General features: G+C 38.0%; 2 protein-coding genes and 2 pseudogenes across 2 annotated transcripts; 1 reads left to right on the top strand and 3 right to left on the bottom strand.

Moving 5' to 3' along the window:
* Window positions 1-18873: 18873 nt before the first annotated feature.
* On the bottom strand, window positions 18874-21475 carry LOC107802186 (actin-7-like; annotated as a pseudogene).
* A 10882-nt stretch (window positions 21476-32357) lies between these two features.
* LOC107802188 (actin-related protein 6) lies at window positions 32358-34552 on the bottom strand. Its single transcript, XM_016625642.2, has 2 exons — window positions 34398-34552; window positions 32358-34184 (listed from the first exon to the last, which is right to left on the bottom strand). The coding sequence occupies exon 2, from the start codon at window positions 33956-33958 to the stop codon at window positions 32660-32662; it is 1299 nt and encodes a 432-aa protein (XP_016481128.1). The 5' UTR covers window positions 33959-34184; window positions 34398-34552; the 3' UTR covers window positions 32358-32659.
* A 2306-nt stretch (window positions 34553-36858) lies between these two features.
* On the top strand, window positions 36859-38513 carry LOC142167140 (uncharacterized). The gene is made up of 2 exons (XM_075227298.1): window positions 36859-36916; window positions 38134-38513. The coding sequence occupies exons 1-2, from the start codon at window positions 36859-36861 to the stop codon at window positions 38511-38513; spliced, it is 438 nt and encodes a 145-aa protein (XP_075083399.1).
* A 12164-nt stretch (window positions 38514-50677) lies between these two features.
* Window positions 50678-52333, bottom strand: LOC107802189 (actin-104-like; annotated as a pseudogene).
* Between the last annotated feature and the right edge of the window lie 19756 nt (window positions 52334-72089).

Raw genomic sequence — 72089 nt, 5'->3', positions numbered from 1 at the left:
TGCTACTTTTGTTAATTCATTAATGCTATTAAGATTTTGTAATATTTTATTAAATACTGTTTCGAATTAAAGAATAGGAAAGGAAGAGTGCTAAACTACTATACTCATATGGTTGAGATAGAAATAAGGGCTTATGTAAATATCAATTTACTATTTAAATATTTGTTCTTGATTTGATATAAGTGAAGACCTTATCCCCTAAACTCTGAAAAGCTAGTTTGGGTATTATGTATATTTATGTGGGGAGTTGGGGACAAGCATATACCGGATGCAAATATAGTTTTGAAATTTGTTGATATTTTAGACTGTGTTCCACAACATATGATTTGGAAAATTCCCAGGGAAATCCGCAATTGCTGTGAACTAGGTAACATGCTTACTGTACCATAGCTCGCAAACTACACAGGAGATGTAAACTGCACTAGGCAAACTCGGTGCGACGAGCTCTGACTGAGGAGGTCACTTTTGAGAGGAATCGATCTCAGGTCTCCCATGTGCGAAATCACTTACCCAACCAATGTATTGATTGTTTTCAACATTTACGAACGAGGATTTATATCGAATGAGGCTTTCTATGTTGTGTGTAGGGGTGTACATGGACCGGGTTGGTACGATTTTTATAAAACCAAACCAAACCAAACCAACTATTTTGGTTTGGATTGGTTCGGTTTTGTCGGTTTATTGGGGTTCTTTTGTTGCATGAATATTAATATTTCAATCTTACTTTATTAAAGTGATAGATAAAATTTTGATAAGTGAATATATATTTAGTAAAAATTGAAAAAACTGATAAACATATGATCTATTAAAATATTCTTATGGGAGAATTTATTTAGTGACACATGATAGTTATTTTTATAGTCGTCTAACAATAATCTTTTGTTGACGTACGCTTTCAAGGTTAACCGAATTTAATAATTAAACATAAAAATCAATATGACACCTAAATTATCATATGTTCAATTTAATTTTAAAATTATCAAAAATTATTTCAAATTCGAATAAGATATAACAATCTAACAGATCTTGACATATGAATATGAAAAAATAAAGAGATTGACGCACTTCATCAACACTTGATAAGAAAGTGATGATACAACCTATTTTAAAGTAAATAAAAATGGATGCAATTCATAGTTCTATTAAATATTATATCCCATAAGAGGATCAGAAATATTTTTAGACATTTTCTAAAGAAAATTCTATATAACTCTTAAAGTATATATATAAATTATATATTTATATGTCAGTTTAGTTCGGATTTTTTTACTCAATTCCAAACCAAATCAAACCTAACCCAATCAGATTTTTAATCGGTTTGATTTGCCTTTTCAGTTTAATGCGATTTTTCGGTTCGGTTTGAACACCTGTAGTTGTCATGACCCGAAATTTCCACTGTCGGGACCGTGATGGCGCCTAACATTTTACTTGTTAGGCAAGCCAACGTTAGAGAATTATTAAGCCATTTCTTATACATTTCAGTAAATAACAGCAAATAAGCTATAACGAGTTTGAAATGAGTGCGAAAATATATAATAGTCTCAATATATATATATATATACTACTACCCGGATCTGGAGTCACAATTCACGAACTTCTAAAAATTTTCTACAAGTAAATGTCTGAAAGAAATACAATTATTTTCGAAAGGAAAGAAACAGTAAAAATGCAATGGCTGGAAGGGGACTCCAGGATCTGCGGACGCCGGCAGATATACCTTGGGTCTCCTGTCAGATGAATCCGAGCAATTCTATAGTACGTCGCTGGGACCAACTCCGAAATCTGCACAAGAAGTGCAGAGTATAGTATGAGTACAACCGACCCCATGTACTTTGTAAGTGCCGAGCCTAACCTCGACGAAGTAGTGACGAGGCTAAGGCGGGTCACTCATACTACAACCTGTATGCAGTATATATAATAAAAGCAGAATAGAAGAAAGCAGTATATTGCAAGAAATACAACAACTCCCCGAGATATATCAACAGTGTTCAGAAATTACCGATCCTTTAAGTGCAAAAGAGAATACCGTAAGGCTAACACAACTCATGGAAACATAAACACATAGGTTGTTGCGGCACACAATCGGATCCCACCATATCACAATAACACAATCATAATTCACCCTTATTCCACCAAACAATCTACCCTTATTACACCTGTTGCGGCGTGTAACCCGTTCCCACCGTACAGTATAAATTCACCCTTATCCCACCTCAATATACCACCCTTATTCCTCCTGTTGCGGCGTGCAACCCGATCCCACCATATCAATACTAATTACTCAGTATGTACAGAAACTTCACAATCTAAATCACAGAAATCCTTCACAATACTTAAAATCCAAACCGAAACAATTAGGAAACTAGTACACCATGAAAATTCACATATGTAATACAACACAGCGAGACCAATTCAGAATCTACAAGGTACCGGTAAACCAGCTTAAGCAAATAACAAGAGATAATGAAACTATTGAAGAACTAATATCATTAACCAGAGAAAACAATGCCTAACACGTAGCAATCGGGTATGGGAACACAAGTAGAGTATGTAACAATTAAGACAAGGAAAGAGACAATATGAGAAAAAAATAGGAGAAACAGGAAAAACAGATAAATTGGCGGCGCATAAGTACTCGTCACCTCACATATACGCCGCTCACATGAATTTCACATAGCAAATAGTCCGAGGATTCCTAACTCCCTCAAGTCAAGGTTAGACACAACACTTACCTCGCTCCAAAGGCCACTCAATGCTCAATTACCATTTTTCCTCTAGAACCCACCTCCAAACCACTCGTATCTATCTACAAATGACTCAATAATATCAAATATTACAAAAGAAATCAATTACAATGCATAAATTTAGATTCCCCAAACTTTCCCCCAAAAAGTCAAAAATCGACCCCGGACCCGCTTGGTCAAAACCCGAGGTTCAGACCAAAATTCATTCACCCATTCACCCCCGAGTCCGATTATATAATTTATTTCGAAATCCGACCTCAATTCAAGGTCTAAATTTCAATTATAATTCTACCCAAACCCCCAATTTCCACCATAAAAACCTAGATTTTAGGTTGAAAACTCATGAAATGTAATGAGTAATTGAAAAAATGAAGGTTAGAATCACTTACCAACCAATTGGGAAGAAAATCTTATGGAAGAATCGCCTCTAGGTCTGTTTTGAAATTTTTGAAAGAATGGCAAGAATCTCGTAATTGGGACTGTTTTATCACAGGGCGTCATGGTTCATTGCGATCGTGTGAACACTGATGCGTTCGCGAAGAGCAGAGACCTAGTGGATTACGCGATAGCGGGAGACACCACGCATTCGCAAAGGTATAGCCCACCTCACCTTCGCGTTCGCGAGACAGGGCTCGCATTCGCATAGAGTCACCTTAAGCCCCCTGCCCAGCCTAGCTAAAGCTACGCATTCGCGTATGATGGGTTGCGTTCGCATAGTGCAACCCCCCCCCCCCCAATGCTCCGCATTCGCGACAATGGTCTCGCGTTCATGTAGTGAAAAATCCTCCCCCAAGCCAGATCCCCTTCGCGATCGCGAAGCACAACGCACCAGAACACCAGATGCAGCAAAACACTAGATTTTTCTATGTCAAATTCACCCCGTAGCCTATCCGAAACTCACCCGAGCCCTCGAAGCTCCAAACCAAACATGCACACAAGTCCTAAAACATCATACGAACTCGCTCGCGTGATCAAAATATCAAAATAATGCCTAGAACTACGAATCGGACACCAAATCAAAGAAAATTTTCAAGAAGACTTTAAAACTTCTATTTTCACAACCGAATATCCGAATCACGTCAATTCAACTCTATTTCTCACCAAATTCGACAAACAAGTCATAAATATTATAGTGGACCTGTACCGGGCTCCGAAACCAAAATACGGACCCGGTATCAATAAATCAAAACATCAGTCGATTCTTAAATATCATAAATCTTTCAAACTTTCAATTTTTAACAAAAATCAATAACTCGGGCTAGGGACCTCTGAATTCGATTCCGGACATACGCCCAGGTCCTAAATTACGATACGGACCCACCGAGACCGTCAAAATATGGATCCGGGTCCATTTGCTCAAAACATTGACCAAAGTCAACTTAAATAAATTTCTAAGGCAAAAATTCTTATTTTTATAAGTTTTTAACATATAAGTCTTTCGGAAGAACACCCGGACTGAGCACGCAAATCGAAAAAGGATATAATGAGGTTTTTGAGACCTCGAAACATAGAATTAGGTTCTAAAATAAAAGATGACCTATTGGGTCATCACATTCTCCACCTCTAAAATAATTGTTCGTCCTCGAAAGGACATAGAAAAGTACCTGAACTGGTGAAAAGATGTGGATATCTACTCCTCATATCTGACTCGGACTCCCAAGTAGCTGCCTCAACGGCTGACCTCTCCACTGCACTCGAACTGAAGGATAACTCTTAAACCTCAGCTGTCGAACCTGTCGGGCTAAAATAGCCACCGACTCTTCCTTGTAAGTCAAAGCCTTGTCCAACTGGATAGAGCTGAAATCTAACACGTGGGATGGATCACCGTGATACTTTCGGAGCATGGACACATGGAACACCGGATGAACTGCGGATAACCCCGGTGGCAACGCAAGCCTGTAAGACACCACTCCCACTCTCTCGAGAATCTTAAAAGGTCTGATATACCTAAGGCTCAGCTTTTCCTTCTTCCTGAACCTCATGACATTCTTCATGGGTCATACCCGGAGCAACACTCTCTCTCCGACCATGAATGCAGCATCACGAACTTTACGGTCGACATAACTCTTCTGCCTGGACTGAGCTGTGCAAAGTCGATCCTGAATAATCTTGACCTTATCCAAGGCATCCTGTACTAGATCTATACCCAACAACCAAGCCTCCCCCGGCTCGAACCACCCAACTGGCGGCCAGCACCGCCTACGGTATAATGCCTCATAGGGAGCCATCTGAATGATCGACCGGTAGTTATTGTTGTAGGCGAACTCTGCAAGGGGCAAGAACTAATCCCATGATCCTCCGAAGTCTATAACACATGCACGGAGCATATCCTCCAAGATCTGAATAGTGTGCTCGGACTGTCTGTCCGTCTGAGGATGAAATGTTATGCTTAACCCAACCCGTGTGCCCAACTCACATTGTACTGCCCTCCAAAAGTGCGAGGTGAACTGTGTACCTCGATCAGAAATGATAGACACGGGCACTCCGTGAAGACGGACGATCTTGCGGATGTAAATCTCTGCCAACCGCTCCGAATGAATAGGTAACTGCCACAGGAATGAAATACGCTAACTTAGTCAGCCTATCCACAATGACCCAAATGACATCGAACTTCATCTGAGTCTTTGGGAATCCAACAACGAAGTCCATAGTGATACGCTCCTACTTCCACTTAGGAATCTCTATCTGCTGAAGCAAATCACCGGTTCTCTTATGCTCATACTTCAATTACTGATAATTCAGGCACCGAGCTACATAAGAAACTATATCCTTCTTCATCCTCCTCCACCAGTAATGTTGCCACAAGTCCTGATACATCTTGGGGCGCCCGGGTGAATAGAATATCGAGAACTATGGGCCTCCTCAAGAATCAACTCACGAAGTCCATCCATATTAGGCACACAAATACGACCCTGCATCCTCAAGACTCCGTCATCTCCAGAAGTAACCTGTTTGGCACCATCGTGCCGCACTGTGTCCCTAAGGACCAATAAATGAGGGTCGTCATACTGTCGATCTCCGATACGCTCACACAAGTAAGACTGAGCGACTGTACAAGCTAGAATACGGCTGGGATCTGAAATATCCAACCTCACAAACTAGTTGGCCAAAGTCTAAACATCTGATGCCAGCGGCCTCTCACCGACTGGAATAAATGCAAGGCTACCCATATTCGTTGCCTTTCTACTCAATGCGTCGGCCACCACATTGGCCTTCCCGGGATGATAGAAGATAGTGATATCATAGTCTTTCAATAGCTCCAATAACCTCTTCTGCCTCAAATTAAGATCCTTTTGCTTGAACAAATACTGAAGGCTCCGATGATCCGTGAAGACCTCACATGACACGCCGTAAAGATAGTGCCTTCAAATCTTCAGCGCATGAACAATGGCTTCCAACAATAAGTCATGGACAGGGTAATTCTTCTCATAAACCTTCAACTGTCGCGATGCATACGCAATCACCCTTCCCTCCTGCATCAATACCGCACCGAGCCCAACACGGGGCATATCATAATATACCGTATAAGATCCTGAACCTGTGGGCAACACCAACACTAGCGTTGTAGTCAAAGTAATCTTGAGCTTCTGAAAGCTCGCCTCACACTCGTATGACCATCTGAACGGGGCACCCTTCTGGGTCAACCTGGTCAGCGGGGCAGCTATAGATGAAAACCCCTCCATAAATCGATGGTAATAGCCCGCCAACCCAAGAAACTCCTGATCTCCATAGCTAAAGTGGGTCTAGGCCAATTCTGAACTGCCTCAATCTTCTTAGGATCTACCTAAATGCCCTCTACTAATACAACGTGCCCCAAGAAAGTGACTGAATCTAACCAAAACTCGCACTTTGAAAATTTAGCATACAACTGGCTGGCTCTCAGAGTCTGAAGTACAATCCTGAGATGCTGCTCATGCTCCTCTCGACTGCGGGAGTAGATCAAGATATCATCAATAAACATGATCACAAAGGAGTCCAAATAAGTCTTGAACACTCGATTCATCAAATCCATGAATGATGCTGGGGTATTTGTCAACCCAAAGGACATCACCAGAAACTCATAATGCCCGTACCGAGTCCGAAAAGCTGTCTTAGGGACATTGGATGCCCTAATCCTCAACTGATGGTAGCTAGATCTCAAATCAATCTTAGAAAACACCTTGGCACCCTCAAGATGATCAAATAAATCATCAATCCTCGGCAATGGATACTTGTTCTTGATGTTGACTTTGTTCAACTACCGATAATCTATACACATCCTCATCGATCCATCTTTTTTCTTCACAAACAACACAAGTGCACCCCAGGGAGAGATACTATGTCTAATGAAGCCCTTATCAAGCAAATCTTGCAACTGTTCCTTCAGTTCTTTCAACTATGGCGGGACCATACGGTATGGCGGAATGGAAATGAGTTGGGTGCCCGGAGCCAAGTCAATATAGAAATCAATATCCCTGTTGGGTGGCATCCACGGCAGGTCTGCAGGAAAAACCTCTGGAAACTCACAAACAACTGGCACTGAATCCATGGAAGGAACCTCTGCACTGGAATCGCGGATATAAGCCAAAATACGCTAGGCACCCCTTCTCGACCATACGTCGAGACTTCATATAAGAGATAACCCTGCTAGTAGAATGGCCAGGAGTCCCACTTCACTCTAATTGAGGCAACCCCGGCAAGGCTAAGGTCACCGTTTTGGCATGACAATCCAATATAGCATGATAAGGTGACAGCCAATCCATACCCAAAATGACATCAAAATCGACCATATCGAGAAGTAGAAGATCTACACGAGTCTCAAGACCCCCAATGGTGACCACACACTAACGATAAACACTATCTACAATAATAGCATCCCCCACAAGTGTGGACACATACACAGGAGCACTCAAAGAATCATGAGGCACAACTAAATATGAAGCAAAATAGGATGACACATAGGAGTAAGTAGATCCCGGATCAAATAGAACTGAAGCATCTCTACTGCAAACTGAAATAGTACCTGTAATAACAGCATCGGATGACTCAGCCTCAGGCCTGGCTGGAAAAGCATAACATCGGGGCTGGGCCCCACCACTCTGAACCACGTCCATGGGACGGCCTCTAGCTGGTTGGCCTCCACCTCTAACGGCCTGACCTCCACCTCTAACAGTTTGGCCTCTACCTCTGGCTACTTGAACCCTGCCTCTGGCTGCCTGAGCAGGAGGTGCAGTAACTGGTGCCGGAACTATGGCACGAGAACCCTGATGTTGTGGCGGGATGCCTAATAATCTCGGACAGGTCCTCCTGATATGCCCATAAACACCACACTCAAAACATCTATCCTGGTACTGTAACTGTGGAAATTGAGACTAACCCGAATGGGCCGGATAACCACGGTAATAACTCTGAATAGGAGGTGCAATGATAGGAGCTGGTGGTGCACTGTAGGCTGGCTGGCCAGAATAAGGCACATAAGGACCACGACTCCCTGAAGCACTGAATGAAATGACCTGGGAGGATGGACTCTACCAAAAGTATCTCTGCCTCCAGATGAGGCACCGCTGAAGTGAACTGGAAAGAGCTTGGTAAACCTATCCAATATCCATAACGCCTCAGAAGACATAGCTGACCCATCACCGGTATGTGCCGCAACAACCATCTAAACTACTCTGACTGGATGAGCGGCTGGAGTCTGATACTAGGGAGCCATCTGCTCCGGAGTGTCCTCCAGCCTGAGAGATGGCTGGTGCCATGGGAAATGCTCCAGTCTGGGCCACACTCTCCATAAGGCCCACCAAACGGACCAAAGCATCCTGAAGCACTGGGGTGGCAATGAACCCCTCCGAAACCTGAGCTGGTCCGGCATGAATAGTCTAGGCTGGAACCTCCTCATCAAACTCTACCTGAGGCTCCGCTGCTGGGGCTGCTGCTCGGGCTCTTGGCTGAGCCCTGCCTCAGCCTCAGCCTCTGGCACGGCCTCGACCTCGACCTCTACCCCTCATAGGAGCTGCTACTGGAGGCTCTGGCTGCTGCTCAACTGTAGAAGTGGTACGTGTTCTCGCCATCTGTGAGAAAATAAGAGTAGAAGAGTTCAATCAGTATGGAGGAAACAAAATTGCACGACAGAGAAGAATAGAATTGAAATTTGTTCCTAAACTTCATAGCCTCTGGGAGATAAGTACAGACGTCTCTGTGCCGATCCCCCAGACTCTACTAAGCTCGCTCGTGAATTGTGAGACTTAGGTAATCTAGTGCTCTAATACCAACTTATCACGATTCGGAATTCCCACAGTCGGGACCGTGATGGCGCCTAACATTTCACTTGCTAGGCAAGCCAACGTTAGAGAATCAGTAAGCCACTTCTTATATATTTCAGTAAATAACAGCAAATAAGCTATAATGAGTTTAAAATGAGTGCGAAAATATATAATTCTCAATATATATATATATATATATATATATATATATATATATATATATATATATACTATTACCCGGATCTTCAGTACAACCGACCCTATGTACTGGTAAGTGTCGAGTCTAACCTCGACGAAATAGTGACGAGCCTAAGGCGGGTCACTCACACTACAACCTATACACAGTATATATAATAAAAGCATAATAGGAAATGCAGAATAGAAGAAAGCAGTAAATTGTAAGAAATACAACAACTCCCGGAGATATATCAACAGTATTCAGAAATTACCTATCCTTAAGTGCAAAAGAGAATACCGTAAGGCTAACACAACTCAAGGAAACATAAACACATAGATTGTTGCGGCGCGCAACCCGATCCCACCATATCACAATAACACAATCATAGTTCACCCTTATTCCACCAAAAAATCCACCCTTATTACACCTGTTGCGGCATGCAACCCGTTCCCACCGTACAGTATAAATTCACCCTTATTCCTCCTGTTGCGGCGTGCAATCCGATTCTACCATATCAATATTAATTACTCAGTATGTACAAAAATTTCACAATTTAAATCACAGAAATCCTTCACAATACTTAAACTCCAAACCGAAACAATTAGGAAACTTGCACACCATGAAAATTCACATAAGTAATACTACACAGCGAGACCAATTCAGAATCTACAACAGAAAGGTACCGGTAAACCAGCTTAAGCAAATAACAGGAGATAATAAAATTATGGAAGAACTAATATCATTAACCGGAGAAAACAATGTCTAACACGTAGCAATCAGGCATGGGAACACAAGTAGAGTATGTAACAATTAAGATAGGGAAGGAGACAATATGAGAAAAAAATGGGAGAAATAGGGAAAACAGATAAATTGGCGGTGCATAAGTACTCGTCACCTCACATATACACCGCTCACATGAATTTCACATAGCAAATAGTCTGAGGGTTCCTAATTCCCTCAAGTCAAGGTTAAACACAACACTTACCTCGCTCCAAAGGCCACTCAATGTTCAATTACCGATTTTCCTCTAGTATCCACCTCCAAACCACTCGTATCTATCTACAAACGAATCAATAATATCAAATATTGCTAAACAAATCAATTACAATGTATAAATTTAGATCCCCCAAACTTTCTCCCAAAAAGTTAAAAATCGACCACGGGCTCGCTTGGTCAAAATCTGAGGTTCAGACCAAAATTCATTCACCCATTCACCCCCCGAGTCCGATTATATAATTTATTTCGAAATCCGACCTCAATTCGAGGTCTAAATTCCAATTATGCAAAAATCCCTAATTCTACCCAATCCCCCAATTTCCACCATGAAAAACCTAGATTTTAGGTTGAAAACTCATGAAATGTAATGGGTAATTGAAATAAAGTAGGTTAGAATCACTTACCAATGAATTGGGAAGAAATTCTTATGGAAGAATCGCCTCTAGGTCTTTTAGTTTTGAAATTTTTGAAAGAATGGTGAGAATCCCATAATTGGGATTGTTTTATCACTGGGCGTCAGTGTTCATCGCGTTCGCGTGAACACTGACTCATTCGCGAAGAGCAGAGACCTAGTGGCTTACGCGATTGCGGGAGACACCACGCGTTCGCGAAGGTATAGCCCGCCTCACCTTCGCGAACGTGAGATAGGGCTCGCGTTCTCATAGAGTCACCTTAAGCCCCTTGCCCAGCCTAGCTAAAGCTACGCGTTCGCGAATGACGAGTCACGTTCACGTAGAGGAAACCCCCCAATACTCAGCGTTCGCAACCATGGTCTCACATTCGCGTGGTGAAAAATCCTCCCCCAACCCATATCCCCTTCGCGATCGCGAAGCACAACGCACCAGAACACCAGCTGCAGCAAAACACCAGATTTTTCTATGTCCAATTCACCCCGTAGCCTATCCGAAACTCACTCGAGCCCTCAGGGCTCCAAACCAAATATGCACACAAGTCCTAAAACATCATACGAACTTGATCGCGCGATCAAAATACCAAAATAATGCCTAGAGCTACGAATCGGACACCAAATCAAAGGAAATTTTCAAGAAGACTTTAAAACTTCTATTTTCACAACCGAACGTCCGCATCACGTCAATTCAACTTCGTTTCTCACCAAATTCTACAGACAAGTAATAAATATTATAGTGAACATGTACCGGTATCCGAAACTAAAATACGGACCCGGTATCAATAAATCCAAACATCAGTCGATTCTTAAATATCATAAATGTTTCAAACTTTCAATTTTCAAAAAAAATCAATAACTCGGGCTAGGGACCTCCGAATTCGATTCTGGGCATACGCCCAGGTCCCAAATTATGATACGGATCCACCGGGACCGTCAAAATACGGATCTGGGTTCGTTTGCTTAAAACATTGACCGAAGTCAACTTAAATGAATTTCTAAGGCAAAAATTCTTATCTTTATCAGTTTTTAACATATAAGCCTTCCGGAAGAACACCCGGACTGTGCAGGAAAATCGAGGAAGGCTAAAATGAGGTTTCTGATACCTCGAAATACAGAATTAGGTTCTAAAATATAAGATGACTTATTGGGCCATCACAGTAGTTGTGTGTGTATAAAACTGGTTGATAGTTATTTTGTTTCTAAAGAAAAGAGAATAAATAGGTTTATAAGAAATATGGCATTTATATAGGTGTCCAGCCCAATCAAACTGCAAAGTCTGTCATCTTTGTAGTTCCAAGTTGCTGGATAATTTATTGTCAAAGTTCATTTCAGCTCCCATTTACATGTATCTAAAGTATTTTGGTGTTTTCCAATTTTATACCTTTGCTTACAAATGAATTTTATCTGCTGATTTTCTAGGTCATTTCACTATTTAATCTCAATCATAAATTTAGAAAATATCACTATTCCACGCAATGATTGTTTTGCTTTTATTCTACTCTTTTTAATTCCATTAAAGGAGGGTAGGATATTAGTTTTCATATTTGTTTCTCTTTGTATTCTCATTGGATATTAATTTTCATATTGTTTCTCTTTGTATTCTCATGAGGGATATCAACCCTTTTTCGTGAGGGATTTCTATAAGTATTTGCACAAGTTTACTTATGTGCGTCCTTTCGTGTACGTCTTCGGGTGCATCTTCCCCCGAAGGCATTTTGATTCCGGGCATAAATTCTCCTGAAACCAACCCTTTAACGTGAGGATTTTTATAAGAGAGGACCCTCTTATGTTTACGGTTCTCTTGAATAGGGCGTCTCTTGTTCATTACGGCACTAGCATTTGAAGTACTTGTTTAACTTTCAAATGACAAAGTTAATAAAAACAAAAGGATTTCATTTCACTTTATTCCTTCTATTTTCAAAAAGTACATAAGCATATGCTATGCTGAAAAGAAATTGCCATTAGTTGTGACTAATTTGTACAACGTGTTTCTACGGGACTGTCCGCTCTAATTTTTTGTTCCCGATTGACGTGGCGGTCATTATATCTTCATATCCCCCCCCCCCAGTATTCGAATACGAAGAATACAAATTAGAATATTGTACGTCTTGTATCTTCGAAGATTCCACCAATGAACTGCTAGATAATCCTTAACTTGGTAACATACTTTACTTCCCCTCAGGAATTCATATTATCGAGCGAAGGACTATCTAACAACCCTCTAGTGGTTTGCGCTCGTGAACGGTCGGGTAACCTTCGCTCAATACCAAACCTAAGTTCCCGGTGGGAATTTGCTATAGAGCAAAAGATTATATAACCGTCGCCGAGTGGATCTTTGCTTGTGTGCCTTGCTATTAAAGGTCTTATTGTTGGTGTCTTCGTAGTATGTTTTCTGTTGCTACCTCGTTAAAAACCTTGCCAGAAAAAAACCCAAGTGGGACAAAACAGAACGAAGGGAAAAAGAGTACAGCACATACTTTCCGCTCGGATAATGTTCATCAGCAATAAAATCTTTTGAGGTGCGCCACGTTCTAGTTGTTGGGCAACTTTTCTCCATTTTGGTTCTTCAATTCATAAGAACCTTTTCCGGTGATAGCTGAAACCCGATAGGGGCCTTCCCACGTTGGGCCTAACTTCCCTATGTTGAGCTCCCGTGTATTTTGAGTTACTTTTCTTAGGACCAAGTCCGACTTTGAAATAACGGAGGTTGGCTCTTCGATTATAATACCGCTTTATTCTCTACTTTTGGGCTGCCATTCTTATATGCACCAAGTCCATGCGCTCATCGAGTAGCACCAATTTGTCTAACATTGCTTCGTTGTTTGATTCTTCATCTGCTTGGAAATATCTCAAGGTGGGTTCCCCTACTTCTACCGGGATTAAAGCTTTTACACCGTACACAAGGGAAAAGGGAGTTTCTCTTATGCTCGATTGGGTCGTTCTTCGGTATGCCCATAGAACTACGGGTAATTCCTTGGGCCAATTACCTTTTGTTACTTCCAACCTTTTCTTCAAGTTTTGAATAATCACTTTGTTTGTTGAATCCGCTTTCCCATTCGCGCTCGGATGATAGGGTGAATATGTAATCCTCTTTATTTTTAAATCTTCGAGGAACTTTGTAATTTTTGCACCGATAAATTGTGTCCCATTATCGCATACTATCTCCTTTGGTATTCCGAACCTGCAAATTATATTTTCCCACAAGAAATCCACCACTTCGCGTTCGCTGATCATTTGATAAAGATCCGCTTCCACCTACTTAGAAAAATAGTCAGTCAAAATTAAAAGAAATCTTACCTTTTAGGGAGCAGGCAGTAGTGGTTCAACGATGTCCATCCCCCATTTCATGAACATCCACGGGGACAGAACCGAATATAAGGGTTCTGTCGGTTGATGCACCAGTGGTGCATAGCATTGGCACTTATCACATTTTCATACGAAGTCTTTGGTATCTTGTTCCATGCGGAGCCAATAATATCCTGCCATCACCAGCTTCAACACTAAGGAATCTGCGTGCTAATGGTTGTCGCATATCCCTTCGTGAACCTCTCTCATGACATAGTTAGCTTCTGATGCCCCTAAGCATCGGGCCAGCGGGCCTTGAGAAGATTTTCTATATAATTGGCATCTCTTGAAGCTATATCGTGTTGCTCTGGCTCGCAGTGCACGGGATGCTTTGGGGTCTTCGGCTAGCTTTCCGTGCTCGAGATAATTAATAATTTCATTTCTCCAGTCCCAGACCAAATTAGTCGCATTTATCTCATAGTAACCATCTGTATCCAGGACTGAGTTCATCAATTGTACTGCCGTCACAGATTTCGATCCCTTTATTCCCGTCGATGATCCAAGGTTAGCCAATGGGTCTTCTTCTGCGTTATCTTCCCTTGGGATATGAGTAATCGACCACTCCCGAAATTGCCCCAAAATTGTACCTTTACCACGTATTGTTGCATGTGCTCCTCTTTAGTTTCGAAGATTCCTTAGACCTGATTTACCACCAGCTGTGAGTCGCACTTGATTTCGATGACCTCGGAGTCAAGTCCCTAGGCAAATTAGAGCCCTACAATCAAAACTTCATACTCTGCTTCATTGTTAGTTAAAGGGACCGTTCTAATAGCTTGACTTAGGGTTTCCCCTCAAGGCGTGATTAAGACTATACCAAGCCCGGACCCCTTTTATGTTGGAAGCTTCTATCCGTAAATAAGTTCCAAACCCCTGATGTTGATTCCGATACCATTACTGCCTCTTTGGTTGCCAGAGGCAGTAATCCTGGACTGAAATCGGCCACGAAGTCAGCCAATACTTGCGACTTAAATGCAGTCCTTGGTTTATACTCTATGTCAAACTCACTCATTTCGACGGCCCATTTGGCCAATCTACCCCAGAGCTTAGGTTTATGGAGGATATTCCGCAAAGGGAAAGTGGTCACCACTGCTATTGGGTGGCATTGGAAGTAGGGCCTCAGCTTCCGAGCGGAGACTACGAGAGCTAAGACCAGTTTCTCCAATTGTAGTTAGCGAGTTTCTGATCCCGTTAAAATTTTACTAATATAATAAATGGAAAATTGCGTACCTTCGTCCTCACGGACTAAAACCGCACTCACCGCAACTTCTGAGACCGCGAGGTAGAGTAATAAAGTTTCACCTTCTTTTGGTCTTGAAATTAATGGAGGGCTTGACAAGTATTTTTCAAATCCTTCAAATCCTGTTGGCACTCCGCAGTCCATTCAAAATTATTTTTCTTTTTGAGTTGTGCAAAGAAACGATGATATTTTTCTGATGACCGGTAAATGAACCTGCTCAAAGCTGCTAATCTCCCCGTGCCTTGATCTTATCGGGGTTTACCTCAATTCCCCTTTGCGATACCAGAAATCCTAAAACCTTACCATAGATGACACCGAACGCGCATTTCTCGGGGTTAAGTTTCATATTATGCTTCCTTAGGATGTCAAAAGTTTCTTGCAGATGTCTAAGGTGATCACCTACATTCAAAGACTTAACAAGCATATCGTCTATATAAACTTCCATAATTTTTCCTATTTGATTTTCAAACATCCTGTTCACGAGCCATTTATAAGTAGCTCCTGCATTTTTCAACCCGAAGGCCATCACATTGTAGCAATATGTACCGAAATTCATTTATAACAAAGGCTTTTCCTGATCCTCCGGTTTCATCTTAATTTGGTTGTACCCGGAATAAAAATCAAGGAAACTCATTAACCCATGCCCGGTCGTGGCATCAATCATTTGATCAATTTTTGGCACGCCTTATTAAGATCTTTATAATCTACACACATGCAAAATTTATTGTTCTTCTTAGGAACTACTACTACATTGGCTAACCAGTCTGGATATTTTACCTCTCGAATTGAACCTATATTAAGTAAGCGGGTTACCTCTTCTTTGACGAATTTATTCCTGGCTTCGGCAATAGGGCGTTACTTTTGTCTTATCGGAGGTATGGTGGGGTCCAAACTAAACTTGTGTACGGTTACCTCCGCCGGGATACTTGCCATGCCCTCATGTGACCATGCAAAACAATCGACATTAGATTTAAGGAGTTTAATAAAGCCAGACCTGAGCTCCGGGTGCAGTCTTGTCCCCAAGTGGAACTTCCTTTCTAGGAATTCTTCAAACAATGCAATCCGCTGTGGATTTCATTGCATCCGTCTCTTCTGGAACCTGGAAATATCTCGGCACCTGATACTATTCCGACGCCTCTATCCTCGGGCTAGCTTTATCTAGTTCGGGAGCAGGTGCCGATTCCTGTAATTGTTATGCCGTGAGTTCCTTTCCTTTGCTATAAGAGACCGAAATGTATTTATCTTCCTTGCCGCCGGTTGGTCACCCCTTATCTTCTTAATTCCTTTGGTTGTTGGAAACTTCATCAATTGATGATATGTTGATGGTACAACTTTCATCTCGTGCAACCATGGCCTTCCCAGAATGATGTTATATCACATATCACCATCTACCACCTCGAAGAGAGTTGTCTTCATTACTCCTTCGGCATTTGTGATTAATAATATTTCTCCTCGGGTTATCATGCTCGCGAGGTTGAATTCGGCGAGGAGCTTTGTGGCCAGAATAATGCTTCTGGTGAGTTTAGCTTGCTTCAATACTCTCCATTGTATGACATTACCGAACCTCCTAGATTCACTAGAACATGATTAATCTTAAAATCTAGCACATTTAAAGAAATTATCAGTGCGTCGTTGTGTGGTAATAACATTCCGTCTGCGTCCTCCATGAAAGTGATATTGTCTTCCCAGAGACTTTTGCTATGGGTTATTGATACTTTCGTCTTCTTTGTTGCCGAAAAGGTGACCCCGTTGATCTCGTTCCCTCCGAAGATCATGTTGATCATTTGGAATTGGGGATCTTCTCCTTCTTTCGAGGGTTACGCATTATCCCGGTTACGACCATAATTGTTATTAGCTCGGTCACTCAAGAATTCTCTGAGGTGACCATTCTTCAATAATGCTGTCACTTCTTCCCTGAGGTATCGACAGTCCCCTGTCCGGTGGCCATTCATCCCGTGGTATTCACACCATAAGTTGGGATCCCTCTGGATGAGATCAAATCTCATTGGTTTCGGGAACCGCACTTCTTTGATGTTTCTCATGGATGACACCAACTCCATTATACTGACGTTGAAGTTGTACTCCGACAACTTGGGGTAAGAAGGATACTGTAACCCTGATGCTCCTCTATCCTGCAGTGATCTATTGTTCCGACCGCGATCCGTCCTTCTGTCAACGGTGGACCTGTCCGCTATTCGGGAGCTTCTGTCGCGGCCCTCGGTTCGTTCGCAGGGTAAAAACCGGCCTCTCGAAGTCCGTCTATCCATGTCATAATCGTCTTTTGATTTTTCTCTATTCTTCTCCCGTCCTTTGGTCGACGATGGAAAACCAACCTAATCATCTTCGATCCTTATCTTTGACTCGTACCAGTTGTGGACATTCGCCCAGGTCGTTGCTTGAAACTCAAGCAGGCTTTCCTTCAGTTTTCGGGAAGCGTCTGAACTTCTCAGATTCAATCCCTTGGTGAATTCTTGAGGCGCCCATTCATCCGGGACAGTTGGGAGCAACATTCTTACCTTCTAAATCGGGTCACAAATTCTCGTAGTAACTCGGACTCTCCTTGCGCAATCCTGAATATGTCGGCCTTTCGGGCCTGTACTTTTCTGGCCCTGGTATGAGCCTTGATGAAAGAGTCCGCGAGCATCTCAAAGGAGTTTATGGAATGCTCGGGTAACAGTGAATACCACATCAAGGCTCCCCTCGTAAGAGTTTCTCTAAATTTCTTCAGCAAAACATATTCAATTTCGTGAAACGCTAAATCATTTCCTTTCACCGCCGTTGTGTAGGTGGTAATATGCTCTTGAGCGTCTGAAGTTCCGTCATACTTTGGCACATCGGGCATTTTGAACCGCATCGGGATTAAATCTGGTGTTGCATTTAGCTTGTATGGAAATTGAATATACTTCTTTGAGTCCTGGCCTTTCAGCACTGGTGGTGCACCCGGGATTTGGTCCATGCGGGCATTCACTTCCCTCGTAAACCATAGAAGTTCATTCTTGAAAGGATCATTCTCGTTATTTAGGCCGAATCCGCTCCCCCCAGCCCCATCAGAGCCAACTTCGCCCCTAGGAGTGTTGTTGTCGACCCTCTGTATTGTTTTATTCGCAGGAGCAATGGGAGGAATCAAATCTCGTCTATTCTCATTATTTGAAGCCCCCGACAGCGCTTACTTCAACTCCGTCATAACTTTATCCTATCGCGTGAGGTGGTCTAGAATGATCGCTTGTTGCTCTTGCAAAGCCTTACCGCGTTAACGACATGTTCCTCCTCAACATCATTGGGAGTTATCCCCCGAACATGTCGAGGATATTGCCTGTCATGCAACGGTGTGGCTCCATTCCCCTCATTGTGGGTATCACTGACTGAGTCCTCGAAATGAGGATGATCCCCTCGAATCTCGGGCTTGTATGTGTTGTCAACGACGTTATCTGCCATTTCTTATGATTTTTTCTAAGATAAAATAATCAAAACACGTTAGTAAAAAATGCAAGGATCAATTTAATCGTACGGTTGTCTAGGCCCCACGGTGGGCGTCAAACTATTTAACCGTAAAATGGTATAGTTGAATTTATACGTGATTTTTAGACAAGTGAGTTAAATTGATCCTGAAATAATAAAATAATTGAAGAATTATGCAATACTTAGCCTTGAAATGGAGATGAAATAACAGAAACAGCAGTTCCGAGAACAGAGTTTCCGGGCACAACAGCATTGGAATCGAAAAGTAAGAAGATAAGATTGTATTAAACTTTGAATAGAATGTAGCATAAGTTTGTGAGAAAATTTATGTCCCTTGTAATGATAACTGAGTTGACTATTTATAGATATGTGTAGGGAAGGAGATCCTGTGATCGTGCCCCTCTTTTAATGTCAATTATGAGGGTCATTGATGAAGATATAACGGTGAACATAAATGCCAAATTTCCTGTAACGGGTAATCGTTCTTAATGCCACGGAATATTCTCTATTAAATGCTACCGGGCGAAGATTATTTATCACATCTTTATGAGCGTTATTCTTTCCGGTGACAAACGGATCAGCTGCCTTCGGTCTTAATCATACTCCCGTCTTGGGTTCCACGTGTCCCTCCTTTGGATGGTCACGTGCCATGGCATATTTTACCCTATACAAAGGTCAACAGATTAAACAATAATCTGTAGTAACAAAAACGGAATATCTAGAAGATGAAGAATGCATTACAATTTGTCAGAAGTTCAAACCATGGGATTTTCCAAAAAGAACCCTCTAGCTTTTAATTAGACAAATACTGAATAAACTGATAACTAGTTTAAACCTTTTCAATAATCGCAAACTCCTGAGAGTAGGTGCTGCATAATTTGAAACTCGTGGAATGAGCCTCCATTCTCCACTTAAATAACAGTCTTTTGTTATATGGCAGAGTTCAAACTTGTGGCAAACGCGTAACTCACATATCAGCAGTAACAAAAAAGTTAAATTGTTAAAACACACAAAGAGAAAACATAAGAACAAGAATCCATGTCAAACACACAACATGGAATGAGAGCTTGCTTTTTTCAGCTATTTGTACACAACATGTTAAAAGTTGTGTTGTCTTATTGCAAACTAATAACAAACGGCTATAAGATCTTCAAAGCTAAATAAAAAACCAATCCAAATATTAGAATACTAAGCATAAAAACGAAGATCTACTTTCTGCAATTACACATCCACCTATCAGATATATTTTCTTGTAAATATAGTTAAGAAAGCTAATCCAAATTCCGCTCGATCAAAAACTCTGCTTGCATAACCAGTGTTCGTAACCCAAAAATCACTATAACCAGTTTCCTGCTTACTAGCTATATTACAAAGAAAAAGATAAAGAAAAGCCCAGCAAGAATAGCATGTTAACCATAAACTGCTTAAAGGATTGGGTAACACTTCAAAAAAGAGCAGGCCACTTTGACTTAATATGAAGCACTCATTTAATGTTATTTAACAAAAGATGATTAGTTTAAGTTCTCACCAAGCTTAGGGACACTTCCTGTGGACAATAAAGGGACCAGATTCATCAAACTCACCCTTTGTTATACACATCTGCATGGACATAGGTGTTAGCTGCTAAATCCCTTGAGCTTAAAAGAGTTAGCAATACACTGATTGATTGATCAGGGAGATAAAGCAAAAAGAAACTAACTTGTTCGAAAGTACAGAGGGAAGCTAGAATTGATCCTCCAATCCAGGCGCCGTACTTCCTCTCAGGGGGTGCAACAACTTTGATCTTTGTGTCGCTTGGATCAAGAGCAGTGATTTCCTTGCTCATACGTTCTTATACTATGCCAGGAAACATAGTTGATCCACCACTTAGCACAATGTTTGAAAATAAATCTTTCCTAATATCAACATCGCATCTCATGACTGAGTTGTAGGCTTTTTCATGAATTCCTATCACTTCTGTTCCAACCAATGACGGCTGGAAGAGGAACTCAGGGCAACGAAACCTCTCAACACCAATATTAATGACTTGTCCATCAGGAAGCTCATAGCCGTTCTCAACTGATGAGATGTATTTTTTTGCCTCTTCAATCTCTTTTTCAAAATCCAGTGCAACATAAACTCTCGCAGAGAATCTTCGCGAGATAATATGTAAGATCACCACCACCAAGATCTAACCGCGAGATAGCATGGGGAAGTGCATGTCCCTCATAGATGGGGACAGTGTGGCTCGCCCTATCCCTAGAATCAACCACAATACCTTGTTGGGAAGCAACGAAATTAATGACTAATCAAATCGGTAGAGAAGAACTAGAATATGTTAATGTTCAATCTACAGCTTACCAGTTGTACGACCACTAGTATACAACGAGAGAACAGCCTGGATTGCAACATACATGGCTGGCACATTGAATGTCTCAAACATGATTTGAGTCATTTTCTCTCGGTTTGCCACGGGGTTAAATGGTGCCTCAGTCAGAAGAACGGAATGCTCCTCGGGAGCAACAGCGAACTCATTGTAAAATGTATGGTGCCAGATTTGCTCCATATCTTCCCAATTGCTTACTATACCTTGTTCAACGGGATATTTCAGACTAAAATCATATCTTCTGTACGGAGCTTCATCACCAACATAGGCATTTTTTTGTCCCATTGCAACGAAAGTGTGACAAAGACGGCAAACTATACTTGGGAAAACAGCCCTTGGAGAATCATCCCCAGCGAAGCCGGCCTAAAGAAACGACGACAGAATTATTATTCATTAGCACCATTGCATGGAGCTGAAATTACAAGACGTTTTTTCAAACTAACCTTGACGATTCCAGTTCCATTGTCAATAACAAGTGGTCGAATATCCTTCCCATCAGCCATCATGTAAGGACTGCAAATATTTAATTTGCAAGTATAATTTACGTAAGACATCACTGGTACAAATACAGAGAAAAAAGTGAAAGTTACAACTTAATCTGTGAGCATTGGTGAAGCGGGAGTTAATTCAAGCAATACGAAGTTATCTCACTTATGTTAAAAGCCCAAAACATGGATTTTCCAAAACTCTTAATTACATGATTAGGATGATAAAAATAATTGCATCCGACCAAAACATATTCAACAAAATTTGGATCAGAACCACATGAAATCATCATACTAAGTATTAGGGGTGTTCAAAATCGAACCGAAACCGAAAACCGAACCGAAACCGAAGCTTAATGGCTTATTGGTATCGGGGTAACGGTTTAACGGACGGGGAACAGATTAAAATTTTTTTATTAACGGCTTATCGGTTTGGGGGCGGATTATTCAATTTTCTTAACGGATAATCCGTTAAGCCGTTAAGAATATATATATTAAATATCAAAAACCCTTCCACTTCTTTCACTTCTTCCACTTCTTCCAGCTATTAGCTTAGCTTATTCTCCCACCCTACAACAAGATTGTTTAAGCTGCTATCTATGGTTCACCTCTGCTTTTATTTTATTAAACCAATGCATGTTGTCTGTGTTTAATAGAAGAACAGTAGTGTTGTGCCACAACTTTTATCTCACAATATTGACGATAGTACTGTCTTGAATTATGTTCTGGGGAAAGAGCGCATTTGCATTTTCTGTAAATTATTTACTGCTTATAATCCATCCCTATTTCTATACATAACTGCCTTTTGTTCGGTGATGTTTGTATGGTTAATGATATAGCGTGAAATGCCTGGTTGAGAGTTTAAGTTAGAAATTTGAAGCTGTTGTTTGAACTTTGAAGCTGCAGAAATTCAAGCATTGTTAGGCATTAGCTGCAGGCCAAACATTTCTGTGTAGACTGCTCACTTATGGATTAATCATTTTGAAATATGTATTCTGGACTCACTTTGAATATAGACTGGAATTTTCTATTCTGAATTAATATGCTAGGCGTTAACAGACATATGTATGTCTGGACTCATGTAATGTAGTCTGCTTTGGGATTTAATGGTAGGCGTTAACAGACATGTATGTCTGGACTCATATGTAGTCTGTTTTGGGATGTAATGTAGCCTACAATGTGTTCTGCTTTTTTCACTCTACAACACATGACACACTACATCATTCTTATGTAGGCGTTAACAGACATGTATGTCTGGACTCAATGTGTAATTTCCTATTCTGAATTTGTATGCTAGGCGGTCAGCAAACAATTAATGCACGCAATATAGATTGCATTAGGCCGATAAACCGCCCGATAAGAGCTAAACCGATACCAATCCTCCCGATATCTTATCGGGTGGCTAGCGGATTAATACATTTAAAAACCGATAACCGTTAAGCCAAACCGTTAAGAGTAATTAACCACCCAATCCGTCCGATAAGCAGCCCTACTAAGTATGATGGAAAATATTTTCCTAGAATATATTTTTCTGAAAAATAAGCGATTTTCTTACTAATTTTCTGGTGTTTGGTTAGTAAAAAGAAAATATTATTTCAAGAGCATTTTATATAATTTAGACAAATACTATAATCCCACGCCCTAGACCTCGACACCTGACCCCCGACCCCGACCTTGACCCCGGCCCTCGACTTCTGTGTTTCGTGTCGCGAAGTCTGGGTCAGGCGGTGGAGCCGTGGAGGGGTGGCAGGCGTTGGTGGGTCGAGGGTGGAAGGAAAGGGTGGGACGAGACAGGGGAAGGAGGGGCCAGGCTGGGTTGGTGGTAGGGGTTTGCTAGGGAGAGCGAGGTAGGTCATGGTGTGGGGTTGGAGGATGGCAAAGGGGTGTCGGGGTGGGGGAAGGTTGGGGGTGGACGGGATGAGGTCGAGGGTCTGGGGGCTCGGGGTGGCGAGGAAGTGGATTGGGGTTTGGTAGTAGGGGTGGGGAAGGTTGAAAGAGGGTTTTGAAAAATATTTACCTCCATCGGGGAAGTCATTTTCCTCCAAAATATTTTACTAACACTAAGCAAACCAAATATGGGAAAATTGCAAAATAACACTAGACCTTATCGATCAACAATCAGAATTAAAGCTTATCTTGATAAAACCGAACCCATGTATTGCTAGTTCAGTAGTTAGAGTGTAAGAGAAAAACCAAAAAAACTGTAGGGAAATATCACCAGAAATAACGATAGTACTATATTATTTGTGAGCAGATATACAAATTGGCTTGAGTCGTTCTGGGCACTGTCCTAAGAAACTATTTCAGCAATGTGAAATATTTTTTCAGGATTAAACAAGCCTACCTCTATTTATTTAGAGGATACAAGAATCAACAAAATTAAATAATAAATCCAGCAGGTTCAGAAAAATAGAGAGAAGAATTAATAATAATAGGTAATGATTGTAGGAAGAAAGTAATGATTAGCAAGATAAATTCTTGGTTGATAATTGAGTGAGTATGATTGCTAATCCATAACCTATTTATAGGTAATTAGGGAGGTTGCATGTATGACAACTGTGGAGAGTCTTTTAACACTTGTCCAAATATATTAGTCCACTTGATTTCAATATTAACAAGTGTATCTAATCTTCCATGCATGAAGACACACGGTAGATTTGCATAGCCACTTGTCAAAACCCTTCAACACTTAGCTTTAAGGCTTCATGCAAGAAGCCTCTTGGAAATAGATAGGACACTTGTAAAATAAAAAAAAATATGGCTATTTTATAATTTTAAAAATACTCTCACAATTCCCACATATTTTCAAAATTTATAGGACAAGGATAAATGAATGGAAGAATTGACTTGGTGGATTTTGCATGGTCCAAATGTAATGGGTTTGGTGCTAAGTTGCTCTGACACGACAATTTAGGTGTCGTACCTGTGTCGATACAACACTAGTATGGGTGTGGGTATGGGATCTGTACCGGATCTGGTCAAATAATTTTGGGTACTTTGAGCACGACGGACGGAAAAGTTCGAGACAAAATACAATTTGATTCTCGAAATTAGAACCAAAACTAGGTAAATGTGAAGAAATAGCATACCTTATCTAGGAAATCAATCCTTTACTTATCTACAACTTGAGAATTAAAAAGAAATCCACACTTTATAAGCTATATGCAAGTATTCTACAAAATTTCTCATAATTTAGAGATATTTTTATATTTTTATTTTTTTGAATTATTTTTAGTCGGATCCCCGCACCTGTATCGGTACTAGGATCTGTATCCCCGAATCTTAGAATTTACATCTCGAAATATCCGACCTCTAGATCCACACCTGTGTCGGATACCCGCACCCGTGTCCAGGCAACTTAGGTTTGGTGTCTTCAGAACTATGAGCCAAACTTAGACCAATAAAACTTAACTCGCAGAATTACTGGTGAAATAAAATATTTTTATGAACCAATAATTCTTATTCTAAGTCAGAGATTTTATTAGTCACATTTCGACCCTCACAATTTTGTTGTTCAACGCGGTTTTGCACCACTAGGTCATGCGCGTGCCTGGTTATTCATGAGAGCTCTAGAGACTAGGCCAAAATCTCATAAGAGTGGCCCACTCCACTCTCATATAGGTGAATTCATTAAGTGTATACTTCTTTTAAATACACTATCCATAAGGAATATGAATTCATTGAGAGTTATAACTCAACCTGTCAATTAGTAGCAATCAAGTACTCTCTTTTAGTGCTTCAGTGCCAATATCGACTTGTTATTACCCATATGAACCTACTTCATGGGATCTCCAATCACATATGTTGGGTTACCATCTCTATTGACAACATGTCAGTCTTAACTCCATCTCTTCTGAGGTTTGAAGAATTAATTTTCCTCCTATAGGTTTAGTTAGAGGATCGGCCAAATTTATCTCTGACTTCACATAGTCAATAGAAATTATTCCATCTCTCAACAGTTGTTTTATGACATCATTTCTCAATTTCATGTGTCTACTTTTACAATTATAAGATTTATTCTTTGCAATAGCTATTGTTGCTAGACAATCACAATGCATAGACACGGGAGGCAATACGTCCTTTATTAAAGGGATATTAGCTCAGAAGTTTCTTAGCCACTCAGCCTCGGAATCAGCTAACTCCAGAGCTACAAACTCTGATTTCATAGTCGATCTAACAATGATCGTTTGTTTAGCTGATTTTCACGATATTGCACCACCACCAAGGGTGAATACATAATCACTAGTGGATTTTGTCTCATCTGAATTAGAGATCCAATTTGCATCACTGTATCCTTCTAAAGTAGAAGATAATCCACTATATAGGATACCACAATTTATAGTTCCTCTCAAATATTTTATTAGTCTAGCTAATGCAGACCAATGCTCGTTGTTGGGACTATGAATATATTTACTCAATCTACACACAACATAAGCTATATTAGGTCTTATAAAATTCATTAAATACATTAGACTCCCAATAATCTGAGCATATTTATACTGAGCAATTGGGTCACCGTTATTCTTTTAAACTGAAAGTTAGCATCAAAAGGAGTCCTCACTGGTGTAACATTAAAATATTCAAACTTCTTAAGAAGTCTTTCAACAAAATATTCTTGTGACAACATCATGCTATCTTAACTCCTTATAACTTTAACTCCCAATATAATATTTACTTCACCCAGATCTTTCATATCAAAATTAGCAGACAAAAATAATTTTGTACGTTGCACAATATTTAAACTTGTACCAAATATATGTATGTCATCAACATATAGACATATTATCACATAATCATTGTCTACCACTTTAGTATAAACATATTTATCTACCTCAACTGAAGAAAAATTGTCTCTCAGTAAGACTTGTTCAAATTTCTCATATCGCTGCTTAGGAGAGCTTGTTTAATGCCATAAAGAGATTTAATTAATTTACAAACTTTATTTTCTTGTCCAGGAATGACACGGCCTTCAGGTTGAACCATATAAATCTCTTCTTCTAAATCACCATTTAAAAAAATTATTTTGACATCCATTTGATGGATAAAAAGCTTACGGATTGAAGCTAAGGCAACTAAAATTCGAATAGAAGCAATTCTAGTCTCTGGTGCAAATGTATCAAAATAATCTATATTTTATTTTTGAGAAAACTCTTTTGCTACTAACCGAGCTTTATATTTATCTAAAGATCCATCAGGATTAAATTTCCTTTTAAAAATTTATTTACAACCAATAGGTTTTGCTCCAAGAGATAAATCAGTTAAAATTCATGTTTTATTTTTCAAAATAAAGTCGATTTCAACTTTTATTGCCTCTTCCAATAATTAGCTTCTGAAGAAGATATAGCTTTAAAATAATTTGATGGTTCATTATCAACAAGAAAAGTTTGAAAATCATTTCCATAAGAAAAATATTCTTTTCTAGGCCTTTTGCTCCTTCTCAATTCTTCATTAGAGGTAATTTCATTATTTGTTTCAACATGTGTATGAGAAATTTTATTAGGATAAATATATTGAAAGAACTCAGCATTCTTTATCTCAATTATAGTATTGCAATCAAGCACATCACTTTTTAAAACAAGAAATTTGTATCCAATACTATGTTCAGCATATCCAATAAGCATGCAATCAGTTGTTTTAGAACCTATTTTTCTCTTTTTAGGTTCATGCAAAAGAACTTTAGCAAGGCACCCCACACTTTTAAATATTTCAAGTTAGGTTTATAACTCTTATACAATTCATACAGAGTTTTGCCAGTTTTTCTATGTGGTATTTTATTCTGTAAGTGACAGGCAGATAATATAGCTTCACCCCACAAATTATCAGGAGCATTAGAACTAACTAACATGGAGTTCATCATCTCTTTGAATGTTCTATTTTTCCTTTCAGCTACTCCATTTGACTCAGGTGAATAAGGTGGAGTTACTTCATGAATAATTTCATTCTTTTCACAAAAATTATTTTAAGATAAATATTCTCCACTTCTATCTGATCCAATTCTCTTAATTTTTCTACTAAGTTGATTTTCAACCTCAGTTTTATAAGAAATAAAAGCATTAAAAGTATCATTTTTGTTTCTAAGCAAATACAACTTAGTAAATCTAGAAAAATCATCAATAAAAGTCACATAATATCTTTTACCACCTCTAGTCATAGCCTGCTTGAAATCGCCTAAATCAGTGTGAATCAAGGATAATAATTCAGTTTCTCTATTTATAGAAAAACAAGTCTTTCTAGTACTTTTAGCTTCATCACATATTTCACACTTGTTAATATTATTTGAGTCTAAATCAGATATTAATCCTAGCGACTGCATTTTCTTTATATAAGCGACATTAACATGTCCTAGTCTAGCATACCATAAAGAAACAGATTCAACCATATAGGTAGAAGAAGATGCATTTTCATTGCTAGTATCAGAAATATTAAGCATAAATAAACCATGGTTATAATATTCATTACCCACAAAAATATTATTTTTGGTCAGTACGACCTCATCATTTTCAAAGAAAATCTTCACTCCAACTTTTCCTAATAATCCCACAGAAACCAAATTGGTTTGGATATTAGGTATATGCAACACATCACTCAATGCTAGAGTTTTACCAGATGTGAGTTTGAGAAGAATTTTTTCTTTCCCAAGAACGCGAGTTGTTCTTGAGTCACCAAGATAAATAGCTTTTTCTCCTTCCTCAACTTGGGTGTGAGACAAAAATTTATTTTTGCTTGCACAAATGTGCCTAGTAGCACCAGAGTCTATCACTCAATCTCTCACATTGGTCACATTATTTATTTGAAAAATGACCGTAACAACTATATTATCCGCTTTAGTCAAATTTAATTTTGACTTAGCGAGATTATCATTTATCCCAACTCTTCTCTTGCATTGAGGTGCATTTTTCTCGAAGGTTTTAATATTAGCATTAGATATGTAACCATGTCTATTCACATACCTGTATTTTGACATTAGTGTCTGTCAAAGTTGTGGATGCAATAACGTATTTGCAATACCATGGATATCTGGCAGGACAGGTAGAACAGTAGCGGCGGAGACAACACCAAAATTGGTAGCACCAACAAAAATTTTCGTAGTAGTATTACTTGCCATAGTTTCTTAGATTGTAGGAAAATATCACCGAAAATAATGATAATACTGCAATAATATTATTTGTGAGCAGATACACGAATTGGCTTGAGTCGTGCTAGGCACTGTCCTAAGAAACTATTTCAACAATGTGAAATGTTTCCCCAGGATTAAACAAGTCTACCTCTATTTATTTAGAGGATACAGGAATCAGCAAAATTAAATAATAAATCCAGCAGGTTCAGAAAATTGGAGAGAATAATTAATAATAATAGGTAATGATTGTAGGAAGAAAGTAATGATTAGCAAGATGAATTCTTGGTTGATAATTAAATGAGTATGATGGATAATCCACAACCTATTTATAGGTAAGTAGGTAGGTTGCATGTATGACAAGTGTGGAGACACTTTTAACACTTGTCCAAATATATTAGTCCACTTGGCTTCAATATTAACAAGTGTACCTAGTCTTCCATGCATGAAGACTTGCATAGCCACTTGTCAAAGCCCGTCGACACTTGATTTTAAGGCTTCATGCAAGAAGCCTCTTGGAAAATAGGATACTTGTAAAATAAAAAGACACATAGCTATTTTAAAATTTTGAAAATACTCCCACAAAAACTGGTGCACAATCTAGAATTTAGATTAAAGCATTGCAATGGATAAAGAACCTGCAATGATAATATATAATGTAGTTTGGTACATAAAAGCTGAATGAGAAAGATTATTTGGAGAGAGAGAGAAGTGTAAATAACTGTAAATGCATATAAATGAAATATATTATTGTTGTTGGACCAATACTTGCATTTTTGGCTTTCTGTTACCTTTTCAATGCCAAACCAAATCTTTTGTAATATATGCTCCGTAGTTTCCGTTTGATTTGAAGAAGTATTTTAACAACCACAAATTTAAAAAGTCCTCTCTTTTTCTTGAACAGCGTGTCAAATCAAATTGTGTCATATAAATTAAAAATAATTTAGCTGTTTGGCCAAATTTTTTTTTTGGGCCCAAAGTATTTCTTTTCCCAAAATTATAATGTTTGACTAAGCTTCTAGAAAGAAAAAAAAAAGTGATTTTGAAAAAAACCATAAGCAGTTTTTGAAAAGCTGAAAGTAATTTTTCCCCGAAAATACTTTTCTGAAAAATACTTTTGAAAAAATACACATAAAATCACTTTTTAAAAACTTGATCAAACACTAATTGTTAATCAAAAGTGCTAGTCAAATTAATTAACAAAACACAAACTGTTTCTCGCCAAAAGTATTTTTTTTAATAGTACTCAAAATAAGCAATTTTAGAATCACGGCCAAACGGGCTATAACTCATTTTTGCAAAGAAGTCCTGCTGACATCCACCAAACACCAAATTGAGTAAGCTAGTTTGACCCACTTTTAGACTTACCCAAACACCCTCCTAAGCATGTTTGGTCTGGATTACATTATCAAATTAATATAATAATTACTCCCTCCGTTTCAATTTATATAAACATATTTCATTTTTAGTCTGTGTCAAAAAAATGATCTCTTTCCTTATTTGGAAACAATTTACCTTTATGTAATGATTTATAACCACACAAAATATATGTACCTCATTTTACACCACAAGTTCAAAAATCTTCTTTTTTTTCTTAAACTCCGTGTTCAATCAAATGGGTTCACATAAATTGAAACAGAGAGAGTATATCAATTCATTAATCATATTAATTTTCGATCATTGTACAAAAAATTAACTTTTCGTTTCAATACACAAATGCTACTACTTCATTAGACCAAACAATGTATTACATATATTTGGTTTCCTATGTTGTTATACCTTTATTGCTAATTGTAATGTTTTATTATACAACTTGCAACTTGCAAATCGATCATGGCGTAATATGCAAAATCTGACAAATTACTCGAAGAGAAGGAGGTGAATTATAGCAGTTTGCTAGCACATTACTTTGGTAACACTTAAAATATTTGTTGATACTTAAAATGGTCATGAATTGCAAATGGGGATGTACACAGAGTACTCTTTCTAGTCGGGCTTCGACTGCATAACCAAGCCAAAAGAGCTTGTTTTCCAGGAAGGCCAAGCAAATCTGCATTCCACAAAACTCAGAATGTGTCTAACCTGAAAAGCAATAGAACAAACATTAGTCGCAGACGATCCACCATTTTCATGGCTTACTAGCCAAATCACTTGAAATAAAAGCATAAACCCGAGCCAGCAAAATTAGCATGATAACAGAACAACTAGAAACTAAAATATCACACTGTTCACAAGATTGGGTATAACTTGGGGAAAAAAAAAATGATCTCTAATTGAAATATAAATCGACTGATCTCTCATTAAAATAGAAATCATTACATGGAAGTTGACAAGAGAGGATATAAAAGCTCACCAAGCTTAGAGACACTTCTTGTGGACAATTGAGGGACCAAATCATCATACGTGCCCTTTGTTATACACATCTGCATGGGAAGTTGACAAGAGAGGATATAAAAGAGTTAAAAATTGAACGATTGACTGATCCTGAAGTAAAGCAAACAGAAACTAACTTGTTTGAAACTGCAGAGGGAAGTGCTTTGATCCCCCAATCCAGGCGTTGTACTTCCTCTAAGGTGGTGCAACCACATTGATCTTTATGCTGCTTGGAGCAAGAGCAGTGATTTCCTTGCTCATACGATCTATTATGCCTGGAAACATAGTTGATCTACCACTAAGAACAATGCTTGCAAATAAATCTTTCCTAATACCAACATCGCATCTCATGATTGAGTTGTAAGCTTTTTCATGAATTCCTGTCGCTTCCATTCCAACCAACGATGGCTGGAAGAGGACCTCGGGTTAACGGAACCTCCCAGCCCCAATTTTAATGACTTGTCCATCAGGAAGCTCATAGCCCCTCTCAAATGATATTGAGCTATCTTTTCCCAATTTTGTGGTTACTGTTGGCAGGCAAAGGGGTTCTGTTCCCAACATACAATGTGGCAAAAAAAGACCAACCCAATGGGGTATGGGAGGTTCCATCAGTATGATGATTCAGGAAGTCCGGCGTAGGAAGTAAGTGGCGGGGAGAAGTTCACACCAACATCAAACAAAATAGTTTTATAGAACAGATTTTATCTTATAAATCCTTTTAGCTCGATGACTTCCCCTTAAAATCTAATGAATAACTCTCCCAGCGATCAACCATCAGTCTGACTTTTCCCTTGCAAAATCACTTGTGAGCCAGTACACAAACAAATATTTAATGTTCTTTTAGTGAAGACACTTATACAGATAATCAGGGCCAATTATCATTTCAGGTACACTGCAAAGCATTCCATGTTGTCAGAAAGGTCTCATCTTCCTTCACTTTGTGAGGCAGTTAAACAGTGCCGTGAAACAACCAATGCACGTTCTTATTTTTAAACCACTTTCTGCGTACACACTACCCTCCCCAGATTCCACTAATGGGATTATACTGGGTTGTTGTTTTCATGGTCAACAAAATTTTAGATCAGAACTACATGAAATCATCAAACCAAGTGTCAAACTGAATCTAGAATAAAGATTAGTTAACCAGTTACACAACAAATAGTTGAGCAACCAATAACAAGAGCCAAGCACATAACCAATATGATCAACAGACTGCAAGTGAAACAGAGACAAATTGAAGCTTACATTTATGAAATCGCAACCACTTCTTATTGCTAGTTCAGTGTTGAGAGTGTTGAGAGAAACATAGACTTTTCCTGGTAAACAGAAAGTGCCAGAAAACAGGGAGAAGAAAAGGCTAACCAATAGATAGCGGGTCTATATTTCGGTATTGCATACAGATAAACGCATATATGGTTGGGTATAAAAACTGAATAATAAGGGGAGAGACGAACTCATGATTGTTGCTCTTGGACCATTTTTTGTTTTTCTGGTATTGAAGATGCCATTAACATTTCCTTTCAGTTAGATTAGGCTTCAACAAATTTTGGCCTGAAATACATAAAAGAAACTGACAAGAAAAAGAAACATTTCAGAACACATCCATATTTAGCTCAATTGCAACAGTAGAGGCCGGCGATCCTCCTAATTTCTCCCTCCATTTAACACCAAAGATGAACATAGACTTGTAAACTTCAAAAGTAACATAACAAAAGTTAGTGGAAGAATCTCTTTCGACATCTAGCTGATCCCAGCTCCTCATATTCAGCTTTGGTGACGCACATTGCATCAAAATCAGGACTTGATGCCAAGAGTGATCCTCCACGCCAAACGCCTAGTATAGGATCTTCTTGAGTCGTAATCTTTAAACGGTATTTATCTGGGACAAGTGGCCGAAGGTCCATATCTAGTCTTTGAGCAAAATGAGGGAATAGAGTAGTGCCTCCCGTCAAAATGATGCTCTCATAGAGAAGAGGTTGAAGATGAGAATGGCAGGAACTGATAGCTCTAACAATGCACTCTGCAAGTCCAGCCTGATTCAGTCCCAAGTCAGCTGGACGAAACATCATCTCTGGGACGAGGAACCGCTCATTTGTCAACCCAAATTCATTTTTTGTCAAATCAATTCTTCTTGATGCATCGTTGCTCCGCAGCTTATCCGTTTGTTCTCCTGCTGTTACTTGCTGCTTCGTAGCTGCTTCATCATTATACAAAGACAGGTATCTCTTTGCTTCTTCAGGATCTTTTAGAAAACCCTTAGTATGTGTAATACCATCAGGAAGCACATACGTGCACCTAAACAAATTGTCATTTCCCGGTTTCCTAGCAATCTGCAAGTCCCTGGCAACATCCAAAGACACAAAGCAGAGTTTCTCTTTTACATCATCCATAAGGAAATTCTCGTCCATCAAATTAACGCTCCTGTAACTCACTAACTCCTTCATGAAATTGCTCAAAGCTTTCCCACCAAGATCAAGCCTTTTGACTCCATAATTCAATGTGAAATTCTGAAACACGGGTGAGGCATGAGTAAACGAAAATCCACAGTCCACAACTAAGCTGCATTGGGCTTTAGACACAATCCCATAAGGGCGACGAGATGCCTCATAGAGATGGACCAAAGAGGGGGAATCCGAAACATAGAGAGCCTTAAAATTGAAATCTTCGAAGACGATTTCATCAAGGGAGCGTTGTATTGAAGGGAGATTGAAAAGGGGTTCAGTGAGGAGGAGAGAGGATTGGGAAGGAGTGATGTTGAGGAGGTTGGAGAAGATATGGGACCAAAGGGAGGACTGGAGGTCCGGGTTGATAAGGTAACCGCGGTCGAAAGGGCGGCGGACAGTGGCGGAAGTAAGGTCCACGTCAGAGGAAAGGAGCTGATCCGCCATAAGCCATTTCTTGGAAGAGAGTGGACGCCCAGTGCTGTTTGGGACAATAGCTGTTGGGTCTCTTTCGCCACCTATTCCAGCCTTGATTAGGCCCGCGCCATTGTCCAACACTACAACGCTATTCATTTTGGCTCTACCTTTTGAATACCAAACCAAATCTTTTTAGCCAAAATTATCTATTGGAGTAGGTCAATTTTTCCCCCAATTCCTCAATCTCCATTAATTCAGTCTTCATGTATGACAACTTTCAATCTCAGGCTCGGTACATTCACTGTCGGCAGCATCATAGACTTTCGATTTCTCTTGAAGTTCAGTGATTCTAGCCAGTAACTAAAGTCTATTAGCGTTGAACCTGAGACGAAAGAGTAAAGTGGAAACCATAAGCAATAGATGGTCAAGCAGTAAACTAGGACTTTATAACGATGACATGATAGGGGCTTGGTAATAAACATTTCAAGATCTCTCTTCCTATGTTCCAATAACTATGGTAAAAACTTCTTAACTCTATTGGAAAAAAAAATGAAAAATAGGAAAGCAACTTGCAAGAAACACAGAGCAAACTTACCGATAGTTAGATCTCATCACTATATACTAACATCTTTTGTTGAGTTTTCAGTTGAGTTTTCTTCTCACATCTTTTGTTGAGAGAGTTAGGGTTCATGAATTGGGGGAACTCGTGGGTTTCGCTTTTTACTGCTGCATTTTGTTAATTTTTTAACAGTCACCTTTAGTATTTAACCTTGGGAAAATACATAACTAACCCTCGACTATGACCATATTTTTAACTACACAAACTATTGTTGGACTGTTAACAACACTCGCTTGACACATGTATATTTCATTAAAATTAATTTTTTTTCTTTTTTTTCTTTTCCTTTCTCCTTTTCTCTTAGATAAATTGATTCATATATAATTAATATAGTCTTCTTTCATCCTTTCTCCTTTTCTCTTAGATAAATTGATTCATATATAATTAATATAGTCTTCTTTCTTCTTTCATGGATGAAACGATTTGTATATATGAAATAATTCCTTAAAGTTTTAACTTGTTAAAAGTCTAATTTGTTGTTATTCTTGGTTTGAGGCCTTTAAATGACTATTGTGGTGGAAGACTTTTAGATGGTGAATATCACTAGTGATTATGGGCGGCGTAAAAATGGTGGTCACCAGAATTTTAAGGACTCCATTTTTCTATTTTTTTCGGCACGAAAAAACTTTCCGGTGACTAATTTTTTTGTTCAGATCTGAGTGCGTTTGCTTTATATATGTATAATTTTTTCTTGAAAGTGTGATTTATGTGTGGGAGGAAGATAAAAAGAAAGAAAGAAAGAAAGAAAGAATATAAGCTGAAAAATGGTGGTCGTCGAAATTTTCAAGGACTCCATTTTTTCCGGCACGAAAAAAATTTCCGGTGGCAGATTTTTATTGTCCAAATCTGATGATTTTTTGCTTTATATATGTATATTTTTTTCTTGAAAGTGTGTTGGAGGAAGAGAAAAAGAAAGAAAGAAAGAATATAGGTGATCGTCAGAATTTCAAGGACTCCATTTTTTCGGCGCGAATTTTCTTTCCGATGACAGAATCTTTTGTCCAGACGTTGTCGGTGTATGTTGTGTTCGAATGAACCTCATGTAAAGAAGAGAAGAAAAGAATATTATAGAAAAAGGCAAAGAAAAATAAAAGGAAAGGTAAGAAAATATATTTTTAATTAAAAAAATTGACTCCTCATTCTCTTTGAGAGAGTGGAATACACACACATTGACACATAAGCCTTTAGGGTGGAAATAATTCTATTCTAAAATAGTTTAGGGGGATAATAGGACCATCCCCCTCCCCCCCCCCCCCAAAGTAAAAATGAACCTGTGTCGACATAAGCCTTTAGGGTGAAAATAATTCTACTCTAAAATATTTTATGGGATAAGAGGACACTCCCTAAAATAAAAGTGTGTAGTTGAAAATATGATTATAGTTCAAGGGGTACTTATGAATTTTTTCATTTAACCTTTAGCAAACTTAAGGAGTAAAAATGCATTTAATGACACGTTAAAGTAGAAGTATTCTAATATTACTTTTTGGCCAAACTTTTAAAAATTGCTTCTAAGTATATTTTTTTTCAAAAGTATTTTTTAAAAAAAAGTGTTATTAGAGAGAAGTTATTTTTTTCTATTTCTCCAAAACTGCTTCTGCTTGTACTCAAAAGTATTTTTTTTTTATTTTAAAAGCTTGTCCAAACACTACAACTTTGAGGAAAAAAAAATTGAAAAAAAAAGTGATTTTGAATTTGAATAAGCTTGGCCAAACAAGCTATTAGTCTGTTTGGTTTGAATTACATGCATAGGCGGATTTGAAACTTATGAGTTTAGTATTCTAATTCTTTTAAGTTACTCGGTTTTATATTAATAGTTTGTGCATAATTCAATAATTTTTTAAGACAAATACATAGTTTGGACAAAAATTACTGAATTCAGCCCAATTCATATCTGAAGGGCTAGCTCCGTCCCGGATTACATTAACTGATTATTATAATAATTACACCAATTCAATAATCATATTAATATTCGGTCATCGTACAATTATAGTTTCAGTACACAAATGTTAGAGTAAATTTCACTTTACTCCTTAACCTTTTAGGGTGAGGAAACGATACTCCTCACCTTTTAAAATGGAAAGCGAACCCTCTTAATCCAAAAACAAACAATAAAAATAAAAAAGGACCTTGCCGGAATTTTAAAAATGTCATTTTAATCCATTGTTTGGAGGAAACTTTAAGGATTAAAACAGTACAACTAATTTTTTCCTCCAAATATTTGTTTAAAAAGTACAAATTGTTATCCTATATAGTATCAATAACTGTATATGATTAGTATTAGTCACAGAAGTCGCTCTGCTTTCCTCTATCATTTGCAACACAATCATGCTATCAATTGCCTAGATTAAGTATTTCTTTTCCTATTCATCTTCCCCTACATGTACGATTTGTGGCCATTGTATAACTCGTTGCCACGGTTAAGTTTAGAATTTTAATAATGATCAATATCCGTAAAGAAGTCTTGACTAATGTTATATTAGTGTATGCAGATTCTGGTGAGCAACATCATTGCTAAAAGGAATGAAGATCCACTCAATGGCTATGTATCTTGAACCATTACCTTACATGTAACTCACCTGCAAATCCAGAAAGAAGTGTATGCAGATTCTGTAAAACGGGAGATTCTAAGTGGAAGGGAAATACAACATAATAGGAGATAATTTGAGTGAGAATCACAACGTAATGGGAGACAATTTGAAGTGCTGTCCCTTTCCCCAATAAAGCATGGAGCATGGAAGCACTCCCTCGATAAGTTAATCCAGCCCATCAAATGGAGACAATTTGAGGTGTTGCTCCTTTCTTCGACAAAGCATGGAGCATGAAAGTACTCCCTGGATCTCGGCATGGAGCACTCCCTGAATTTATTAAATCCAGCCCATCTCTCATGAAAGAATTAGAGGCACCTTTCTTGAATCAAATATCAGTAAAATATTGTGTGCATCTATCAAAGACAAATCTACAACAGCTCTCAAATCTCGCCTATAAGAAGACTGGCAAACTCAAGGATTAAACACGCAACTACACAAACTGGTTCTAAACCTTTCTAGTTCTTAGTGCAAACACTATATTCTTGAGTCTACATGTGTCATAAAAGATAGGAAGAGATAGAACACAAAAAGAGAGTTGTGACAACATTACAAAAGCAATTATCGTTGAATATCATTGATGGTGAGCGAACCAAAACCATCACCATTACAACCTATTATCAAAGATATAAGAAAATCCTTGTGACCCAAGGGAAACTGGATGTAAGTACCTCACCGGTACGGAACCAGTATAAAAATTATTGTGTCCTGTTATCTTTCAGTTTGCTTGGTTTATTTCTCTTTAACTATTCACTGTGCAGAATCTAGTCGACTAAACTCATATTTAGTCAACTAAGTTTTAATCGACCACAATTCACCCCTTCCCCCCCGTGTACTTTCAATTGGTATCAGAGCAAGACTCACAAACTTTGCTTAATAGCTAGTGAGAAAAAGATCATGGGATCAAACACAGTCGTCGGTGCATTATTTCAAGAAGAAACCTCTAAGGTACGACCTCCATATTTCAACGGACAACACTTTTCTGACTGAAAAGTTTGGATGGAAACATACACTATATCATATGACATCAAAGTTTGGCGTGTGATCAAAAAGGGAAATCTTCCAATTCCGCCAAAGGAAGATGAGAATGGTCAAGTCATAGTATCAATTTTATCCACTTGACTTAGATGATTACACTGATGAACAAGCTATTGTCATAACTGTGAATGCCAAAGCAAAAAATCTTATGTATAATGCTATCAATGGAGAAGAGTATGAAAAGATTTCAAGTTATGAAACTGCTAAGGAAATGTGGGATAAATTGAAGGTCACATATGAAGGAACCAATAAGGTGAAAGAAACAAGGATCAATCTTCTAGTTCGTGACTATGAACTATTTCAAATGAAAGATAAAGAATCAGTGGAGGAAATATTCTCCAGGTTTAACAAAATCCTTGGAGATCTAAAATCTCTTGGTAGACCAATCAAAAGCGGAGAACAGGTTAGAAAAATTCTTAGAAGTTTACCAACAATTTGGCAGCCCAAGGTTATTGCTCTAGAATGTTAGGACCTTGACAAAATGTCCTATGATAAACTTTGAGGTGATCTAATTGCCTTTAAAAAAACTCACTTAGACAGGCAAATTCAACAAGAAAAGAAGAAAATGGTTGCTTTTAAAGCAACTGTGGCTGAACAAGAAAATGAAGAAGAAGAGGAAGGAGGAGAACATGATGAAAACATAGCCATGCTCTCCCAAGTTGTAACAAGCATGATGAGGAAAAACAGAAATAGCAGAAGAGGTAGATCAAACTTCAGAAAAGGAAGGACGAATAATGAAAACGATAAAAATGATGGAATATGCTACGAATGTGGAAAATATGGACACATTCAAACTGATTGTCCCAAACTGAAGAAAAAGCTCAGCAGGAACTTTCAAAAGAAGAAGTCTTTTGGAGCCTAGAGTGATGAAGAAGAATCTGACCATGAAGAAATTGCAAATATGTGTTTCATGGTCATAAAAGAAGATAGCAATAAGGACTCGGGTGAGCTTGGGCTCATGGAAGACAAAGGGGCAAACGAGGAAGAAGACTTAGGTGAACTTTGTGTTATGGCAGACGAGGGAACCAGTAAGGTACGTCTTCCTACATGTCCCAACTGTTATGAACTCCAAGAGTTTATTGATATTGCCCTTGCAGATATTGAAAGAGTTCTAAATGAACTCAGAAAAATCCAAAGAGAAAAGAAAGACTGGGCCTTGAAGCTGGAAGTTTGTGAAATTGAGCGTGACATGCTTCAAGATGAAGTTAATGAACTTCAACTTTTACTGAATGGATTATGAAAATCCACAAGTCATAGTTATGTCAAATCAAATCAGATTGTTCCTAATACATCTTTGATTAGAACTAGAAACTCTCAGGGATGCTTTTATTGTGGTAAAAATGATCACAACACTAACCAGTGCAGGAACAGAATCATAGTAGAAAGGGATTCTAAAAATCCAAAAAATCCGTCGTGTTTTTATTGTGGAAAACCTAATCATACTTTTTACCATTGCAGGATCAAGGACAATAGGAGATCGGTCTGGCTACCTAAATCCTCTAGTCAAGCTAACACTCATAAATCTAACCATTCAGGACCCATGTAGGCTTAGGTACCTAAAAATAAGTAATTTTATTTTGTAGGAGTACCACAAGAAGAATCGAAAAGAAAAATGGTTTCTTAACAGCGCGTGTTCCAGACATGATCGGTGACAAACAATTATTCAAAACTATCACCAAACTAGATGGAGGAACAGTTACATTTGGAGATAAATCAAAAGGAAATATAATTGGAGTTGGAAAAGTACATCTCAGCTCAACATGTGATGTAGATGAAGTATATCTGGTTGATGAACTTGGTTACAATCTTCTCAGCATTAGTCAACTATGTGACAATGACTACGAGGTTCGTTTCAAAAAACATGGTTGGTTTATTGAAGATGAATCAGGTAAAGTTATTATCTCTGGAAATAGGGACAAAAATGTTTATACTATCAGTAACTTAGATAGTGTTGGTAATTAAATTTGTCTAGCTTCCATTCTTGATGACCCTTGCGTATGACATAGAAAACTTGGTCATTCTAGCATGCATACTATTCATAAACTTTCTGAAAATGATCTTGTCATTGGTCTTCTAAAACTAGACTTTTCAACAGGTCAAATTTGTGATGCATGTCAACTAGGAAAATAAACCAGATCCTCTTTTAAAGTCAAAAACATTGTTTCCACTACAAAACCTCTTCAACTACTGCATATGGATCTTTTTAGACCTACTAGAACTGCTAGTATAGGTGGTAGAAAGTATGCTTTTGTTATAGTAGATGATTTTTCTAGATTCACCTGGGTTTTTTTCTAAGTCACAAGGATGAAGCTTTAAGAAACTTTAAAGTCTTTTGCAAGAAAGTGCAGCGTGAAAAAGGTTACTACATTTCCTCCAGAAGAAGTGATCATGGAGAAGAATTTGAAAGCAAATCTTTTGAGAACTTCTGCAATGATCAAGGGATCTCTCACATTTCTCTTCCCCAAGATCTCCACAACAAAATGGAGTAGTAAAACGTAAAAACAGAACTCTACAAGACATGACAAGAACCATGATTGTGGAAAATTCTCTCCCACACAACTTCTGGGCAGAAGCCGTAAATACAACATGTCATATCATCAACAGATGCCTTATTCGACCAATACTCAAGAAGACTCCATATGAACTATGGAGAGGAAAAATATCCAACATCAGTTATTTTCACCCTTTCGGTTGTAAGTGTTTTATTCACAACAATGAAAAAGATAATCTTGGTAAGTTTGATCCCAAAAGCGATGAAGGTATTTTTCTTGGATACTCTCCCTCCAGAAGAGCATATAGAGCTTTTAATAAGCGTACCTTATCCATTGAAGAATCTATATGTGTTATTTTTGTGGATACTATCCCTCATTTGAAGAATGGTCATCTTCCTGAAGATGGAGAAATTTTCATAGTGCCAAAGTCTATCGATACAAGTGAAATTGCCTCTGAAGAAATGGTTGATCAGCAAGATCAGTCGACTGTGCATCTTACAGAAAATCAGGAGTCCACTTTGATCGATCCAACCAATTTTGCTGAAAAAGAGTCAAAATTAGTCATCCCAAATGAATGAAAAAGTGAACCTGGATATCCTCATAAGCATATCATTGGAGACCCTCAGGAAGGGATGAAAACTAGAATATCTCTAAAGCATACATCAAATATTGCTCTCATATCCCAACTTGAACCAAAAAAGGTAGACGAAGCACTTGGTGACAAAAGCTGGATAACTTTAATGAAGGAAGAGCTTAATCAATTTGAGAAAAATAAAGTATGAGAACTCATTCCTAAGCCACCAAATGCATCCATTGTTAGAACAAAATAGGAATTCAGAAACAAGTTGAATGAATCTGGACAAGTCGTGCGAAATAAAGCAGACTAGTTGTTCAAGGTTATTCACAACAAGAAGGGATTGATTATGAGGAGACTTTCGCCCCTGTTGTCAAGTTAGAATCCATTCTCATTCTTAGCTTATGCTGCTCATAAGTGTTTCAGACTATTTCAGATGGATGTGAAAAATGCCTTCTTGAATGGATTTATTTCTGAGGAAGTTTTGTTAAGCAACCTCCAGCATTTGTAAATGAATCCTTTCCTAATCATATCTACAAATTATCCAAACTCTTTGTATGGCCTAAAGAAAGCTCCTAGAGCCTGGTATGAAAGGCTAAGTTCATTTTTAGTTGAACATTAATTCGACAAAGGTAATATTGATACTACTCTTTTCATCAAACGATCATCTCTAGGTAACTTAATTATACAAATATATGTAGATGATATTAGTTTTGGAAGTACTAACACTATTTTGTGCAAGGATTTCTCAAACATCATGAAAGGAGAATTTGAAATGAGTATGATGGAAGAATTAACTTTCTTCTTTGGACTTCAAATCAAGCAAGTACAGATAAGAATCTTCACTAGTCAAACAAAGTACACGAAAGAACTCATCAAAAAGTTTGGTATGTCTAATGCAAAGGCCATAGGAACACTTATGAGTCCATCAACTACTTTGGATGTAGACAAAAACGGTAAGAGTGTTGATGAAATAATGTATCGAGGTATGATTGGCTCATTACTCTATCTTACTACTAGTCGATCAGATATTATGTTTAGTGTTTGCAAATGTGCTAGATATCAGTCAGCTCCTAAAGAGTCTCATTTGACTGTTGTTAAACGTATTATCAAATATTTGATAGGGATAGTCGACTATGGCTTATGGTATAAAAGTTTGGAAAATTTCAATTTCAAAGGTTTTTCAGATGCAGATTTTAACTTGATAAAAAAAGCACAAGTGGAACGTGCCAATTACTTGGAAAATCCCTTATATCCTGGCACAGTAAGAAAAAAAGCTCAGTGGCCTTATCCACCATAGAGGCTGAATATTTGGCAGTAGGCAACTGCTGCACACAAGTAATACGAATCATGCATCAACTGTTAGATTATGATTTATGTCTTAATTCTATTTCGATTATGTGTGACAATACTAGTGCAATTTGTTTATCAAAAAACTTTGTGCATCATTCTAGGATTAAACATATTGAGATCAAGCATCATTGTATACGTGATCATGTTGCTAAAGGAGATATTGTGTTAGAATTTATTAATACTGAAAATCAGTTAGCGGATATTTTTACAAAACCTTTGCTTGAAGAAAGATTTTTTTTCTTCTGAACAAAGTTGGCATTTGTACAATTCCCTTATAACCATGGTTAATGTGTCCCATGATTACTTTTATTTATTTAAATGTATGTTGGTAGTTTTGCCAAAAGAAAAAAATCTCTTAGTACTTGACTAGTCTTCACACTTATTTATGGTAAACTGACGGTGTAGTTTTGCAGAAGGAAACTTTTCAGTTGCCTTTCATACGTCTCGAGAAATCGAGAAATCCTTTCTAGTGCTTTTTAACTCCTTCTCTCTCGAGTGTATCTCCTATTTTCTCAAAGGAACCAAATCTCTCTCTCTCTCTCTCTCTCTCTCTCTCTCTCTCTGTTTTCTTCCACTCTTGGATAAAGCAAAACCCTCTCCCTCCTCTTCCATACCCAGAAGAAGCCACCGATTCAAGAAAACCAAAGATGACCCTATTGATATCGAATCCTCCGAAAGAACAGATCACTTACTCACTAAAGAAGAATCAAGTGGCTCTCAAGAAGAAATCCTCATATCTCAAAAGAGGGCAGGAAAAAGACCAATGGAGTCCATCCCCAAACAATCCTCTCAGAAAATGGGAAAAACAGAAAGTATAGAGTTTGGTCCTGAAGACAAGATGATTTTCTATGGTCCTGAAGAGAGGTTAGATTTGTCGCCTTCAAAGGAAAGTTAATTGCATTTGGTCACACTGTAAGCTTAAAGTCTATGCAAAACTCTCACTGTGATGTTCTGTTTATTTTTGAAACTCAGAAACTTGTCTCACTATTTGCTACTGTTGGTGATACTGTCTATGAAGATCCCGTGTGCATGTTTTATGCAAACCTTTTTATGAATGATAAATACGATCTAGAAACCATGGTCTTTGGAACTCGCATCATTCTTGATTCTTATCAGTTTGAAAAAATCTTTGCTATAAAGTTTGTTGGATATAATTTCTTTGTGCAACATTCCTAGCCAGATAATTTTGAAGTATCTTTTGATGAGACCAAAAGTGTTCTTTCTGAAACCCCCCCCCCTCCCCCCTGATATAGGTCCTAAGAACTTGAAGTTTGAACATCGTGTTCTAGCCCATATTATTACAACCACTTTGCTATCCCGTACTGGTTCTCTGAGTACTTTGTCTCTTAGAGATGTATTTGTTCTGTATTGTTTGGTAAATGGTAAAGCTATAAACTGGTTTTTCTGGGTACGTCAATACATGCTTGAAAGTATCAGGGACGTTTCCTCTTCTGCGAGCAACCTGCCTTATGGTTTACTAATTTCTCACATCCTGAAAGTCATGAAAGTGGACCTATCTCTCTATGTTCCAAAGATTATCTCCAGCACCTATGACAAGACTGCCTTTGCCATGATGAGGTATACCTTAATTGAGGGAACTTGTCTTAAAAGGGACAAAGCATCAGAAGTCATCCCTACTCAGAGCAGTGGGGGACTAAAATCTGAAGCCAACAAATCCTCTTCTTCAGACCAGCTGATGCTGATACAACACAACATTACAGGTATCAAGGATTTACTAACCTCTATGCAGGAGCAGGTAGACAAGATTAGATAAGTAACCAAGGAAACTGGGGCAGGTGTGGCCAAGCTTAGGATCACTCTTCAAGCCACAAGGAGGCAAGGAATCAGGGCCATGCAGGATGTCTCTGAGAAGCTAACCAAAGTCACCAAGGACATTGGTGCCTCTTATGAAAGCTTCTGCACTAAAGTGATTAACACCCAGAAATATTTCCTTGGAAGGCATTGAATGTTTAGGAGGCTTAAGACAATCCTTTTTGCCTTGTTTGATAGTTTAAGACTATCTTTTTTGGTTGTGTTTGGGGTGAGCATTAGTCGACTATGCTCACTATAACTGCTTAGTTGTACAAATTTTATGCCTTCTTAGTTAGTACTATTACTGCAAGTAGTTTCTCTTACTTTTTTTTTATTGATGTCAAAGGGGGAGAAGAAAAGAAAAAGAGTTGCAGGTGTGTTACATGTAAGTTACAGGTGAGCTACAGATTCAAAAGTGCTTATTCAAATCAACAACCAGCTTAAAGACAGGGGGAGCACACTTGAAAAGAAAAGGGAAGTATCCATAAATTAGTCAAACTTTTTTTAGCTTATTGTCATCATCAAAAAGATGGAGATTGTTAAGTTTAAAATTTTAATAATGATCAATATCCATAAAGAAGTCTTGACTAATGTTATATTAGTGTATGCAGATTCTGGTGAGCAACAACATTGCTAAAAGGAATGAAGATCCACTCAATGGCTATGTATCTTGAACTATTGCCTCACATGTAACTCACCTGCAAATCTAGAAATAAGTGTATGCAGATTCTGTAATACAGGAGATTCAAAGTGAAAGGGAAACACAACATAATGGGAGACAATTTGAAGTGCTGCTCCTTTCCCCAATAAAGCATGGAGCATGGAAGCACTCCCTCGATAAATTAATCCAGCCCATCAAATGGAGACAATTTGAAGTGCTGCTCCTTTCTTTAACAAAGCATGGAGCATGGAATCACTCCCTGGATTTATTAAATCCAGCCCATCTCTCATGAAGGAATTAGAGGCACCTTTCTTGAATCAAATATCAGTAAAATATTGTGTGCATCTATCAAAGACAAATCTACAACAACTCTCAAATCTCTCTTATAAGAAGACTGGCAAACTTAAGGATTAAACACGCAACTACACAAACTGGTTCTAAACCTTTCTAGTTCTTAGTACAAACACTGTATTCTTGAGTCTACATGTGTCATAAAAGATAGGAAGAGATTGAACACAAAAAGAGAGTTGTGTCAACATTACAAAAGCTATTTTCGCTGAATATCGTTGATGGTGAGCGAACCAAAACCATCACCATTGTAACCTATTATCAAAGATCTAAGAAAATCCTTGTGACCCAAGGGAAATTGGATGTAAGTACCTCACCAGTATAAAAATTGTTGTGTCCTGTTATCTTTAAGTTTGCTTGGTTTATTTCTCTTTAACTGTTCACTGTGCAGAATCTAGTCGACTAAACTCATATTTAGTCAATTAAGTTTTAATCGACCACAATTCACCCCCTCTTGTACATTCGGCCACCATTACCACTTCTTCTCCTATCCTAACAAAACACCATAAAACCAAATAACATCCATATGAAAGTATGAATATATTCATAAAGAGCAAAAATAGATTTGTTTACCTTCAGGGAGCAAGAGCCATAGGAAAACCTTCTTGAATGAATACTAGATTTTAAAGAAAGTTTAGCCTTGACAATATGTAACAGTTATTAGTGTACTAATTCATATTTTTAAAGATATTACTGTTTGGATGAAAAAAATAATTATTTGTATTAATTATTAGTGTATTCCAAGTTTATATTATTAGTGTAAAATGAGAATTTTTTTGGAGATGCTCCTCTTTGAAGCAAGAAATTAATCAAAATTTTGTAATATTTAAAGTTTCTGTTAGTCAAGGGATAATAATGACATTTGTAAATTCGGGCAAGAGTTTTTTATTTCATTTTTTGTTGATTTTTGGGTCAAAGGTGGTTCATTTCCCTCTCAAAAGGCGAGAGGATATTGTTTCCCAATCCTAAGGGGTTACTGTTCCCATTCAAAAGGTGAGGGGTATCGTTTCCCTACCCTAAGAGGTTAACGGGTAGAGTGAAATTTACTCTTCTTTTGATTGACAAACTCTCGCATTTCTTTTATTCAACTTGTGTTCATGTTGCCCACTTTTACATGCTGAATCAAGAACTAAAACAATTAACACAAAAAGTCACTTTGTGCAAATATATCACATATGTAAATCCGTTGATCACTTAATTTACACGAGCAAAGCTCCGCTTAAAGAAAATTATATATCTTTATTTCCCAATTTTGGTGTCACGGTTGGCGGGCAAAGGGTGGTTCCGTTCCCATTACATGCGAATTCGCCCCACCTAGGTTGGAGGAGGCAACAAATTTACACCAAAATTAAAGAAACTGATTTTACACTATAGGGGTTGTAAGTGTTTGATCTTAAAATACTTACAAGAGATGCTTAGTGCAATTAATCCAAAATTTAATGTGTGCTTAGTGAAGACACTTACACATCTAATCTGAACAAATTAGTATCATATTATCGGAATGGTCTCGTCTTCCTTCATTTGGTTCTTTTTTTTTTTAACCACTTTGATGATCAAAATGGTATACATAATTTCTTCCGACCAGAACATGTTCAACAACATTTGGATCAGATAACCACATGAAATCATCCTACCTAATGCCATATTTAACCTAAAAATTGTAGTTAACCAGTTAGACGAACAAATCATTTAGCAACCAACAACAAGTAAAATCTCATTAATGGGGTATGGGGAGGGTAGTGTGTACGCAGACCTTATCCCTATTTCGAAGAGGTAGAAATGCTGTTTCCGAAAGACCCTCGGCTAAAAAAAAATCATTTAGCAACCAATTAATAATAAATGCAAGTGAAACAGAGATCAACTACACTGAAAGCGATCGATCATCAAACAGAATTGAAGCTTACCTTTATGAAATCGCGCCCAACTTATTGCTAATTCAGTTTTGAGAATGTGAGAGAAACAGAGACTTTATCTGGTAAACAAAAAGAGCTAGAAAACGAGGAGAAAAATTAACCAAGGGATGGATTTAGGATTTAAGGTTGTATTTAATTTAATGTATCCGCCTCTGGAGGATCTATATTTTCGGTAGTACAGACAGATAAATTTATATGTTTGGGTATAAAAGCTGAATGAGAAAGAATAATTAGAAGAGAGAAGTGGAAATCCCAAACTCCTACATCCTATTGTTTAGACTAAAATAACGATAAATGCAATTAAAATTGAAATTTTGAATGAAATCATTGTGCTAATTATAGGGATAGTCATTTAACAACCCAATAAAATTTTCGTTGTGCCCTAGTAAAGAAGAAATATTCAAACATTTCTAGTATAATACTTTTTGTGCTAGTATATTAGACTTAACCCTGTGTTGGTTCTAATTAAATTAACTGATTATTATAACAATTAAATCAATTTAATAATCAATATCAATGTTCGCCCCTCGTACAAATAATTAAATTTTAGTTTCTGTACATACATGTTACTAGTACTTCAAATTGATCAAATAATTTAACATTTATAAAAGCATACATTTGATAATCAAAGCTATGCCTCAACGTTTCGTCATAAACAATTAGGAAATAATATTTCCTTTCTTGTGGTCAATTGGTGTGGTTCATTACTGATAAGTCATGTGCATTTGTGTTTTGATGATTTAACAAACTTCATATGAGAACCAAATAGAGAACATGATACAAAGCCTCAAAGTGCTCGGAACAACAAGTCATATGTCTGGCACAAGTTCCAATGATATCAGTCAAGGGAACAACAGAGGGAACAAATGACTATCAATTTATCCGGTCACAATACAAGTTAACTCTTTACAGCTATTAAAGCTGCTGTACTACACACGCAACAGTGCGGCAGTCAATTTTGAAGCATGGTGTGTACTAGATACTTGCTTACATCATCCTAGTGACTTCACTTATATATTACCAACATGAGACAAGGGATTTTACACACTTAAAAACCATAAAACATTAATTCTCTCTCAAGTGTGCATTCGTCTTCATTTACTCCAAGGTTTGAAGAACAAAGCAACGACAGAACAAAGGACCAGATCCCAACACTGAGTTTATCGTGTGTCCTTAGTATTGTTGTATCTTTGTTATTGTTATTCACTTGTAATTCCTACTCAGCTTAGTTAGAAGCATCTCATAGGATATCTTTGTAAACCATAAACCTTGTGTTTGTGTTTGACTAGAGTTAGTCAAAGTGGTGAGTTTTGTAACAGAGTTATTATAAAGAGGCTTGTAATAGAGTTATTGCAAGTAGGTGAGGGATTAAGAGTTTAATTCCGAGGTTACAAAAGGTTGTAATCTAAAGTTGCTCGGTTAGTGATTTTGAAATCCTACGAGTGTAGGTCGTGATTTTTAATTCCATGAGCTAAAAGTTTTTCACGTAAAATACTGTTTTGCTATTAATTGGGTTGATAATGAGGCGTGTTAGAATTATTTTTGTTGAGTTATATTAGGAGTGTATCATGCTAATTGATCATATTTCCGTTATTAAACAGCTGGACAAACCTATTTTTAAGGTGATTGTCGTTACTGTATTCACGAATATATGGCGCGAATACATGTGAATACAGTCGCGTACAGCTGTAACCCCCTATTTTTTAGTCGACTCCTGCTAGTGTATTCATGAATACAGTAGCGCGAATACAACGAATACACTACCGTAACAACTGAATAGTAGCTATAGGAAGTAATTATATATATGGTAGCTATAGGAAATTAATAGCCATTAAACAATAATAATTTCTTAAAATCCCTCTTTCTTTTTTGGGTTATTGATTAGAATCTTTCTTTTTTGGGTTATTGATTAGAATAGTCCCGTAAGGTACCGGTCTTAGCCAAATACCCCCAAAATTGGATGTATTTAAAATATAGCTTTCGAATCTGAACACAATTATTGCTCTTCAATGTTTCTCTACCAGATTGACATAGTTTGTATTATATTTACTTTACCTATCTATTAAGTTGTTCATTAGAGTCCACCAAGCTGGCATGGTTTTGCTCTTCACGGATTTCTCTACTGGATTGGTAGAATTTATGCTATATTCATTCAACCTATATATTTTAGTCATACAATACCAAATCAAACCAAATAAAAAAGACTCATTTTATGTTCTTCAACACTTTCTAAGATCCAACAATTAAATTTTGAGCTTTTTACCGTAAATCAGTAAATCGGTATTTGAACTAAAACGTTAAGCACAAATTATCAATATTCAAACGATTTTAAGAATAATGGATCATTAACCTTCAATGTTCCACCACCAAACAAGAATTCCAGGCTTTAAATATTGAAAAACTATGGGGTTCAATTAAAAAACGGAGATATTTCGCTAATACCAATAAAAACAGACTTGCCCCGTTGGAGAACACGTCGTGTAATTTTTTTTTCTTGGGGACAATTGATTTTATGGCATGTTACAAACTTTGTTAATTGTATGTCAAGGAAAAAAGGGATGTTAATCCATCTAGTCGCTCAGCTAAAATTATTTACTTTCTGTATCTAATATACATATATTGTACACTAATTATATAGTATAATATATAAATTTGTGGACTATTTTCTTGGATAGCTGGCTTTTTAAATTAAAGTTTTCAAGAAAATAAAATAAAAGAGATGTTTCTTGAGTCATTTTCTTCCATTCAAATTATTAAGGTCATGTCGAATTATTTCCTCTTTGAAGAAAATGTGTGCAATCAAAATGACCCTAAATTGTCAAAGAGGGATAACTTAATCGGAAATGCACCTTCTATTTTACCTTAAAATTTGGCTTTCTTGAGGTATTTTTGACATTCTAAATTGTGTACTGACTGTGTAAATACATGATACATCGAACAAGTTGCCCATATTTTCTTTCAAAGGAAAAGAAATATAGATTTTAAACGAAAGGTGCATAGCATTTACACTGTTGGGTGCTGGCCAGCAAAGTTTGCCATCTTTGTCATTGTAGTTCCAAGTTGCTGGAAAATTTAATGTCCCTTCACTTCCGACTCCCATTGTTGTTAATTACACGTATCTATATATTTTAGTGTTTTCCAATTTATAGCTTTGCTTATCGGTTTATCTGTTGATATTCTATGTCATTTGACTATTTAATCTCAATCAAAAAGTTAGAAGTAACCACCGTCTGTTTCACTTTGATTCCATTTTTTATTCCACAAATGGAATGTAGAAAATCAACTTTCATTTTTTTTTCTCTTCGTACTTTTCTTTCTCATCTAATAAAGAGGTCAATAGATTGAACAACCTTATGCATAGTACTACAAACAGAATATCTGGAAGTTGGAGTACGCATTCATTCATATCATCTACAACAATAGAAAGGTATGAACAAAAATCTCTGCTTGGAAACTGGTAACACAAAAACAAGCATAACATCGCCAAAGCTAACTTACAAAGCATAAAACATATAGATCTACTTTTCTGCAATTACACAACCTCTTATCGATATATTTTCTGGTAAATATTGTTGAATAAAGGAAAGCTAATCCAAATTCGACACATCTGAAAAGGTCTACTTATATGATAAAAATATAACCAACTTCTCGTAATGGACGATCCACCAGCTTCCTGCATACTAGCTAACTTACAAAGACACCAATATAGCCAAGCCAAGGAAGAATAGCACATTGAAACAGACTGCTCATAGGATTGGTATCACTTAACTGAAAAACAGGTCATTGTGACCTAAAATGAAGCATTCATTTGAAGGAATTTTTAACCAAAGAGGATTTTAAGTTCTCACCAAGCTTAGAAACACTTCCTGTGGACAATAGAGGGACCAATTTCATCATACTCGCCCTTTGTTATACACATCTGCATCGGACATAGATATTAGTGCTGAATCACTTGAGCTTTAAAGAGTTAACAAGGCATTGATTGATTGATCAGTGAGATAAAGCAAAAAAAAAAACTAACTTTTTTGAAAGTACTGAGGGAAGCTAAAATTGATCCTCCTATCCAAGTGCTAAATTTCCTCTCAGGTGGTGCGATCACCTTGATCTTTGTGCTGCTTGGAGCAAGAGCAGTGATTTCCTTGCTCATACGTTCTGTTATGCCTGGAAACATAGTTGAGCCACCACTAAGCACAATGTTTGAAAATAAATCTTTCCTAATATCAATATGGCATCTCATGATTGAGTTGTATACTTTCTCATGAATTCCTGTCGTTTCCTGTCCAACCGATGATGGCTGGAATAGGACTTCAGGGCAGCGGAACCTCCCCGCACCAAGAGTTATGATTTTAATTTCCATCAGGAAGCTCATAGCCTTTCTCTACCGATTTTGAGAGCTTTTTTGCCTTCTCAATCTCTTGTTCAAAATCCAGTGCAACATAAGCAATCGTCTCCTTCATATGACAAATAATTAGCGATGCAGCGGCAATGCATGATAAATAACGACCCTCCGTGAGATTCATGACAATATCCTCGAGATAATCAGTAAGATCATGACCACCAAGACATAACTGCGATATAGCATGGGGAAGTGCATGTCCCTCATAGATTGGGACACTGTGGCTCACACTAGTACCAGAATCAAGCACAATACCTTATTGCAAAACAACATACAATTAGTGACTGATAAAAAATCAGTAGAGAACCAGCAAATGCTGGTTTTCAATCTTACGGAAGACACCACTCTAATGATTGGAAAAATCCTTAATATCATAAAGCAACATATCACAAAGGAAAGGTCTACCGGTTGTACGACCAATAGCAAAGAGAGAAAGAACAGCCTTGACTGCAACATAGATGGCTGGAGCATTGAATGTCTCAAACATGATTTGAGTCATTTTCTCTCTGTTTGACTTGGGGTTAAGTGGTGGCTCAGTCAGAAGAACGGGATGCTCCTCGGGTGCAACACGGAGCTCATTGTATAATGCGTGATGCACGATTTTCTCCATATCATCCCAATTTTCTTACTATGCCATGTTCAAATGGGATATTTCAGAGTCAAAATACCTCTTTTACAATGAGCCTCATCACCTACATAGCCATCTTTTGTCCCATCCCAACCATGACGCCAGTGTATCGAGGACGACCAACTTTACTTTCGAAAAAAGCCTTTGGAGAATCATCCCCAGCAAACCCGGCCTAAAGAAACAAATGACACACTTATGATTTATTAGCAGGTCCCATAGGAGGCAAAACAGTTAGCACCACGCATGGAGCTGAAATTGCAAACAATTTTTTCTGACTAACCTTGCTCATTTTACTTCCATTGTCAATAACAAGTGGTCGAATATCCTTCCCATCAGCCATCTTGTAAGGACCTCAAATATTTATTTTGCAGATTCAATTTAGGTGTGAGATCACTGGTACAAATATAGAGTTAAAGTTAAAAGTGTTCACAAAATCAAGGATCTGAGAAATGTCTTATTTTCCCATTCATGTGGGGGATTGTTGGGGTTTTTAAGCATAAATGTAGCTTAAAAGAGGGTGAATGGGAAATGGAGGGAAATTGAAAATATTTGAGTTTCCCTCCTTGACAAAGGGATATTGTCCCATATTGGAAGAGGAAGAGATTTTGATGGGTATATATACAATTGCACTTCTTCTAGCTCTTAAAGAGTTAAGAAGAAGGCAAGCCTCGCGTCGTCGTCGCTCGCTCGGCTCGGCTTCGGCTTCGGCTTCGGTCAAATGATTGATTGATTAATTTTTTGGACCAAATTTATTTGTTAATAGTAAATATTAACAGAATTGTTATTAAATATGCCCTTCACTTTTTGTAAAAGACATTTACAAAACAGTTTGCACCTCTTCAGAAGAACAGTTTGTACCTCTTCAAATCTGAAGAGTTGAAGAACAGTTTGCACCTCTTCAGATTTGAAGAAACAGTTGGCACCTCTTCGGATTTGAAGAGTTGCATCTCTTCCGATTGAGCTCAATATTGGCTATAAATACCAGTCCATTCTCTCAGATTTTCCATATGAATTTCTGATTTCTCCTCCTTTCTTCTACATTGTTTTAACTACAAACAAAATATCAGTAAGTGTGATTTGCTACCGATTTTGTGTTCGCTGAAACATTGGTGTTTGAAGTATCGCTACACCAATGCGTAATTCGTTCTATCCTGGGAGAAAATAATCCACAACCTTGGGTACTAGGAGGGGATTAAATTCCTTAAGGAAATACTGTGAATTCAGTGGGCTCGGATTAAATTCTGTTTCATTTACATTTATGTTATTTTATCTTCTCCATAATTATTTTACAAATACAGCTAAACAACAAGCTTAAGGAATTTAATATTTTCTGTATTTGTGTTATATTCACTATTTCTGGAGACTAAAACCTGTGTGGTTTTCTACTCCAGTGGAGATTAAAATCTACGTGATTTTAACGTTTGTTTGTGTCATTCTTTTACAGAAATGACGAACGACAACGGGAACCAGACTGTTCCTATGGTAACTGCCAACGCATCGACAAGCCGAACAATACCGGCACTAGCACCGGCAGAAAAACCCGGAAAATTTTTTGGGATTGACTTCAAGTGCTGGCAGCAAAAGATGTTCTTCTACTTGACGACTTTAAGTCTGCAGAAGTTCATTACGGAAGATGTTCCTATTCTGCCCGACAAAACTCCAGAAAATGAACGCTTTCTCGTGACTGAGTCGTGGAAGCATTCTGATTTTCTATGCAAGAATTACATTCTTAGTGCACTAGAGGACAATCTGTATAACGTCTATAGTAATATGGAGACGTTAAAACAATTGTGGATAGCACTTGAAAGGAAATACAAAACAGAAGATGCCGGGTTAAAGAATTTCGTTGCCGCTAAATTTTTGGACTATAAAATGGTAGATAGCAAGTCTTTTATTACCCAAGTCCAAGAATTGCAAGTGATTATTCACGATCTCCTTGCTGAAAGTATAAGTCAAATTAATACTAATGTTGAAAGTATTAATTATATTGTTTCTACTAACAGAATTTTCACTGAAGGTCTTCTCATCAATGAAGCTTTCCAAGTTGCAGCAATGATTGAAAAGTTGCCTCCTTTGTGGAAGGACTTCAAAAACTACTTGAAACACAAACGAAAGGAGATGTCCCTTGAAGATCTCATTGTTCGGTTGAGAATCGAAGAGGACAATAAAGCTGCTGAAAAGAAAGGACGTGAAAACTCAACAATAATGGAAGCAAACATTGTTGATGATAGAAAGAGAAAGAAGACTTATGGACCGAAAAGCAACCCAAGCAAGAAGCGGTTCAACGGAAATTGCTACAACTGTGAAAAAGCTGGACACATATCTGAAGATTGTCGTGCTCCAAAGAAAGGCAAGAAGAAGGGTCAAGCAAACATGGTTGAAAAGCACGAAGATATCGATGACTTGTGTGCTATGCTTTCTGAATGCAACCTGGTAGGAAATCCTAAGGAGTAGTGGATTGATTCTGGAGCCACTCGCCATGTTTGTGCTGTTAGAGAAGCATTTGCTACATATGCTCTTGTTGGACCTGAAGAGACGCTTTCTATGGAAAATTCTGCAACGGCAAAAATTGAAGGATCTGGAAAGATATTTATGAAAATGACTTCTGGTAAGGTGGTGACCTTGAACAACGTCTTTCATGTTCCCGAGATTAGAAAGAACTTAGTCTCTGCTGGACTTCTTGTTAAGAATGGTTTTAAGTGTGTCTTTATATCTGATAAGGTTGTAATAAGTAAGAATGAAATGTTTGTAGGAAAAGGTTACCTCACTGAGGGCCTTTTCAAGCTGAATGTAATGGTTATTGAGAATAATAATAAAATTTCAGCTTCTTCTTACTTACTTGAGTCAAATGAATTATGGCATATACGTTTGGGTCATGTCAATTATAAAACCTTACGAAAAATAATTAATTTGGAAGTATTGCCTATGTTTAAATGCGACAAATCAAAATATCAAATATGTGTGGAATCTAAGTATATTAAACATCCTTATAAGTCAGTTGAAAGGAATTCAAATCCTTTAGACTTAATTCACACAGATATTTGCGATATGAAGTCAATACCATCTCGCGGTGGAAAGAAGTATTTCATAACTTTTATTAATGACAGTACTCGATATTGCTATGTTTACTTACTTAATAGTAAAGATGAAGCAATAGATGCATTCAGGCAATACAAAAATGAAGTTGAAACGCAACTTAACAAGAACATTAAAATGATAAGAAGTGATAGGGGTGGCGAATATGAATCTCCTTTTGAAGAAATATGTCTAGAATATGGAATAATTCATCAAACAACTGCCCCTTACACGCCCCAATCCAATGGGATTGCGGAAAGAAAGAATCGTTCATTAAAGGAAATGATGAACGCATTGTTGATAAGTTCTGGTTTGCCACAGAACTTGTGGGGGAAAGCCATTCTTACGGCTAACCGGATACTAAATCGAGTACCCCATAGCAAAACACAATCCATTCTATATGAAAAATGGAAAGGAAGGAAACCCAACTTGAATTATTTTAAAGTGTGGGGGTATTTGGCAAAAGTGCAAATTCCTAAACCCAAAAGAGTAAAAATAGGACCGAAAACCGTTGATTGTGTTTTCATAGGATATGCGACCAATAGTAAAGCATATCGATTTCTGGTTCATAAATCAGAAAATTCCGACATTTATAATAATACAGTTATAGACTCAGATAATGCTGAATTCTTTGAAAATATATACCCGTATAACAAGGAATGTGAGTCAATTGGTGAAGGATCTAAACGACCTCGGGAAAAAACAAAAGAAAATATATTTAATCTGGAGGATCCAAGACGTAGTAAATGTCAAAGAACGTCTACTTCATTTGGACTAGATTTTGTGACTTTCTTATTGGAAAATGAGCCTCGAACATTTAAAGAAGCTATGTCTTCTTCGGAATTATTGTTTTGGAAAGAGGCAGTCAATAGTGAAATAGAATCCATATTGAATAACCATACATGGGAATTGGTTGATCTTCTTCCTGGAAATAAACCTTTGAGTTCTAAATGAATTTTTAAGAGGAAAATGAAAGATGATGGCACTATTGATAAATATAAGGCAAGACTTGTAGTCAAAGGGTATAGACAGTGAGAAGGTCTTGATTATTTTGATACATACTCTCCGGTTACAAGAATTATGTCCATACGAATGTTAGTAGCATTAGCTGCAGTTTATGGGCTTGAAATTCATCAAATGGACGTTAAGACGGACTTTTTAAATGGAGACTTGGAGGAAGAAATCTACATGGAACAACCTGAAGGGTTTGTGGTTCCTGGTAAAGAAAAGAAGGTATGTAGACTTGTTAAGTCTCTTTACGGACTAAAACAAGCACCCAAACAATGGCATGCGAAATTTGACCAAACAATGTTGTCAAATAGTTTTAAGATAAATGAATGTGATAAATGTGTGTATATTAAAAATGTTCCAAATCACATAGTCATTATTTGCTTATATGTGGATGATATGCTGATAATGAGTAATGACATTGCCAACATAAATGCGACTAAGCGTATGCTAACTAGCAAGTTTGATATGAAGGACTTGGGAGTTGCTGATTTAATTCTAGGGATTAAGATCAATAAGATTCCTCAAGGTCTGACATTGTCACAATCTCATTATATTAAGACAGTAGTTGAAAAATTCAAGCACTTAGGGTTTAAAGTTGCAAAGACTCCAATTGACGTGAATCTTGCATTAGCAAAGAACAAAGGCCAAAGCATATCACAATTGGATTATGCTCGTGTGTTGGGATATTTAATGTATATCATGAATTGTACACGACCAGATATAGCTTGTGCTATAAGCAAATTGAGTCGATACACGAGCAATCCAGGTCAATCTCATTGGATGGCAATGAAATGAGTTTTGGAATATTTAGAACATACCTAGGACTTTGCTTTGCACTACAGTAACTATCCTGCGGTGATTGAGGGATATTGTGATGCAAATTGGATCACCGGTTCAACTGATTCTAAGTCCACAAGTGGATATGTATTTACTATTGGTGGAGGAGCGGTATCTTGGAAGTCGTCCAAGCAAACTTGTATTGCTCGCTCTACAATGGAAGCTGAATTCATAGCCTTAGATAAAGCCGGTGAAGAAGCTGAATGGCTCCGGAATTTCTTGGAAGACATTCCATTTTGGCCTAAACCGTTGGCACCAATATGCATACATTGCGATAGTCAAGCTGCAATTGGAAGGGCTGGGAGCGTGATGTATAACGGTAAATCTCGTCATACACGACGAAGACATAAAACCGTTAGGCAATTACTCTCTAGAGGAATTATCACGATTGACTATGTAAAGTCAAGCGATAATGTATCGGATCCACTTACAAAAGGCCTAACTAGAGAGGTAGTTGAGAAATTATCAAGAGGAATGGGACTATGGCCGAGAACAAGCCATTGTGGCGGTAACTTTACCTAGAAGACTGGAGATCCCAAGATCGAGGTTCAAGGAGATCAAACAAAGTCATTAATGACGGTTCAACATTGTCAACTAAAAGTTTGGTCCATTCTCGTGATGAGATAATGTTCAGTACCAAGGATAAAGCATTAAGGCTTTTTAATGATTTCTAAATTTGATACGGGGTATATCAAATAATGTATCTATGGGATGACACGTTTAGGAATCACCTATGTAAGTGTGAAGTGTTAGCCGCTTCAAGGAGAATTTTGTAAGGCCAATTCTCTACGCACTTATTAAACCAGGCGGTGTTCATGGCTGAAACGAACACAACAATGAGAGCCAAAGACGGTTAAGGGTCGGTTGTGTGACTTATGGTTGTCTAGGTATACACCAAAGTTCGACGGTTCAAAGATATCAAATCTACCGATTTACCGAGTATATCCGACATAAGTTCACTACGGAAAGTTCAAAGAGAAACCTACTTATCCTGATACAATTAATCCTTGCTTGCGAATCACACAGTTTTTCATGCATATTTTCGTGATATAGCCATTCCCCATTCATGTGGGGGATTGTTGGGGGTTTTTAAGCATAAATGTAGCTTAAAAGAGGGTGAATGGGAAATGGAGGGAAATTGAAAATATTTGAGTTTCCCTCCTTGACAAAGGGATATTGTCCCATATTGGAAGAGGAAGAGATTTTGATGGGTATATATACAATTGCACTTCTTCTAGCTCTTAAAGAGTTAAGAAGAAGGCAAGCCTCGCGCCGTCGTCGCTCGCTCGGTTCGGTTTCGGCTACGGCTACGACTTCGGCTTCGGCTTCGGCTTCGGTTTCGGATTCGGTCAAATGATCGATTGATTGATTAATTTTTTGGACCAAATTTATTTGTTAATAGTAAATATTAACAGAATTATTATTAAATATCCGATTTTTTGTAAACGGAATATTAATATTAAATCCAAACGTAATAGTATATGCCCTTCACTTTTTGTAAAAGATATTTACAAAACAGTTTGCACCTCTTCAGAAGAACAGTTTGTACCTCTTCAAATCTGAAGAGTTGAAGAACATTTTGCAACTCTTCTGATTTGAAGAAACAATTGGCACCTCTTCGGATTTGAAGAGTTGCACATCTTCAGATTGAGCTCAATATTGGCTATAAATACCAGTCCATTCTCTCAGATTTTCCATATGAATTTCTGACTTCTCCTCCTTTCTTCTGCATTGTTTTAACTACAAATAAAATATGAGTAAGTGTGATTTGCTACCGATTTTGTGTTCGCTGAAACATTGGTGTTTGAAGTATCGCTACACCAATGCGTAATTCGTTCTATCCTGGGAGAAAATAATTCACAACCTTGGGTACTAGGAGGGGATTAAATTTCTTAAGGAAACACTGTGAATTCAGTGGGCTCGGATTAAATTCTGTTTCATTTACATTTATGTTATTTTATCTTCTCCATAATTGTTTTACAAATACAGCTAAACAACATAAAATCAAGCTGAAAAATAGCTAGCTAGTTGTATTTCCAGATTAACCCCACTCTAGACCAACAACAACAACAACAACCCAATATAATTTCATTAGTGGGGTCTGGAGAAGATAGTGTGTACGCATACCTTACCCCTACCCCAGGTTAGAGAGACTGTTTTCGATAGACCCTCGGCTTCCTCCCTCCAAGAACTCCCCACCTTGCTCTTGGGGTGACTCAAACTCACAACCTCTTGGTTGGAAGTGGAGGGTGTTCACCACTAGAGCAACCCACTCTTGTCTATGTCCCCACTCTAGACCAAGATATATATATTACCGCACTTTTCACCATCATACAAGTTAGCATTACCAATACTCTAAAGATGAAGATAATTCACATTCATATATAAGGACTGTATAAGATCATTAAACTTAAGAAAATATAAAGAAACGGCTGTATAAAAATCACTAAACTTAAGAAAACACGAATAACACGGAGTGGAAACATGAAAAATGCTATAAATAGTATTACTACAGAATATTTTGCAATCTTTGAGACAGCATTTCAGAAATTAGTTTAAAAGAAGTTAGTTAGTAGTATTTGTTTTTACAAGAAAAACGATTATATTAGGTTTCATGCAAACTAAATGTTACTTGCTGACTGTTTACTTCCCTAACTCACTTTCAACTCTCACACTTCTTTTCTTTGACAAATTCTTCATGTTGCACACCTTTACATGCCGAATCAAGAACTAAAACAATTAAAGAAAAGTCACTTTGTGCAAATGTATGACATGTGTAAATCCATTGACCACTTAATTTACACGAGCAAAGCTCCGTTTAAAAGAAAATTATACATCTTTATTTCCCAATTTTGGTGTCACGGTTGGCGGGCAAAGGGGTTTCCGTTCCCAATATTACATGCGAATTCAACCGGTTTTATAGTGTAGGGGTTTAATTAAGTGTTTGATTTTAAGAACTTACAAGAGATGCTTAGTGCAATTAATCCAAAATTTAATGTGTCTTTGCTTAGTGAAGACACTTACACGTCTAATCTGAACAAATTAGTATCATATTATCGGAATGGTCTCGTCTTCCTTCATTTGGTTCTTATATTTATTTTAACCACTTTGATGATCAAGATGATATACATAATTTCTTCCGACCAAAACATGTTAAACAACATTTGGATCAGATAACCACATGAAATCATCCTACCTAGTGTCAAACTTAACCTAAAAATTGTAGTTAACCAGTTAGAAGAACAAATCATTTAGCAACCAATTAATAATAAATGCAAGTGAAACAGAGATCAACTACACTGAAAATGATCGATCATCCAACAAAATTGAAGCTTACCTTTATGAAATCGCACACAACTTATTGCCAATTCAGTATTGAGAATGTGAGAGAAACAGAGACTTTATCTGGTAAGCAGAAAGAGCTAGAAAACGGGGAGAAAAACTAACCAAGGGATGGATTTAGGATTTAAGTGATACGAGTGCAATATATAAGGTTGTATTTTTATAATTATGGGTTAAAAACTACTACTATTTAATTTAATATATCCGCCTTTGGAGGATCTATATTTTCGGTAGTACAGACAGATAAATTTAAATGGTTGGGTATAAAAGTGGAATGACAAGAGAATAATTAGAAGAGAGACGTGGAAATCCCAAACTCCTACATTCTATTGTTTAGACTAAAATAACGATAAATGCAAATAAAACTGAAATTTTGAATCAAATCATTGTTGCCAATTCTTTTGTTCTTTTCGCCTTTTTTCTTTTGAGAGATAATTATAGGGATAGCCATTTAACAAGCGATGATTTTCCAGAAGAGGAAGGTCAATATATAGTGTGTCTAGGAGACGAGGTGGGCAGGATCGAAGGCGAGGGATGCAGACAGGTATAAGCTGTGGTACTCTGGAGTTTTGAAGAGTAAGAATGGAGAGGATATTTTGGCGGATAGGAATCTCAGAGAGTCTGTGGTAGAGGTCAGGCGGGTGAATGATAGATTAATGACTATCAAGTTAGTGGTCGGAGAGTACACCATCAATGCCGGCGTTTTTGGGAGGGATTGGATGAGATTGTGCGTTGTATTCCACCTGTTGAGAGGCTATTTATAGGAGGGGATTTCAATGGTCATATTGAGTGGACTGCTGGCAGCTATGGCGAGGTACATGACGGCTTCGATTTTGCGGATAGGAGCAGAGGAGGTACTTCGTTGCTGGATTTCGCAAAGGCTTTTGAGCTGGTGATTGCGAACTCTAGTTTTTAGAAGAGGGAGGAGCATCAGGTAACTCTCCAAAGTGCTGTAGCGAAGACGCAGATTGATTATCTCCTCCTCAGGAGGTGTGATAGAGGGTTGTCCAGGGATTGCAAGGTTATACGGGGTGAGACCCTCGCGACGCAACATAGGCTCTTGGTGATGGACGTCGGTATCATGATAAAGAGGGAGGTTTGTACGAGGTCAGCCGAGGATCAGGTGGGGAGTCTTGACTAAGGATAAAGCCTAGGAGTTAGGGGGAGGGTTATCGGATATGGGAGCGTGGAAGAGTAGTGGGGATGCAGGCGCTATGTGGACGAGGACGGCGAGCTGTATAAGGGAGGCGGTGAAAGAGGTGTTAGGTGTCTCGAAGGGTTACTCTAGCCGACACAAAGGCGACTGGTAGTGGAATGATATCACGACCCAAAATCTCACCAGTCGTGATGGTGCCTATCTCAATACTAGGTAAGCCCACAATCTTAATAAACCACCATATCTTTTAAATTTAAAAATAAAATAATTAAATTCAGCGGAAGAAATCTCATAAATACAAATATAACACTCTCAAAACCCGGTGTCACTGAGTATATGAGCATCTAATATGAATACAATGTCTGACTAATAAAAACCACTATCTGAAAGTATAGAACAATATAATAACTGAAGGAAAGAGAGATAAGATCAGCGGACGCCAGGCAGCTACCCTGATAGTCTCCAACTGGTAACACACTGAGGTCTAACCGACGTCGTGTCCGGAAGCACCTGGATCTGCACACAAGGTGCAAAGTATAGTATGAGTATAACCAACTCAATAAGTAACAAGACTAACCTCTGGGCTGAAAGTAGTGACGAGCTCCGCAGGTACATTCAAGTATAAATAATGGTACAAAATGTAGGTATGCTTTCAAGTTGAACAGTTAAACTCAGTATAAGTGAAATAGATCAATACTGCATGATATGAGGAATATGACATCCCAGTAGAAAGACCTCATGTAAATACTGGTCACAAATTATTTGATCACTCGGTACAGTTTATGGCCAATCCAGCCCAGGGGTATTCCAACCCGTATATATATACACATCGACAGACAGTCAGTCACTTAGTACCATATAAGGCCAATCCAGCCCTAGGGTAATTTATTCCCAAATGCAAATAATATGGACAAGATCCATGTCCAGGTAAATTTATTACAATATAAATAAGTAAGGCAAATCCATACCCTGGGAAAATCCATCTCGAATATATATATAATCATCGTAAGGAAGGCAAGTCCATGCCCTGGAAAGTCCATCCTGAATATATATATAATCATCTACGCTCACTGGGGGGTGTGTACAGACACCGGAGGGGCTCCTTCATCTCAAGCGTGATATAAAGCCGATATGGCCTGCTGCAAGCGGGCATCCCCGATCCATATAATAATAAAGCCAATAAGGCCTGCTGTGGCGTGCAGCCCCGATCCAGAACAATAAATCCTATAAGGCCTGTTGCGGCGTGCAACCCGATCCCATAATAATAATAATAATATATATAAAGCCGATATGGCCTGCTGCAGGCGGGCAGCCCCAATCCCATAAATATCCTCACAATGGGTGAGCTTGATTGAGTATGAAATGTATATTTTAAAATAATTAATTCAACAGCAATACGACCCTATGGGTCTCAAAATATCGACACATAGCCAAGTCATGATCTTTAATACGAGTCTCAGCTCAATTTCCTAACACGTGAAGGATATGCGAATAATAACATGATTATTTAATTTTACAACTTCACATGATTTATTCAAGTCACAATTTCTATGGTGTACGTCCATACGCTCGTCACCTATCGCGTGCGTCACCTCCAAACAATTTATATAACACTAGATTCGAGAATTCATACCCTCAAAACCAAGTTTAGAAGTGTCACTTACCTCAACAAGACGAACCCAATGTCGAGCAAGCTAATCAATACTCGAAAAATTCCATTCCGTGCGTATCCACCTCTGAATGCCTTCTTGTCTCCTCAATTCAATGCCAACGATCCGAAACTAAAATTCACCCCTTAATGATACTACAACGATCTACTATACTAAGCAACTTTAATCTACAATATCAACATCCATTGGGACCAATATTAGTAACCCATTCCATAGTTTAGACCATTTAGATAATTTACCAAACACCTAGTGGGCATATATTTATACATTCTTAACCATATAATTAGTTTTTCCAACTATCATTTACCAACAATTTATCCCACCATCATTCTTTAACAACTTATAATCCTAATATCACATGTGTGACCAACCATTCTCACCCAACCAACAAAATTCCATCCAATAATCACCTTTCAATTTCAATCTCTACAATGGTTATGTATTTAAAAAGTGGAACTTATGGCTTCCAATCACCATACCATGAGTTCCTATACTTAATTCATACTCATATTCCCATAATATATCCATACATGTAAGTCTATGGGTGTAGGATTACCTTTTGGAAGAAATCTTGCAAAACCCTCCTTTGAGTTCTTGAAGAAATTTCTTGAAGATTTATGTATTTTATGAGTAGATTTCATCAATACTAGTGTAGAAATGATGGAATTTCATACCAAAATAATGGGGATTTCTTACCTTGAAGAAGAGGGGAGTTGGTGGTCTTGAGAGAGTAGAGAAGAGCTCCAAAATTCGTCCAAAAGAAATGGGGAAAATGAACCCCTAAATTATATTGTATTTATAAGACCAGATTTCTGGGTTTCGGATGCTGCCCTGGATGCTTCGCATCCCCACTTCACTCCTCTTTGAAGTTCGGATGCGGACCTGGATGCTATGGAATCACTTCACTGCCAGCCTTTCTTTCGGACGCAGCATAATGGTCGCAGAATTGCATTCTAGCAGCCTTTGGTAATTTGGCCATAACTTCTTGTAGGAATGTCCAAATGACGAACGGTTTGAAGCGTTAAAAACTAGACTTGAATATCATTTATTTGATAGGTTGAACATCACATCCCTCCTTTATATATATATATATATATATATATATATATATATATATATATATATATATATATATATATATATATATATATGTGTGTGTGTGTGTGTGTGTGTGTGTGTGTGTGTGTGTGTGTGTGTGTGTGCTCGTCCAAAGTTTGGTCTTGTGCGTACTCATTTGGAACTTTAGTCTATCATGAAATTTCCAACTTGACTTGGACTTAGGGCTCTCCTTAGACCCCACATCACTTATAATATGCTTCGTACACTTATTATCATATCCAATTGATATCGATTATACTAATAGTCCTTGTCTGCACACAAAATAATATAATGAGCGCACATCAACTTTCTTACTAGCGCTCAAGTACTTCAATTTTTTTTTCGGGGTGTTACATTCTCCCCCACTTAAGAACATTCGTCCTCGAATGTTTCACAAGTCACTTTTAAGAATGGAGTTATCCTTCTACCTCCAACAATTATACATTGGCACTTATGATTACATCGATCTCATAATTCCTTTCTAAAATTTCAACTCACTTATGACTCTTAAAATTTGGCTATCTTTACAAATTCATAAAAATTTCAGCAGAGTTTCTCCTATAACTGGGCCTATCCCTCTGTCAGATAATTATCAAAATCAACCTATCAACACATCCACAACTTGACAAAGCATCACCATGTATATCAACATCACAAATCTCATCATTACATGCATTATATTATCAAGAGTGATATCTGGATATGAGCTGCACATATTTAAATCATAACACATAGAAAGTACCTTTTAAATCACAATCACTGGACTATACACTAAAGTGAGAACATTTTATTTTCTTACACTTTTGGCCCTCAAGGTGGCCTCCTCGACTTACCGACTCTGCCATAACATATTAACGGAGGCAATCTCAACTCCCAGACTTTTTCTAATGAGGATAGCAAATAGTTGCTCCTCATAATCCAATTATCCATTAACTTCATCTCAAGCGTGATATAAAGCCGATATGGCCTGCTGCAAGCGGGCATCCCCGATCCATATAATAATAAAGCCAATACGGCCTGCTGTGGCGTGCAGCCCCGATCCAGAACAATAAATCCTATAAGGCCTGTTGCGGCGTGCAACCCGATCCCATAATAATAATAATAATATATATAAAGCCGATATGGCCTGCTGCAGGCGGACAGCCCCAATCCCATAAATATCCTCACAATGGGTGAGCTTGATTGAGTATGAAATGTACATTTTAAAATAATTAATTCAACAGCAATACGACCCTATGGGTCTCAAAATATTGACACGTAGCCAAGTCATGATCTTTAATACGAGTCTCAGCTCAATTTCCTAACACGTGAAGGATATGCGAATAATAACATGATTATTTAATTTTACAACTTTACATGATTTATTCAAGTCACAATTTCTATGGTGTACGTCCATACGCTCGTCACCTATCGCGTGCGTCACCTCCAAACAATTTATATAACACTAGATTCGAGAATTCATACCCTCAAAACCAAGTTTAGAAGTGTCACTTACCTCAACAAGACGAACCCAATGTCGAGCAAGCTAATCAATACTCGAAAAATTCCATTCCGTGCGTATCCACCTCTGAATGCCTTCTTGTCTCCTCAATTCAATGCCAACGATCCGAAACTAAAATTCACCCCTTAATGATACTACAACGATCTACTATACTAAGCAACTTCAATCTACAATATTAACATCCATTGGGACCAACATTAGTAACATATTCCATAGTTTAGGCCATTTAGACAATTTACCAAATACCTAGTGGGCATACATTTATACATTCTTAACCATATAATTAGTTCTTCCAACTATCATTTACCAACAATTCATCCCACCATCATTTTTAACAACTTATAATCCTAACATCACATGTGTGACCAACCATTCTCACCCAACCAACAAAATTCCATCCAATAATCACCTTTCAATCTCTACAATAGTTATGTATTTAAATTGGAAACTTATGGCTTCTAATCACCATACCATGAGTTCCTATACTTAATTCATACTCATATTCTCATAATATATCCATACATGTAATTCTAAGGGTATAGGATTACCTTTTGGAAAAAACTTGCAAAACCCTCCTTTGAGTTCTTGAAGAAAGTTCTTGAAGATTTATGTATTTTATGAGTAGATTTCATCAATACTAGTGTAGAAATGATGGAATTTCACACCAAAATAATGAGAATTGCTTACCTTGAAGAAGAGGGGAGTTGGTGGTCTTGAGAGAGTGGAGAAGAGCTCCAAAATTCGTCCAAAAGAAATGGGGAATATGAAACCCGAAATTGTATTGTATTTATAGGCCTAGATTTCTGGGTTTTGGATGCTGCCCTAGATGCTTCGCATCCCCACTTCACTCCTCTTTGAAGTTCGGATGTGGACCTGGATGCTATGGTAGCACTTCACTGCCATCCTTTGTTTCGGACGCGGCTTCGGATGTTTCGCATCCGCAAACTCCTCCGCCAGCCTTTGGTAATTTGGTCATAACTTCTTGTAGGAATGTCCAAATGACAAACGGTTTAAAGCGTTAAAAACTAGACTCGAAGACCTTTAATTTTATAGGTCATCCATCACATACATGTAAAGAACAACAACAACAATAACAACAACTCAGTATAATCCCACTAGTGGGGTCTGGGGAGGGTAGTGTGTACGCAGACCTTACCCCTACCCCGAGGTAGAGAGACTGTTTCCAAATGACCCTCGGCATCCTTCCCTCCAAGAACTCCCCACCTTGCTCTTGGGGTGACTCGAACTCACAACCTCTTGGTTGAAAGTGGAGGGTGCTTACCATCAGAGCAACCCACCTTGCCTCCTTATATATATATATATATATATGTTCATCCAAAGTTTGGTCTTGTGCGTACTCATTTGGAACCTTAGTCTATCATGAAATTTCTAACTTGACTTGGACTTAGGGCTCTCCTTACACCCCAAATTACTTATAATATGCCTCGTACACTTATTATCATATCCAATTGATATCCATTATATTAATATTCCTTGTTTGCACACAAAATAATATAATGAGCGCACATCAACTTTCTTACTAATGCTCAAGTACTTCGAAATTTATTTCGGGGTGTTATAAATGGAAATGTCTAGGGTAAAGTGGAAGAGAAGAAGGTGGAATACCTGAAGTTAGTAGAGGGCACATGCGAGGAGGAGAAGAGAGAGAGAAAATAGAGAGGTATAAGGTAGCTAGGAAGGAGGCAATATTAGCGGTCACACAGGCTAAGACTGCAACATTTGGTCGTCTGCTCGAGGAACTGGGGGACAAATGTGGGGAGAAGAAGTTATTCCAACTGGACAAGGTGAGAGAGAGGAAGGCTCGGGATCCTGATTAGGTGAGGTGCATCTAAGACGAGTATAGCAGAGTATTGATGGGAGAGGAGCAGATTAAGAGGAGATGGCAAACTTACTTTCATAGACTTCTAAATGAAGAAGGGGATCATGACATTATGCTAGGTGAATTGGGGGTACTCCAAGAGTCACTGAGGCTTTAGGTACTTCATGTGCATTAAGGTCGGGGAGGTTGTGAAGGCCATGCGTAAGATGAGTAGGGTTAGAGCAATCGGGCCAGACGAAATTCTGGTAGAATTTTGGACGTGTGTGGGCAGAGCAGGCTTGGAGTGGTTGACTAGGCTGTTTAATGTTATTTTCAGGACGAAGAAGATGTCAGATGAGTGGAGGTAGAACACGCTGGTTCCGTTGTACAAGAACAAAGGTGATATCCAGAGTTGTTATAATTATAGGGGTATCAGGTTACTAAGTCATACCATAAAAGTCTGGGAAAGGGTGGTAGAAGTGAGGGTGAGGAGGACGGTGTCTATATCCGACAACTAGTTCAGGTTCATGCCGGGTCGTTCGACTACTGAGGCTATTCACCTTATTAGGAGGTTGGTGGAGCAGTACAAGGATAGGAAGAAGGATTTGCACATGATGTTTATTGACCTAGAGAAAGCATATGACAATGTCCCTAGAGAGGTTCTTTGGAGATGATTGGAGGCTAAAGGTGTGTCGGTTGCCTACATTAGGGAGATTAAGGATATGCATGATGGAGCTAAGACTCAGGTTAGGACAGTATGAGGCAACTTAGAGCATTTTCTGATTGTTATGGGTTACACCAAGGATTTACGCTCAGCCCGTTCTTATTTGCCTTGGTTATGGACGCACTGACACGCCACATTCAAGGGGAGGTGCTATGGTGTATGTTATTTGTTGTTGACATAGTTCTGATCGATGAGACGTGAGGCAGTGTTAACGAGAGGTTGGAGGTTTGGAGACAGACCCTTGAGTCTAAGGGTTTCAAGTTGAGCAGAACTAAGACGGAATACCTGGAGTGCAAGTTCGACACAGAGCCGAGAGAAGCGGGCACAAAAGTGAGGCTTGAATCATAGGTCATCCCGAAGAGAGGCAGTTTCAAGTACCTTGGGTCGGTTATCCAAGTGGATGGGGAAATAGAAGAGGGTGCTACACACCGTATAAGGGTGGGTGGATGAAATAGAGTCTAGCATCTGGAGTACTATATGACAAAAAAGTGCCTCTATCACTCAAAGGTAAGTTTTATAGAGCAGTGGTTAGACCGACCATGTTATATGGGGCTAAGTGTTGGCCAGTTAAGCACTTACATATCTAAAAGATGAAAGTAGCAGAAATGGTGATGTTGAGGTAGATGTGCGGGCATACTAGGGTGGATAAGATTAGGAATGAAGATATTCGGGAGAAGGTGAGCATAGCTTTTATATATGACAAGATGCGAGAAGCAAGACTTAGATAATTCTGGCACATTCGTAGGAGAAGCCTAGATGCCCCAGTAAGGATGTGTGAGCGGTTGGTTTTGGCGGGCACGAGAAGAGGTAGAGGGAAGCCTAAGAAGTATTGGGCAGAGGCGATCAGACAGGGCATAGTGTGGCTTCAGATTTTCGATGACATGGCCCTTAATAGGAAGGTGTGGAGGTCAAGCATTAGGGTTGTGGGTTAGGAGGTGGTTGAGAATTGTTCTACTTTGTACAAGTGTGATGCTAGTCTGATAGGTTTTGTCTTAGACTGTTAGTGGTTCTTATTGTGTTCACACTATTCTACAATTTTTCTTTGTATCGGACCTTATCTATTGATTATTGTTTAGTGCTTTGAATCTATTCTTTGGTTCTTATGTTGCTGTCATTATTTCTATTATTTTTTGTTGATGGTACTGATATATTATCTCTTTTGTTGTCTTCTTGAGCCGAGGGTCTACCGGAAACAGTCTCTTTACTCACTCAGGGTAGGGGTAAGGTCTGCGTACACTCTACCCTCCACAGATCCCACTTATGGAATTTTACTGGGTTGTTGTTGTTGTCATTTAACAACCCAACACAAAATTTCATTTTGCCCTAGTAAAGAAGAAATATTCAAACATTTCTAGTATAATACTTTTTGTGCTAGTATATTAGACTTAACCCTATGTTGGTTTGAATTAAATTAACTAATTATTATAATAATTAAATCAATTTAATAATCAATATCAATGTTTTGCATCATACAAAAAATTAAAATTTAGCTTCAGTACATACATTCTACTAGTACTTCAATCGATCAAATAATTTAACATTTATAAAAACATATTTGATAATCAAAACTATGCTCAACGTTTCATTATAAATAATTAGGAAATAATATCCTGTAACGCCCCGATCAGTCATTTTTAATACTAGCTTACCTTTTTATGTTCCGAGACTTTTCCTAGCTCTATTTGATATTTCTTGATTTGCGTACATGATCCGTGTCATTTTTCGGAAAGTTTTTACTTAAGTTTTTGAGATCTCGCATTTGGGGCCAACTGATCGCATTTGCGATACTGGGCTGGTGGGATGGAATTTCGCTTTTGCGAAGAATAGTTCGCATTTGCGGGCTCTGTGTGTTCGCTTTGGCGACCTTTGAGTCGCTTTTGCAAATGGGAGCTCGAGGCTGGTAGCTTCGCAAATGCGAAGCTTAGCTCACATTTGCGAGAATTTCCTTGCATTTGCGACTTCACTGGGCCTGATGCACTGATCGCATTTACGATCAGTGTGTCGCATTTGCGGGTATTGTATTTACGAACAAGAGTTCACAATTGCGATACCTGTAGCTGGGTAAAAGAGGAAAAAATTAGGAATTAGCTCATTTTACACCATTTTTCAACCCTAAACACTCTAGATGGGATTTTTGAAGAACATTTTCTTCTCAAATTCATGGTAAAAGTTTTTAACTAGTTTTCTGTAATGACCTGACTTTTCGTTTTAAGAATTAACGCCCCGTTCAGTGACTTAAGGTCTCAAGCAACTTCGTAATAAGTATTATGACCCGCGGATGTGGTCGGGTTTGATTTTTGGAAGATTCGAAATTTAATTAAAAGAATAATTCTTATTTAGAAGCTTAAAATGGAAAGAGTTGATCGGAGAGTTGACTTTTGAGAAAACGGCCTCGGAATAGAATTTTGATGATGTCAATAGCTTCGTATGGTAATTTCGGACTTCGATGTATGTCCGGATTCGGATTTGGAAGTCCGTAGGACAATTCGATGCATTTTGGTGAAAGTTGAAAAAATAGAAGATTTTGGAAAATCCTACCGAAGGATGAATTTTTGATAACGGGGTTGGATTTCGATTCTAGAAATGGGAATAGCTCGATTACATCAATTATGACTTGGGTGCTAAATTTGAAGTCATTCCGGATTGATTTGATACGTTTCGGCGCAAAATATAGAAGTTGGAAGATTTTAAAAACTTATATTCGATTCGATGCGCGATTCATAATTTTGACGTTGTTTGACGAGATTTGAAGCCTCCACTAAGTTCGTATTGTATTTTGGGACGTGTTGGTATATTTGGTTGAGGTCCCGAGGGGCTAGGGTGTATTTCTGGATAATTGGTTGAGAGATTAGTAAAGTTAAGAAATTTGGGAGTTTGGCCATGGTCAATATCAGGTCAAACGACCTCTTTTCAGTGTTTTGAGTGTGCGAGCAAGTCCGTAGCGTGTTTTATGATTGAAATTCATATATGTTTTGTCTCCGGGAGGTTCCGGATGAGTTTCGGGAGTGATGAGGCAAAAAGGGAAGTGCAGACCTCAAGGGATATTTGTGGACCGCACAATTTTGGTGCGGACCGCTCTCCAGTCCGCAGTGGAGTTCGCAGACCACACAATTTTGTGTGCGGCCGCGCTCAAGAACTCTCAGATTCGCTGGTCCGACTTCGAAAGCTCATATCTTTTGATCTACAAGGAATTTTGAGATGATTCAAAAATAAAAGTTGTAGCCCTTCGTGTCTAGTTTCCTAAAAGATAAAGAAATCATAATTCGGACATCTGTAGAGAATGTTTTGGCTAATTTACTGAATCATGGTAGAAGAGAAGGCTATGAAGTGCGGACCCCACATTGAAAGTTTAGAGGGTATACTATATATCCGAGGTTTAGGTTATTATTTTATTTTTGAACTTTGGGAGCTCGGTTTGAGATGATATTTCGGGGGTTTTTCAAGCAAAGGGATAAGTGATTCAAACTCGAATTTGGTTAATATACATGAATATATCACCGATTTCATCATTTAATTAGTACTTTGAGATGGAAATTTGGGAAAAATTGTAGAAACTTCATAAACCACAAATTAAAGATTTGGAGGTCAAATTATTATTGGAATTCGATAAAATTAGTATGGTTGAACTCGTATCG

The sequence above is a fragment of the Nicotiana tabacum genome, chromosome 12 (assembly GCF_000715075.1).
Source record: "Nicotiana tabacum cultivar K326 chromosome 12, ASM71507v2, whole genome shotgun sequence".
NCBI lineage: Eukaryota > Viridiplantae > Streptophyta > Magnoliopsida > Solanales > Solanaceae > Nicotiana > Nicotiana tabacum.
The sequence above is the reverse complement of the archived record's forward strand: the minus strand, read 5'-3'. Positions and strand labels throughout refer to the sequence as shown.

What these genes read in the sequence shown, in the direction of transcription:
- LOC107802188 (XM_016625642.2), bottom strand. Translation starts at nt 33,958, where the DNA reads ATGAATAGCGTTGTAGTGTTGGACAATGGCGCGGGCCTAATCAAGGCT.
- LOC142167140 (XM_075227298.1), top strand. Translation starts at nt 36,859, where the DNA reads ATGATCAATATCCGTAAAGAAGTCTTGACTAATGTTATATTAGTGTAT. An exon ending in ATTAGTGTATGCAGATTCTG is followed by an intron (nt 36,917 to 38,133) that starts GTGAGCAACATC and finishes CACTTGACTTAG; the next exon opens with ATGATTACACTGATGAACAA.